We start from the raw sequence: 60,948 nt of genomic DNA on the forward strand, positions 1-60,948 counted from the left end.
TTTCTGGTGTGTCCATAAGTTTTGTTTTGAACATGAGCTGAGACAGAAATGGGTCAGCTATTTCTGCTGTCTCTGTTGTTGCCAGCCGCCAGCTGCCACTACTGCATGGCTGCTTTAGTGGCCAGGGCTCAGAATTTATCTCTGAGCTCTCTGGTGACTGGATTCGGGTTAGCAGGAGTTCAGATGTCTTTTTAGTGTAGACAACATTAAAGTTGCCTTATGCTGTTCTACTTTATTGGAAAGCTGGCTCTAGAGTTGGGTTATGGCTCTCCCTTCTCTAGACCCAAGTGTGTCTGCAAGTTTCCTCTATGTCTGTGCCAAGCCCTTACCACCATCCGGATTAAAGGTGAAAACATGGCACAGGCCTACCAAGGAGGCAACAGCAGGTCTCCAGGATATTTTGGATTAGGATAGATTTTTGTATGATAATGCCTGTCCTGTCCTGAAAATAAGATTTATGAAAGATAGGACTTAAAAAACAATGTTTATTTAATTAAGTATTAAGCCAGGCAGTGGTGGTGCATACCTTTAGTCTCAGCACTTGGGAGGCAGAGAGGCAGATCTCTGTAAGTTCAAGGCCAACCTGGTCCATAGAGTGGTTCCAGGACAGCAAGGGTGGTTACACAAAGAAATTCTGTCTCAAAAAAAAAAAATGTATTAAAGCTGCACCTCCATGCCTTCATATGCAAGAACGTACCTCGTGCTGGCAGCAAACTTGGTAACATAGAGTCAACTGGGTGATAATGGTTTGAAAGACATGAAGGGGTCAAGGGGAGCAGCTGAGGCTTGCAGCAGTGTGGCCGGGCTACAGTTCCTAGGGAGAGCCCAGTTGCAATGGTGGACCCTAGCAGTTTTGGAAATGCCAGTGCCATGTGACAGTCACCAGAAGCACCAGCCACAATGAAATAGAGCTGGGATCTAGAGGGCAGGCCGTGTATATGCTGCTAAGGCCTGGAACAAAGAGGCGATCTAACCCCTCAGGGAAACCCAAAGGATTGTGAATGAATCCTAGATATTGAACTTTGAATTTGTTTGCACTCTTGGAGCTTGGTTTTGCATTATGTAGATTGTGGCTGTGCCCTGTATCTTCCCTCCTGAAGTTAAAAAAAAAATGGTACTTGTTTTTTTATATTGCAGGAGCACACAGTTAAGAGATTTTAAACATTTTTAAGAGAAAATTTTGGAGTTTTACAGAAAATTTAAAAAAAAGTTATTGGATTTAAGGAACTTTAAAATAAGACTATGGGACATTTTAGGTTTATAAAATGCCTTATATTATTAATATATGATCTTAAAAATTAAATAAATAAATAAAAAGGTTAAAAATTAGGGCCACAGCTATGAGCACAAAATCTAAGCACCAGGAGCCAGGATGTTCCTATCTTATGATGCAACAAGACAATGACCTATTCAGCCTGGCAAAGAGCTTGGAGCAGCAGATCTCAACCTATAGATTGCAACCCTTTGGGAGTTGAAAAACCCTTTGGAATGGGTAGCCTAGGACTGTCTGCATGTCAGATGTTTACATTGCTGTTCATAATACTGGCAAAATTGCAATTGTAAAATAGCAATGAGAATGATTTTTATGGCTGGGGCAGTCACTATAACATGGGGAAATGTGCTGAAGAATGTGTGAAATGGTCACAGCATTAGGAAGGTTGAAAAATCACTGACTTAGATAATGTCTCTCTTTACCCAAAGTCTATTTAGGCTTAAGAAAGAAGGCTTGTCTTTATGAGCCTTATTAAGCTTTAGCTATTTTGGTAAACTGAGTCATATAAGAATGTTATATTCTATAATGGTATACTATCAAAGGATCAGGAAAGTTCTCAATCTCTCTGTGGACTGTGTTTATGAGTTTGAAATTTTATTTTGATATTAAAAAGAACTTCAATTCAGATATTGTTTTTTTTGTTTTTTTTTTTTTTTGGTTTTTTCGAGACAGGGTTTCTCTGTGTAGCTTTGCGCCTTTCCTGGAGCTCACTTGGTAGCCCAGGCTGGCCTCGAACTCACAAAGATCCGCCTGCCTCTGCCTCCTGAGTGCTGGGATTAAAGGCGTGCGCCACCACGCCCGGCTGATATTGTTATTTTTTAAGGCTTAGACTTAACAGAGATAAAGCTGTGAAGTCCTATTCTTATAAAAGTTATTAACTTATTATAAACTGTTAAAGATAATTAAGACATGCAAGTTAATGGTCAAATTTTATAATGTGTTCAAAACTATACTTGTATTTGTACTATGTACTAATGTAATTAATTACAGGAAAAGGACTTATTTAGCATCCTGTATGTTTTCAAGGTTAAGCCTAAAGCAAGTAACTAAAACCAAGCAAAGTTTGTTTAGCTCAGATATACTTAATAGATAATGGTCCTCAAACTGGTCAGAGATCTGATGAATATGTCATTTAAAATGTTTTATGGAAAAATCTTACTATGACAGACAAATACCTCAGATCCTAGCAGTGACCTTGAAGGCTCTAAAGATGACAGGGCACCATGACAACCCCATCTGGATTGTGGTAATGCTAACCATTGGGCAAGACTGTCCCAATGTCTCACCTGTGGCCAGGACCCTGCCCAAACTGTAGACAAGCAAGACACTGGAGAGTTGATTGCCCCACTTTCCCTAGACAAAGTAAGGTCAGTTCTCCAGATTCTCCTCCACAGGAAAGACCTCTCAGGTCTCCTGGGCCTGGGGGCTGAAGACTGATGCTGTCCTGCTATTCCTGCCTCCAGTGAGATGGAGACCACAGCAGCCTGGGATGATCATCTAGGTAATGAACTAGTCTCCGTCATTTTAATCGATACATAGTTATTTGGATTATATTTCCTGCTGTAATTTATCCTCCTCAGTTCTCGGAGGGTGTTGACGGTTAGGCCAACTATAGCTTTGTCGACTTGGCAGCAGCAGGCAACCAGGTTCTTCCCCAAGACTGTAGCCAGCTTGTTAGCTCATTTCATATGTAAAAATTAGGGCTTACTTTTTCCAGAGCTACTAAGTCTCCTTCTGAGAAAAGCTAGACAGGTTTGCCTTGCTTACAGGCTTCATATCAAAAGACAAACTTGCTTCAAATGTAACTTTCCACTGAAGTAATATAATTTGCAGTGACTGTTCTCAGGAATAACTCCTTGTGTCTCTAGTATATGATTATATGAAAAGAAAAGGGGTTAAAGTCCATACAAGTTCTGAGGGTCTAAGAAAATGTACTAAAGTGAATATGAAAGCTTAAGTAAGTTTTAAGGGTCTCAGAAAGTGATTTAAGATGTATACATGCAAGTTGTAAAGGTATACATAAGTGATTTCAGGCATGTGAAAAATGGGAAATACTTCAGATTTCTCTCCCACTATATGCTATTATTATACTAGGATTTCAAAAGTTCAGCATTTTAACATTGATCAATGGAGTTCTGATAAGCTGATAGCTCACTGATTGCTATTGTCAGTCACAAGCTTAAGATTTTAAACTTCCTTTGGTTGTCTTCTAAGTATAGACTTAAAGGTGCTTCTCATTGGGCTGAAAACATATGTATATGGTGCTGTGGGATGGTCTGTATGTCAAATTGCTCTGATTGGTCAATAAATAAAACACTGATTGGCCAGTGGCCAGGCAGGAAGTAGGTGGGACAAGGAGAGAGGAGAATTCTGGGAAGCGGAAGGCTGAGGAGAGAGACACTGCAGTCGCCGCCATGACCAGCAGCATGTGAAGATGCCGGTAAGCCACCAGCCACATGGCAAGGTATAGATTTATGATTAATTTAAGCTATAAGAACAGTTAGCAAGAAGCCTGCCACAGCCATACAGTTTGTATGCAGTATAAGTCTCTGTGTTTACTTGGTTGGGTCTGAGTGGCTGTGGGACTGGCGGTGGGCAAGGCAGGAAAACTCTAGCTACAAATGGCGCCCAACGAGAGGGCAAGAGTTTCCACCTAAAACCTGAGAAAAGATTCTAAAACGGAGCTAAAAACAGCTTCCTAATTGTCTCTCTCAAATGAGCATCAGCTGCCGGTTTGAGTTAGTGGCAGGTTCCTGGCGTGTGCGCTTGACCTGCAGTATGGCGGGAATGAGGCCTCTGCAAGTGGCACATTAAGCTGCATGGTGGATTTAGCCTTTGCTAGTACAAAACAAAATAAGGTTTCTGGGCTACACGCTGCTTGGATAAAAGCATAGACCCACGATGGCTCCCAGAGCTGGTGGAAAACGTACCACTGCCATGTTGGGAAGCTGAAGTGGGCGGAGCCAGCAGCCACAGCGCCGTTTCAGGCTTAAAAGGCTGCAGTTTAAAGCAATAGGCTCAAGGTAATATAAAAAATAAGACACATAAAGATGGCTACCACACAGAGAATCTAGATTATGTTCTCTTTGATATTTGTAACTGAAGAAAAACATTTGATTGCAAAAGCTGTTGAGTTATGCCAAAATGTATATTTTAAAGGTACCTTGACTTCAAAATTTTGCTATAAGGATATGTTGCTTTGGAAAAGAGGCTCTGCTTTTGTTTCTACAGAAAGCCAGAGGCTATGGATTTGTTCCAGATTAAGATACATCAGGTTTGACTAGCCAAGACCCCCTGAAAGGTCTCCGATGACACCATGGCCCAGATGATCCAACATCCAGAATCGTTTCAAGGCAACTGGCTCAGACGATACAGCCTCATGGACTATTCCATGATCCTAAAATTTTCTTTGTGTCCCCATAGATACAGCGCCCCCCTCCAGCAGGAAGTAGTAAGAGAAGCTACACCCAAATTCCCAAATATACCAAGCTGGCTTTGGAGATGTGTAAAAGTTAAAACCTTTTTAAAAAAAGAAAAGGGGAAGTGCTGTGGGATGGTCTGTATGTCAAATTGCTCTGATTGGTCAATAAATAAAACACTGATTGGCCAGTGGCCAGGCAGGAAGTAGGTGGGACAAGGAGAGAGGAGAATTCTGGGAAGCGGAAGGCTGAGGAGAGAGACACTGCAGTCGCCGCCATGACCAGCAGCATGTGAAGATGCTGGTAAGCCACCAGCCACGTGGCAAGGTATAGATTTATGGAAATGGATTAATTTAAGCTATAAGAACAGTTAGCAAGAAGCCTGCCACGGCCATACAGTTTGTATGCAGTATAAGTCTCTGTGTTTACTTGGTTGGGTCTGAGTGGCTGTGGCACTGGCGGATGACAAAGATTTGTCCTGACTGTGGGCAAGGCAGGAAAACTCTAGCAACAATATGGCTTTCTGGAGAGAGAAACATATTCATGCTTTTTAACCCAAATCTATAGCCTTTGCTAGGACTTAAAGTGTGAGTCTACTCCAGCTGTTTTACAGACCTGTTACCTGATTCTTCTACAATGTGGATTTAAGTACAGATTGGTAATGTTAATATATCTAAAACTTTTATGTCTTTTTGCAAACTAAAAATTCATGTGAGCTTCAGAGAATTGAGGGAGTCATAAGGCTTGCATCCATCTCTATAGGTCAAATGGACTCCAGATAAGAACAGCTTATGTCTCCCTACCTGTCTATTCCTGAGGACAGTCTCTCTCTCTCTCTCTCTCTCTCTCTCTCTCTCTCTCTCTCTCTCTCTCTCTCCTGGTCTTGGGACTCCTCCCCTCCCCCAACTACTAGGACTAAGGGCCTGAAAGTTACAAATGTAAGATTTTCCTTTCAGTTACTAAATTGTAACTTCTATCACTAGTCTATATCTGTCTCAGTAGATTTCCACTTGGCTGACAGACACCATCAAGCATCAGCTGCTGACCATAACCTGCTCCAAATGCCTGAGGGCCCTGGGCTTGCTGAAAGCTGATCTGGACCAGTCCAACCAATGTGATTGCTCCCTGTCTCTTGAGCTGGGTCAGTGAACCATATGCTTCTGTGAATGCCCCATTGCCTGAATTCCCTCCTTGTCTTTGACTAGCATTCCAGCCCTCCTGGGCCCTGACAACAGCATCCTAGTTTCAGCAGGAAGGAGTTACAGAAGAGAGTACATCACCCCTTATCTCCCAACAGGCTTCAGTGTTAGATCAAAAAGAAACTCCCTGACCTAGGGGACAAAATAACTACCTATAGTGCCTATTGGCATGTCAGGAAAGGTACCTGCTAAAACTAAATAGATCCAGATCTGTCAACAGGTAGACTCATTAGCTGAAATAGTTCTACAATATGAAGGGCACTCGACCTGCTCTGTATAAAACAAAGAGGTTATTATATAGCTTTAAGAGAAAATTGTTGTTTCTATACAGAGCACTCAGAAATTATTAGAAAAAATCTGGCTATACAAAAAAAAAAACTGCAAAAAGAGGGACCTGAGATGAAGTAAATGGCTGGTACTTAGTCTCGTTCCCAGGCTCCTCCGAGATAGTAACTCTGATGTCAGCCATGGTAGGGCTCTTGGCTCTTTCTGCTTCTGTTAATTCCTGTTGGCTCTTGCATCACTGATGCCTTAATTAAATGATAATTCCTGTCTGGGTATCATTAAGCTGATGGTTATTAGATCCCAATAGAAACAGGCACCCATCACAGAGTCAAGAATTTGACTCAGGATACAATTGGGGGGGGGGGGTTGGGAGGGGGAAGAATGTGAGACCAAAACCGGAAAAATATGCCTTGCAGGTTAAGAGTTCTGTGTGCAGTTAAGAATAAGTTCCTGTTTGACCACACCAGATGTGCTTGATCACATGTGGGCAGGAAGTATGTCAGGATTTACCCTTGCCCCTGATTGGACCTGATAGGAAATGTGATAAATTATAGGCTTTGCCTTTTTAAATCCCTCAAAACATGACTTGAGGCCATTGTTCTAGGAACTCAGAGATGGACCTGACCTATCTACCTGACCAATATTTAGTTAAAGCTTGCTTCAAATTTGGCTTTAGATTGTGGTAGTCTTATTCTTGACTGGTGGGATTAACATCTTATCAGCTCCTTCCTACTCTACCTGCCCCCAATGGTTATGACAGCTACCATCGTTGGCACACTGGTGGGTGAAAGTTGGGGGAGGAGAAGCAACAGCTGCATGTTGGATTTAGACTCTTTCCCAGAAACATGTCTGAACTGGCTCCTTCACATGAGTACTTTCATGCTTCCCCAGAGATTCCTGGCTCAGCCTGTTGCTCCTAAAGTTCTCGCTGGTCTGTGCCTGCAGCTCATTTCTGGTCTCCTTCCACATAGCCATCTGAGGCCTCAGCTCAGGACATTCAGTCTTGGGGTCCCTCTACACAGAACCTAGGACATGGAGCTGGCTGTGGCTCAACTATGTTCCGTAGAAGCCCATGAGCTGGAAACATAATTTTCAGATTCATATGTTTGTTTGTTTTAGATATTTATTTATTTATTTATTTATTTATTTATTTATTTATTTATTTATTTCAAGACGGGGTCTCTGTACCATAGCTCTGGCTGTCCTGAATCTCACTATGTAGACCAGACTGGTCTCGAACTCAGAGACCCACCTGCCTCTGCTTCCATTGCCTGGTCTCAGATTTATATGTTAGTGATATTGGAAGGTAGGGCTTTGGGAGGTAATCAGAATTAGGTCAAGTCATGAAGGTGGAGCCTCCATGATGACATTACCATCCTTTGTTTTATTTTATTTGAGGGAGTGTTCAGGAGTGCCACAGGACATGTTTGGAGGTCAGAGGACGACTATGTGAAATCAATTCTCTCCCTTTGTTAAAAACAAAAAATAATCTTGGTGTCATACAACACATAAACAGAACAAAAATAGCTTTTGACAAAGCAATTTCTTTTTTGGGAAAAAAAAAAAAAAGGACTTGACAGAATCCAAACCAAGCTAGTGAGCCCTTGGGGCAGGGTGAGATGGGATTGGGGTGGCAGGAAGATTAGGGTTGTTGGTTTTTTGGTTTTTTTTTTTTTCATCTAATGCAGGTAGTGACTAAGAATTTTTTCCATAGGCTGGCTTCATAGTCTTTTTGGATTGACTAATTTTAAAGGAATAGGGTTGGGATATGAGAAGATGTTCATAAAAATTTTACAAGGCGGAGGAGATTAAAAGTGAGGGAGATTTTTGGATGTTGTCCTTTGATGGGCTAGCTACCTCTGAGAGAAAACATTTCTCAAACTTCTGCCACGTGGCTCCAGCAATGAAACTCAGGTCATCAAGCTTGGTGGCAAGTGCCTTTATCTGCTGAGCCATCTCACCCACCCGGGCATTAGTGTTTTTATAAGAGGGAGGGAGGGGTGGGTTAGGGGTCATCCAGGAAGGGAGAGGTGGGTGAGGGGTCATCCAGGAAGGGAGGGGTGGGTGAGGGGTCATCCAGGAAGGGAGGGGTGGGTGAGGGGGTCACCCAGGAAGGGAGGGGTGGGTGAGGGGGTCACCCAGGAAGGGAGGGCTGGGTGAGGGGTCATCCAGGAAGGGAGGGGTGGGTGAGGGGGTCATCCAGTGAAGTGTTTACTGTGTAAGCCTGAGGACTGAACTCATCCCCTGACGGAAAGTGGAGGAAGGGAAGAGACTTGAAGTTGATCTTTGACACTTACATGTATCCGCTTGTATGCATGTTTGCATACGTGTGTGTGTGTGTGTGTGTGTGTGTGTGTGTGTGTGTGTGTGGCCATGTCTGCATACACAGAAAGAAAGGGGGTCCTACCATGCCTGTATACACAGAGAGAAAGGGGTTCCCACCATGCCTGCATACTCAGAGAAAGGGGGTCCCACCATGCCTGGATACACAGAAAGGGAGTCCCACCATGCCTGCATACTCAGAGAAAGGGGGTCCCACCATGCCTGCATACACAGAAAGGGAGTCCCACCATGCCTGCATACTCAGAGAGAAAGGTAGGAACCTATGCCAATTCTCTTTTACTGCAGGTCCCAAGTCTGTCCAGAATAGTTGATGCTTCACATACCCTATCATTTTTCAGGAAGCACACGAGGCTGACCCCACCAAGGTGGCAGCGGCTCCCCCTGGCAGCTTTCTCCCACTGTCTGGCTTCCCAGAACACAGCTGTCCGTCCAGCAGGCCGACCCTCCCCCTCACAGAACTTCAATTAAGGAAGCAAAGAACTCAGCTGTCCCTGAGATGAGATGCCCAGCACAGCTTTCTTCAAGGATGTCCTCTTTACAAAACCCTTCCGTCTCTTTCCTAAATGCTGATTCAGGGGCTCAGGGTGCCCTGGGAATCAAAAGAAAATCTTTTTTAAAGTTGTTTTTTTACAGAATGAGGGTGATTACATCATGGTGCCTGTGTTGGAGAGGGCAAATCTGTGCATTGGTTCCCTCTTTTCCACGGAACTCAGGGCAGGAGGCTTACGGCAAACGATTTACACCAAGCCGTCTCTCTCTATCTTGGGGTAGATTTTGGCTATTGATGGTATCTTTTTAAAGAAAAATCACAGGACAAGCTGGCTTCTCACTTTAGATTTTCCCATTTATAGCACATACGGTACTTGGTAGGAAATTTATATTAAGGCTGTCTTAGTTAGGGTGTCTATTGCTGTGACGAACACCATGACCCAAAGCAGCTTGGAGAGAAAAGGGTTTCTTTGGCTTACACTTTCACCTCACTGTTCATCACCGAGGGAAGTCAGGGCAGGAACTCACGCAGGGCAGGAACCTGGACACAGGAGCTGATGCAGAGGCCAAGGAGGGGAGCTGCTTGCTGGTTTGCTCCCCATGGCTTGCTCAGCCTGGGTTTCTTACAGAACCTAGGACCACCGGCCCAAGGATGGCACCACCCACCATGGGCCGGGCCCTCCCCCATTGATCACTAACTGAGAAAATGCCTTACAGCTGGGTCTCAGGAGGCATTTTCTCAACTGAGGCTCCTTCCTCTGATGTCTCTAGCTTGTGTCAAGTTGACACACAAAACCAGCCAGTACAAAGACCATGTCACATTAAACACATCGACACTTTTCCTTTTTCATATGTGCATGTGACATTTTCCATCTAAAGGGTAAGGAAAACTAATGTCTGAGATCTCAGAGAGGTAAGGTCAGGATTGCCCAAATAGTAAGGTCTGTCCGGCACCTTCTGGCCCCAAACTCGGGGCGGGGGGTAGGGTGGGGACCCGGGGTGAGGTGTGGAGACACATGAGATCACCACAGGAACTCCACACTACTTCACATGTACTTCCTATCTTGTCTCCGCCCCAGTCACACGAGGCTTACCAGGGCCTCGAGGACCGGGAGAGCTTGGGTCGTGGGAGAGATTGGCAACACCCCGGCGAGATGTGACTTTCGGCTCGGAGGAGTGTGCCAGGTCAGCTGACTCACCCTTCTGACAGGAAGCCAAATGCTGGGAGGACAGTGCTCGGCTGGGCTCGGCCGAGTCTACAGCTGCAAGGGACTGGGGTGATTCCAGACCGGCCTCTGCCCTTCGCCGTCGACTCGGACTCGCTGGTACCTGGTGTGTCTCTTCATAACTTCTGTAAGCTTGGGAGAAACTGATACTGTTTCAAGAGGCGGTGCAGTGGACACCACAGGAGGTCGGCAGGGAGTCCTGGCCAGCTGCAAAACAACTGGGCGTGCCGAGCCTTTCCAACATAGGAAACGGGTTATTAACACAGGTTAATAAGCCCGTCCGTCCTTATAGAGTGCTCGCAAAACACCTTGGTACAGAATGCCTAGGGAGGAGAAGAAAGACGCTTGTGGTGTGTTACTAAGTAAAGGCAATGCAGAGCGGGAGCCTCTCTCTGTAATAAAAGGTGCTCTTGCTTGAGCAGGTCCTTTTGTCGGCCAGGCCTGAAGGGTAAAGGCGCAGGCGAAGTGCAGCACTCGGTGGTCAAACAATTAGGTTACAGTCAGCCCCATGTTTCCACATCCCTCTCGGGGCCTGTTGGCTGTCCCACGCCCTCCAAATACAAAGGGACTCATTTGCCACACTGCTCCCTCAGACAACTGGCTACTCAACGGGCAGACCTCTCCCAGCCACTCCAGAGGCTCCGAGCATGAGAGTCCACAAGTGGACGCCAGCCTGACAACCTGGTGACACCCCACTTTAAAACAGTGAATGAAGCAGGCAGGATAATGTCATATTATTATATATTATAATATATATGTTTATAATAAATGTTCCCCTCAGTCACTCCAGAGGTCCCACTTCTGGTAGGAGCTACCTCTGTGAAGCTAGGATGTAGTTTGGGCCATTCCTCAAGAAAGAGGAACACACACACACACACACACACACACACACACACACACACACACAGAGTTTGATCCAGGACAGTCTACTTCAAACACAAACACAAACATACTGGAGGTGTGTTTATGCTTTTGTTCTCACACACAGCTGGTTCACAACAGGGAAGTTCCTGGGCCACTAGAGATAGAGCTGAGTACATACCTAAGTCTGAAATTCCTCAGGAGGCAATCTGTAGAGATATCCTCTGCCCACTGCAAAGATAAATGCCCACCCTCTCCCCCACAGCACCTCAGAGGAGAGTTCTTCAGGATGCAACTGTAGGAGGTTTCCTAGGCTAGCCCGGGGTCCAGCAGCTCTCCCCTGCACATGGAAGCTGTTCTGTTCAGGGCTCACAGGCCTGTAATCGTACAGGTTCTGTCAGGCTGTTTATGTTGATTCTTCCTTGTTGAGGGGTATCCATCAGAGAAGACCGTTCAGACATGGGTGTAGGCTGATAGAAAGTCTTTATTAGGCCGTCAGCAGACTACCCTGGCTTGGGTTTTCAGGATATCAGTGTAGCCCCGAGCCTTTCTTGGGGTGATCTTTTAAATATAAAAACCATGTCCTGGGTTGACATACTTCAGTTAAGAAGAACAGTTGGCCAGAAGTGGAACTACAGAAGCCAAAAAGTGAGGTTAGTACCTTTAGAGACTTTCCCAAAGCTGTGGACTTTGATGGAGTAGACCTTTTTCCCAAAGCTGTGGACTTTGATGGAGTAGACCTTTTTCCCAAAGCTGTGGACTTTGATGGAGGAGACCTTTGTTTTAGTTTTGACAGGTGATGCTGTCTACTTGCTGAGTTTTATGGCCTGAATGGTACTTCTATCATGGTGTCAGTTGTGCTAAGGTCTGGGGGCCTGTTACATTCCCAACCTCCCCTGTTATGAATGTATGCTTGCACCTTTGTGCTTTATACACAATGGGGTTTGGAACTCAAATATTCTTACTTTCTTTTATTAGTACCTGCGTTTCCTACGACAAGTGTGTTGTGTCTCTCCTTCCTCAAAGAAATCAAAGCTATTGGCTGAACCACCTGAGATCCCAACTACACTCCCCCACCTCCCCTTAGCCACAGTCTTCTCCCTCCCTCACCCACGCTAGCCTCCAAACACCAGAGATCAAGGCGGCTCCCGATGCTGTACTCCCACTTCCTCTCCTTACGCTCTTGCTGCCTACCACGCCAAACCACCGATAAACACATTGCAGAGGTATTGGCACCTCAGCATAGGATCTGACGTAAGAGGCAACCGTCTCACTCCTGGCTGGAGACGAGACTCAGTCACAGAGTGCCTGCTTGCCGAGCATGCACAAGACCTCTCACGCTCTCTCCGCCTCCCTCCTCCCTCTTCCCTTTTCCATTCCCCTCTTCCTCTAGGCGTTCATTCATTTACTCGGTCAGTCAGTCAGTAAACACAGGTTGAACCTCTTGCTTCGCCTGATCCTGGAACTATGAAGGGAGAAATTAGAGTCCCTGAGATGAGGGAACTTTCAACGCAGTGATATGGTGCTGGTGATGCTGGCACTATGAAACACACACACACACACACACACACACACACACACACACACACACACACGAACTCAGAAGCCATTCTCTTCAGACTGACAGCTACATAGACTGAGACTACACCTGCTGTAATACTTCTTTAAAATTACATATGCATGCCAGGCATGGTAGTGCACAGTACTTGGAAGGCAGAGGCAGGAGGATCTCTGTGAGTTTAAAGCCTGTCTTGTCTATAGAGTTCCAGGACAGCCAGGACTACCTAGAGAGACCCTGTCTCAAAAATCAAAACCAATAAAACTGAAAACTTCATATGTGTGAGTGTGTGTGCCATGTGCATGCAGAGTGCTCTTGGAAGCCAGAAGGGGGCATCTGGTCCCCTGGGGCTGGAGTTACATACAGGTTGCTGTGAGCCACCTGATTGAATCCTGGGAAACAGTCTGGTTGAGCTGCAAGCACTCTTAGCCAATAAGTCACCTATCCAGCTTCTGCACTCTTTCAGAGAAGTAAAGACATTAACAAACCTGGCGTCCAAACATTCAACATCCAGATATATGGAATTCTGACTTCATCTTTCTCCTGCATTTTCATACTGCATAATGTATTTGAAATTATACATCTATTACATGTCATCAAACTTACATAAAATGTGTCCTACCAGCCTGGAGAGGTGGCTCAGCAGTTAGGAGCATTTCCTGCTCTTGCAGAGGACCATAGTTTGGTTCTCAGAACCCATGTCAGGTGGCTCACAGCTGCCTGTAACTCCAGCTCTGGGGAGATCTGATGCCCTGGTGTCCACATGCATTTGCACTCATACACACACACACACACACACACACACACGCATTTGCACTCATACACACACACACATGCATTTGCACTCATACATACACACACACACACACACACACACACACACACACACACGCATGCATGCATGAAATTAAAAATAAACCTTAAATGGATCATACTCTGTGTCTGTTTTAAAATTTTGTTTGGTTTGGTTTCTTTTGAGACAGGGTCTCACTATGTGACCCAGCCTGGTCACATAGGTAAATCACGACTAACCTCTTCTTGTGTGGTCTATTTTTATATCCTGTCTAAGAAATCTTTGGGTGCGGGTAAGATGGTCCATTGGTGAAGAGCACTTTCTGTTCTTGAGGAGGGACCTGGGTTCAATTCTCAGCACCCACACTGTTGGTTCACAATAATCCAGAACTCCAGTTCCAGGGGACTGGATACCTTCTTCTGACCTCTGCAGGCACCAAGCATGCATGCCATGCACATATATGTTGTGTGTGTGTGTGTGTGTGTGTGTGTGTGTGTGTGTGTGTGTGGACATGTGGAAACCAGAGAGATGATTCTCTCCTTCCACTCTGTGGGCTCCAGGTATTGAAATCAGGTCGTCTGGCTTGGCCACGAGTGTCTTGACTGAGTCATTTCTCCAACCCTGCACCAACTATTTCTCAAAGTCATTTCTTTACCCTGCGATTGGAGACCCAGCTGCTGCCTGTCTCTTCCATATGTGCGTGGGCCCCTTGCAGGGCTCTCTGTTCTGTTCTCCCACCCCACTCTCTAATTACTATTCCTCCGTAATACCACCGAGTCTCATTAGTCTGTAGACTAAGTCTCCTCCACCCGGCTGCCTTGTGTTCTTTCCCAAAATTATCTGCTTGTTGATCTTCTTTGTGAATTTTAAGTTCAGCTTGTCAAATTCCATCCAAAACAAAACTTCATTGAGATTTGGGTAGAATTTTAATTGGATTTGCAGATTACTGGTAGAAGCATGGTCAGGATGTTCAGTCTTCTGATCCATGAATCTTAATTGAATTGGGGACTGCTTGGGAGGTGTTCGCAGGACGTTGAGTCTTCAGATCCATGAATGTGTCTCTTTGTTTCTTTTTGGTCTTCTTTTTAATTTTTCCACGGTGCTTTCCTCTGTTGAAAGTTTCATATCTTTGGCCAGTGAAATAGCTCAGTGGTAAAAAGCCCCCGCCTTCAAGTGTGACAACCTGCATTTGATCCCTGGGACCCACATGGTGGAAAGAAAGAATCCATTCCCACAAGTTGTCGTCTGACCATACAGTCAGACACTGAAGCAGATAAACATGTAAAATCACCAGTAAGTAACACTGTTATTTTTTTCTTGGTGCCGAAAGACCACTCAGTACTTAGAAGCACTGGCTGTTCTCACAGAAGCCCCAGGTTCAGGTCCCAGCACTCACGTGGTGGCTCACAGACATCCGTAACTCCAGTTCCAGAAGGTCTGATATCCTCTCTGGCCTCTGCAGACACCTGTACACACAGACGTGCATACATACACTCAGGAACAAACACACACACATCAAAGACCCTGTTTGCTTGGACAAGACCCCTGGCTCAGAACACTAGCTGACAGACAAGCATGGACAGGCAAAATTCCCCAAGGTTCCATCCCTAGATGAAGAGCTTGAGGGAGTAAATGGTTGTTGAGAGAAAGAGAGAGAATCAGTGTCCCCCAGGGAAAAGCTCCCTCCTAGGTTACCAATCCCAACTGTAGTAGGTTGTATATATGTGTGCCCCTGTGTGCCTATGCGCGCGCGCACGCACAACAGGAATAAAAGAAGAGAGCATTAATTGAGGAGGAGAGAGGGGACTTGGGAGTTGAAGGGGGAGGGGGGAGGACTGGTGTAAATGCAGTGCTCATGTATGAAATTCTGAAAAAACCCTAAATTAGAATAAATGAGTAATTTTTAAGAGAAAAAAATGCAATACAACAAAAATATTGAAGCATGTAGATGGTTTTCATTAGAATATTATTGTTTTGTATGATCAGTTAATCCAAAGCATACATTAATTTTAAAGTATACATGAGATAATCAACTTGGTGAAACCACACACATATGAAAGAAAATTGCTAGTATCATACAAATTATACAGGGTCTCTCTACATAGCCCTGACTGTCCTGGAACTCACTATGTAGATGAGACCAGCCTCAAACTAATGGAGATCCCCTGCCTCTACCTTCTGAGTGCTCGGATTAAAGGCGTGCCTCACCACACCCAGCCTTAGATGTGGGGTTTTTGTTGTTGTTGTTGTTTGGTTAGTTGGTTGGTTTTTTGAGACAGGGTTTCTCTGTGTAGCTTTGGAGCCTGTCCTGGATCTCGCTCTGTAGACCAGGATGGCCTCGAACTCAGAGATCTACCTGGCTCTGCCTCCCGAGTGCTGGGCTTAAAGGCGCCGCCGCCGCCACCACCACCACCACCACCTCGCCTTTAGATATGTTCTTAATGAGCTACATAAGACAGACTTATCTTAGATCCATTTATACATTCTGGTCATCTCTGCATTTAATTCAGTCACATAGAAATTATTATTTAGCTGGGCTACTGTCACTGGGAAAACAGAGGGTACAGAGGGGGAATATCCTAATAAAGCATAAAATTTAGCCGTGAATTTTATTAATGTAGCAATCTGTTTTAAGTTATATCATTTAAGGTTGCTTCAAGTGTTACAGCCCTGGAGGAAAAGTTATCCTGTCAGGAAGTCAGGCTATACCTACAGCTGTAAAGGGGAGGGATCCTGGATACCTACAGCTGTGAAGAGAAAGGTATCCTGACTGTTGGGAAGTCAGGCTACACCTACAGCTGTGTTCCAGTGGGGGCTGATCTCCCGGCAGAATGTGGCAATCCTGCTCCTCCGTTACAGCTGAGCTCTGCGCCACTCTGAGCCACTCTGCGAAGGGAGTTTCCTAGCAGAGATGTCCGCTGCTTCTCCACTCCAGTGAAAGAAAGTCTTCACCCAAAACTCATTCAAGTGATATACTGGGAGGGAGGAATCCAGGAGAGTGGCTGCCTCTGCCACGGTAAAAAAAAAAAAAAAAAAAAAAAAAAAAAAAAAAAAAAAAAAAAAAAAAAAGGCAGCTCCCAACTGAACAGGCACGGGGCTTATATAGGGCTTCTTAGGGGTGACGTTTTTCCAGGTTGAAGATTTTCAGGGTGGGAATTGGTCAGATTTCAATCCCTGAGCTTGGACAAACTCAGAGATTGGCTAGATTTTATGCTCAGGGATTGGATGGTTTTCCTGCTCAGGGATTGGTTGGTTTCATGCTCAGTTGGTCAGGGGCAGAGTGTGTTTTTTTGGCTCTGGTTTCAGGGCCCTTTTACCCTACAATTGCTAATCCAGAGTTGACAATAAAGTACCTCCTGCTTGTAGTCTCTCTACAGCAGGTCCACTCTGCTCCTGGAGAGGGGCAAGACACAAATCCAGTCGCAGGCAGGAGATGGTCTCCACTAACCACTTCACCATCACCTACAGCAAAGAAGTCAACAATCAGGCACAATAGCACACACCTATAAACTCAGCCCTTCAAAGGCAGAGGCAGGAGGACAGAAAGTTACAGGCTATCCTTGGCTACACAGCAAGTTCAAGGCTAATATGGTCTAAATAGGCAGATGCTATCACAAAAACTGAGATAGGGAGAGAAGTGGAGGAGAGGGAAAGGATATAATCTAAAGTGGAAAACGTAAAAGTCGATACCAGAGTAACAACAGAACACTGGGTGTGGAGAGCTGAAAGTGTTTGCTTTAGGGATTAGGAACTGGGTGGTATGAGATGACACAGTGCCTCTGATGCAAGCAATTAATCTCCAAGTTTATCTGCTTCATGTAACAGTAATCATTCGTTATCACCCATCAGTTTCTATTAGTCAGGAATCTGGAAGCATTTCTTTCTGGTTTTAACTTATGGCTCACCTGCCTTCAAGCCTAAGACATGAGTTTGTAGCTAGAGAGTTTCTCTCCAGCTACTGCCAATCCCCGACAGTCCCACAGCCCACTTATAAAATAAACACACAGACGCTTATATTATTTAAACTGTTTGGCCTAATGGCTCAGGCTTCTAGCTATCTAGTTCTTACATCTTAATTTACCCATTTCTATAAATCTATACCTTGCCACATGGCTCGTGACTTACCAGTATCTTACATGTTGGTAGTCATGGCAGTGGCTGGCAGCGTCTCCTGACTCAGCCTTCCTGTTCCCAGAATTCTCTTCTCCGCTTGTCCTGCCTATACTTCCTGCCTGGCTACTGGCCAATCAGCATTTTATTTATACAGAGCGATATCCACAGCATGAGTTTACTTATTTATTTATTTGAGACAGGGTCTCATTATGTAGCCCTAGTTGGCCTAGAACTTGCTATGTAGAACAGGCAGAGATCCTCCTGCCTCTGCCTCCCCAGTGCTGGCATTAAAGATGTACACCACCATGCCTGGCTAATTTTTATTCTTGAGCCAGCAGGGTCTGTACTTTATATAAATGATGCTTAATCTTAAATTCTGACTCACATTAATCCTTCTTTATATCAGGGTTAATTTCTAAAGCACTCCTCTTATCTTGATAGTTCTGTGTGCCTACTCTACAATGTATGCTGATTTTCCATAACAAAACTTCCTTCCTTGGTTCCTAGTTGGTTATCTCACATCTATTTCCTCTTTACATATACTTCCACTCACTCTTGTTGCTTCCAAATGGATTTTAAACCTTCATTTGCCTTTCTTATCTCCCTAATAATCATGTTTAATTCTTTGGAGACTTTCATAAAATTAACTTAATCTGGAATAGATTCATATTCCAAATGTTGGGTTTGGGATTTGGTTTTTTTTTTTAACCATTAAGTTATTTTCCATATGTCTCAATTATAATCTCACGGAGAATTGAGAGATTTTTCTCTCAGAAAATATTTATTCATTATACATGAGCATAAGGAAATTGACCCTTATTCTGAATCTACTTATTGGTTTTAGTAGACTTGATTGTGGAGGGAAGAAGAAATGCAGGCATGTTTTTGTTTCCGGAACTTTCTGTGATGGTTTTTGTCAGTGGAGCCCGTCTTCTGTCTCCTAGCAGGTCCTTGTCCCACCTCCTCCAACATCAGCAAAGAGTGCAAACCAGAGCCACTTTGTGAGTCCTAGATCAACAAGCTTCGAACAGAATCACACAGCTTAAAAGAAACAGCCACGTGGGCCTCCAAGGCCGGAAGTGAGAAAAATTCCCTTCTGCTGGTCGCTGAGCATCTCGGAGGCTGAAGCAGGAATGAGTCCCTCCTCCCGGATCAATAGCAACACATCCGTATCTATTCTGCTATCCTGGAGCACATGTGTGAAGTTATTTTATAGCTATTTGCTTCAAATTAAAACAGTCACTCCAGGAAAGAGAGAGGCTCACAAGACTCTGAGGGTGCGGGACAGACAGCCAAAGCCTTTCCCTGAAGTTACAAAAGCTGCCAACAGCTGGGGGAGGGGAGGAGGAGGGAAGGGGGGCAGAGAGGCCAGTGGGACGAGGTGGGCTGCCGTGGGCTTTCAGTGACATGGCTGCCTTTGAGTTTCCCGGGCTCCTATGAGTAATTCCTCACCTTTGCCCCTGTGCCCAGTCCTTAGACTCACCCATTAGCCAGGCTACATTTCCGTGGACTCTTTTCTTTCTGATCTGCCTTATCTGGGCTGGAGAGATGTTTGTTCATGTCTCCTCAGGCAATGTCACACAACAGATGTGATCCTGCAAGTTGATAAGAACATCAGATGTTCTTGATTGGCTTGGCCGAGGTCCTCGTGTCTCAGAAAATTTATGTTTAAAGTATGCTGGTTACCAGTTGTGATATTGCGTTCATGGGTGTGAAAAACTTTATCTACGTGCCTTCCAGTATTCAGCTCCACACAAACCCAGGGGTTCAAGGGAGCCTCCAGTCAGGTGGTGAGCTCTAGTTCAATAAAGCCACAGTCTGAACCTGAGATTTGTCTCCTGTGGCCATGCTGGCCCCAGCACAGAGTTGAGACAACTGCTGGCCAATTAAACTTTTAAGTTACAAAAGAATGGACGTTGTTATGGTATTTTCACACACACGCATCATTGCTTTGCTTATCTTACCCTCCAGGGATTCTGTCGTTGTTCTCACATGTGTTTTTCACTCTGTCCCCAACTCTCTCAAACTGGAATCCTAGGCCTAGAAGAGACCGAGTCTTGTCACAGCATTTTGGATCTCCACCCCTCAGGGACGTGAGGACATCCCAGGTCAGTCAGATGGAGCATGGCTAGGCTCAGCAGGGTGGGCCTTCGTCCTCGCGTACTTTGTGTTCCTGGCTGAACATGACAGCAGAGCTTCCCCCTCCTGGCCGCCTATTACAGGTAGAGGGAGCTTCAGCCACCCTGGCTTGACGGAGCCTTCCTGATCCCCTCTGTCTTGCATGGAGCACCTCAGATGTATGGAGCACCTCAGATGCATGGAGCACTTCAGATGTATGGAGCATATCAGTGTATGGAGTACCTCAGATGCATGGAGCACCTCAGATGCATGGAGCACCTCAGATGCATGGAGCACTTCAGATGTATGGAGCATCTCAGTGTATAGAGTACCTCAGATGCATGGAGCACCTCAGATGTATGGAGTACCTCAGATGCATGGAGCACCTCAGATGCATGGAGCACCTCAGATGCATGGAGTACCTCAGATGCATGGAGCACTTCAGATGTATGGAGCATATCAGTGTATGGAGCACCTCAGATGCATGGAGCACCTCAGATGCATGGAGCACTTCAGATGTATGGAGCATCTCAGTGTATGGAGTACCTCAGATGCATGGAGCACCTCAGATGCATGGAGCACTTCAGATGTATGGAGCATCTCAGTGTATGGAGCACCTCAGATGCATGGAGCACCTCAGATGCATGGAGCACCTCAGGAGCATGGAGCACCTCAGAAGAATGGAGCACCTCAGATGTATGGAGCATCTCAGATGTATGGAGTAACTCAGGATATAGAGCACCTCAGATGCATGGAACACCTCAGATGCATGGAGCACCTCAAATGCATGGAGCACCTCAGATGTATGGAGCATTTTAGATGTGTTTATCAGGAGTTATGCCTCTGCAGGCCCCTGATGCTTCTAGACTCTGAGGCCAGCAAGTCTTTTTTATCCACTTCTAGTACACACAAATATCCATTTTGATTTGCACACCAACTACATCTTTCAGTTTGTCTTCTGTTGCTGTTAGTGTACATGTGCATGTCATGTGTGTTTGTGCATGTGCACGTCTGTGAGTGTGTAAGTCAGAGGAAAGCTTTTGAAAGTCAGCTCTCCCCTTCCGCCTTGAGCTGGCTCTCTCTGGTTTCTGCATGCCGCATACTCGAGGCTAGCCCTTGTCTCTACCTCCCATCTCACGTAGGAGTGCTGGCATTGCAAATGTGTGCCACGGCATCGAGCTTTCCACACGAGTTCCAGATCTGACTTGTTCAGTTAGTGCGGTCCGCTGAGCCGTCTTCCTAGCCCTGTTTCCTTTCTTTTTGCTACATGGTTGTAACAGGGGAAGTAACAGGATGGATTCGCTAATGCCAACCTGACTGCGAGGGAAGGACTGAGCTGCATGGTTGTCGGTAGGGAAGCCCCATGTTGTCTTTTACTAAATGTAGAAGAGGATACTTTACAAAACTCCAGGAGTCTTAACACATGAGCACTGCCAGAGGGCCCGCGCCTTTCAGTGGAACACACCTCTAGGACAGAGGAGGTGCAGGTACTGTGCCCCACCCCCTCACACCAGCCTGCGCACTCCCACACAGAGTACTTTCAGAAAGTGAAAGCCACAACACGCAGACCAGGCCTCCTCAGCCAGTTCCTCTTTCCCTCCCCTTCCTTGGAGCAAAACTGGGCAGAGAGGATCACAGTGGCCAGAGGCCATGAGCACTGCTGGAGTGTGACTCACCTTTGCAGACAGTTACGGGGTAGTGCCTCCCCCTTTTGGCCACAAGAGGAAGCTCTCAGACAAGCAAAAGATCGGCAGGGAGCCAAGGTTCCCACACCCTCAGCCATGTGCGTCTCAGACCGGTGGAAGCGGCACAGGCAGCCTGAAGGTTCACTTAACCCGGGGTCCAGCGCAGCCTTCTCTCTGTCTCTCCTTTTGGGACAGGCTCCATACTCTAACCCCGCTCAGGCCCTATTGGCTCTTCTGAGCATTTGCTGGAGAGGCCTCAAGATCCAAGGCAGCCGCTCTTCACATGTGGGTCTCGATCCCCTTAGGGATCAAATGACCCTTCCACAGGGGCTGTCTAAGACCATCAGAAAACACAGATATTTACATTACTATTCATAACAGTAGCAATATTACAGCTATAAAGTAGCAACAAAAGTAGTTTTATGGTTGGGAGTCCCCACAACACATTAGGAAGGTTGAGAACCACTGATCTAGAGTGTCCTCTAATGGGGTTCCTCAACCCAATGCCCAGACGCCTCCATTAAGGCCCATAGGACTGAGAAGGAAGTCCATGACAGACCTGGGTCTGAACCTTGTCTCTGCACCTCATCGTTCTGTGTCTCTGGACAAGTTACACAAGGTCTCGCTGTGTCACTGGTTCCTCGCCCGTAAAGTAACTGCTCATACCATTTATTTTAGATGTGTTCATTTTATTTTATGTGTAAAGGGTTTTCGCCTGCGTGTATGTGCGTGTATCACATGTGCGCCTGGTGCCCAAGGAAGTCGGAAGAGGGTATTAGATCCTCTCAATAGGAGTTACAGATGATTGTTAGCTACCCTGAGGGTGCTGGGAACCGAACCCAGGTCCTCTGGAAGCCTGAGCCATCTCTCCAACTCCTGATAGGCTGATGAGAGTTGAAGATCAGATAGTGATACCCAGAAAGCCCAGAAGCATCTCTATGTTCACTTTTAGGGTCACCCATCCTAAGCCCTTCCCTGAATCCTGCAGACCTGTCAGCTCCTCTGGGCCTTGGAGAGCAGAGTTGAAGGGATCTTTTGGAGGAGGAAGCAGGCCCAGATGGTATGCACAAGCAGGAGCCCCACCTGGGGCCAAAGAACCACAGGCACGACACACACTGTCTGCTGGTGTTTACCTCGAGTGTTAACGGGTGTCTGTTTCTTCCTCTTCCACCCGGTGTGGCCACAGGCCTGAACCTACAGAACGCAAGTGCAGTCTGGGGCCCCTGCCCAGCAGGCCGCCCAAGCACTACCAAGCTATGTCTGCAGTCAAACCGAAGTTGGAGGCGCTTGTTCTGTGGTTTTGTTTGGGGGGAACAGCACCCAGAGGAGCCTGTCCAAAGACCCTTGTGACCACGCCTCTGAGTAATCAGCAAACCGGACCACAGATCAAGTCTGCCTGGGAGAGAGCTGGCATGGCTGCTGGAAGCGAGGCTGCTAGCTGGACACCTGAATATAACCTCATCGGGTCATTCCAAGTGCTTTCTCTCAATACCCATCACCAGAGAGAGAGAGACAGAGAGACAGAGAGAGAGAGAGAGAGAGAGAGAGAGAGAGAGAGAGAGAGAGAGAGAGCTTCTGTTCTCTACACTACACTGAGCTCAGAGACAAGAAAGCAGTCCCTGTTGTCCAGGTCCGGGCGACATTCATAGGAAGGCCGGGTGCTTTCCTGTGGAATATAAGCAACTTCACAGGACATCAACCTCAGACAAGGCCACTCAGTGGCTGTGCTGGATCTAGACAAAAACAAGCCCGAACCTGCTCAGCCCTTCCTGACCCCCCCTTACTAGAGACCCCCACAGTACCCCAGGCTGTGTTCCCCTTCACTGCAACAGGCAATAAACCACCGGGCAGTGTGCTTCTCGGCAGGTGGGTTCCCAGAGGTCTCTGGGTACAAGGCATCGATAGTCATTCTGAAGGAAACAAGGAAACCTGGGAAAGAACGTGCCAGGTAGGCAGAACAGGAATGCAAAGGCCCTGGGGTGGGACTGTCACTGTTCTGTTTGCAAAACAGCAAGGTCGTGGAGGACGTCACGCCGTCCCTGGACAGTATCCACAGTGCTGTGCGGCTGACACAGAGAGCGGATGTGATGTGTTCTGGGAAGCAAGACTAATGCTCTGCAAGCGCACAAGGAAGACCTTTCACAGCCTGTCACCAGAGGCTCTTAGTAAAGTCCCCACTGTCCTCATGTCCCGCTGAGCCGCCAACAAGGACATTTTTCTTAATAGGATGGAAGCTTGAGCAGGGCTGTGGAATCTCTTTTTTTGGCGAGGTCCATTGAAAAGAACTCCACTTGCTTGAAATGATTCTTTTCATGTTATCACAGAGTAACAGTCGATGTCGGTCCCAGTGCTTTCCGGGTGGCCCTGCCTGCCCGCTGATATACAACGTCTCTAATACCTAAGAGGAAAGCCGGACTCTGGTTTAGTTCTAACAGGACACACCAGGCAGCCATTTGTGTGGTCCAGCATGATTTAGTAGTGAGCGAATTTCATCACCAGCTGCAGTTTATGCCCCAGAAAGAACTCTGAAGACCGTCTGCCTCCTATGGCAGTATAAATTAGAAACTCCCAGCAGCAGCTCCAGGCTGCAGACTGCACGTGTGAACACAAAGTCTGTACCATCACTGAGCTCTAAGCTCCCCGGCTCTCTCGGGGATCCTGGTGCCCACTGGGCAAGGGTGGGCTGAAACTGGTGCAGGTTCCAGCCAAGCATTGCTTTAGAACTGGCATTTAACAGGGCAAAATCAACTTTTGTTCCTTCCTGTCTCTCCATGTCCAGAAGTCTCTAAATTCAATTTCAGTCTCATTAAAACTGATCAAATCAGACCAGTTATTATGGTACACACCTCTAATCTCAGCACTCAGGAGGAAGAAGCAGGTGGATCTCTGTGAGTTCAAGACCATCCTGATCTACATGGCAAGTTCCAGCAAGCCAGGGCTACTTAGTGAGATCCTGTCTCAAAAAGAGAGAGAGAGAGAGAGAGAGAGAGAGAGAGAGAGAGAGAGAGAGAGAGAGAGGAGGGGGAGGGAGGGAGGAAGGAGAGGGAGGGAGGAAGGAAGGAAGAAAAGAGAGGAAGGAAAGGAAAAAAGAAAAGAGAAAGGGAAATTAATGAAATCAAGCACAGCACAGTCGGTGAAGAGAGGAAGCCCTGACTGGGACAGCACCTGAGTGAGCGCTGAGCAGCGGCTGCTGTCTTGCAGCCCACGGTCAGAGTGAAACGGGGCGGGGGGGGGGGGGGGGGGGGGGGGGGGGGGGGGGGGGCTTTAAACAGGAGCCCTGGTCCAGGCCTGCAGGGTAGGAAGACTGCCTTAGCAGTAGATGATGGCGGATTTGTCACAGACATTCATCTCCTCTCCTTCCTAAAGCCCCTTTATTTTGTTTTTGAAAATTGAAACCTCATCTGGTGCTGGATATACTAGAGAGCGTCTGTAATCCAGGGAGGGAGAAGCCCGAAGGTTAGTAGTTCACAGCCAGCCTCATCCACATAGACAGTCTGAGGCTGTCCTGAGACCGTCTCAAAAGAAGAAAAGGAGGAAAAGGAGATGAGAGGGGGGAGAGGATAAGAAAGGGAGGAGGGGGGAGGGAGAGAGAGGAGGGAGGGGGAAAAGGAAGAGAGAAGGAGGGAGAGGGAGGGAGGGTCCTGGGCTCATGTCCAGTGCTGTTAAAATATAAAGACTAAAAATCCATAGAGGCCAAACATGGTGGCATGAGTCCTTAATTCCAGCACTCAAGAAGCAGAGGCAGGTGGACCTCTGTGAGTTCGAGGCCAGCCCGGTTTCCACAGAGCAGTCCCAGCCAGCCAAGACTCCATGGTGAGACCAAAATCAACAACAAAACCCACAAGTTAAGGGCTGGAGAGATGGCTCAGTGGTTAAGAGCACTGACTGCTCTTCCTAAAGGTCCTGAGTTCAATTCCCAGCAACCACATGGTGGCTCACAACCATCTGTAATGAGATCTGGCGCCCTCTTCTGGCCTGCAGGGACACATGCAGGCAGAATACTGTATACATAATAAATAAATAAACCTTTAAAAAAAAATCCACAAGTTAACTGCTGAGCCCTCTTGTGGGGTGTGTGTGTGGTATGTGGGGTGTGTGTGGTGTGTATTCTTTCATTTTGTGTGAGTGTCTTTGCTTGCATATATGTGCCTGCTGCCAGAAGAGATCAGAAGACAGTGTCAGATCCCAGGAACTGGAGTTCTGGACGGTTGTGAGCTACCGTGTGAGTTCCGGCACCTGAACCCCAGTCCTCTGCAGGAGCAGCAAGTGCTCCTAACCACTGGGCCATCGCTCCAGCCCCTGCACGGGCTGCTCTTCCAGAGGACCCAGTTTTGGTCCCCAGCACCCACATAGTGGCTAACAACTGTCTGTACTCCAGTTCCAGGAGATCCATCCTCCTCTTCTGGCTTCTGTGGGTACCAGCATGCATATGGTATATATATATATATATATATATATATATATATATATATATATATATATATATATATATATATATATGAAGGCAAAATACTCACATAGATAAAACAAAAAATATTTTTTTTAATTCTGTAAAAAATTAGAGGGTGTAATGCAGCTCAAAGGAAGAATGCTCACCTAGAATGTGCAAAACCCTGGGTTCCATCCTTAACACTGACGTTTTTAAAAACAAAATATACCATCCACTGAAGCCCTGGAAGGAAGCCCTACAGGCGGTGAAATCCATTACTCCTCATGAAGCTACCAGGCCTCAGCCTGCCACAAAGCTTACAAACAAGCATCCTTTCCCCAACACACACGCACACGCACACGCACACGCACACGCACACACACACACACTATCAAGCAACCAGTTCTGTGAATGAAAAGCAGATTCCCCCAGCAAGCAGAAGGGAAAAGTGCTTTGAGCCATTGGTTGCCATTCACTGCTTTGAGCCATTGGTTGTCTGCTATTTTTATTATTTTAATTTATTTTACATGTGTGGATGTTTTACTTGTGTCTCTGTGCACTACCTCTAGCACCAGAAGGGAACATTGGATCTTCTGGAACTCAAGTTACAGACCGTGAGCTGCCATGCAGGCTTCCAGAAGAGACCAGCCCTTGAGTGAGTAATTGAGAAGAGAAGATCCACAGCCACAGTGTGGGCAGGTATTGTCCAATCCCTAATAAAACAGAAGGCAGAAGGAGATCAAACTCTCCCTTCTTGAGCTAGGGCAAGTCTTGCCTTAGTTCCTGCTTCTCAGGCCTTTGAACTTGGACTGAAGGACATTCCAGTTCTCCTGGGGCTCCAGCTTGCATACAGATGGTGGATGGTGAAACAGCTTTGCAGTTTCCAAAATCATTTGAGCCAATTACATACAACCTTGTCATCTTATGTACTTATTATGTGTGTGAGCACGTATGTGTAGCCTCCTAATGTAAGCCTCACACAAGGCAGAATCAACTAGATGCAGTCACCAACTTAGGGGACAAAGGTGAGGTGCCAGAGGAGCCCTAGGACACAACCTGTCTTACGAATCAGACAACCAGCATGTCCTTCCTCGACAGTGCCCTCTTCCGCTCAGCCTGTAGCCTTTTCCTCCACTGGTCCAGACCTTCTAGACATTCAGCATCATTTGTATATCCCATTTCCTCCACTGGTCCAGACCTTCTAGACATTCAGCATCATTTGTATATTCCATTTCCTCCACTGGTCCAGACCTTCTAGACATTCAGCATCATTTGTATATCCCATTTCCTCCACTGGTCCAGACCTTCTAGACATTCAGCATCATTTGTATATCCCATTTCCTCCACTGGTCCAGACCTTCTAGACATTCAGCATCATTTGTATATTCCATTTCCTCCACTGGTCCAGACCTTCTAGACATTCAGCATCATTTGTATATCCCATTTCCTCCACTGGTCCAGACCTTCTAGCCATGCAACATCTTTGTATATCCCATGTCTACCTGGTAAATGGGAGCTGTCAGCCAAGGAGCACAGAATGCTGAGCCCTGGTTCACAGTGGAGGTCAATGACCATTTTCTTAAGACCAGGAAAAAGTGTTGCCCACAGTGGTAAGGAGAGGGACCTGTCATTTCTCAAACACTGCTCAAGACAACAATTCCCCTGGGATGTGTAAGCCCTGAGCAAATACATTTTGAAGAACCCTTGTCAACAAAAGCACTTTGACTTTCTAATGCATTGCAAAATACCGCTGATCCACACTAAACTGACTGAAATACTTACCCAATCGTTTATCGTCAGGTCAGTGCACATGAAGATTCTCCATAGCACATAGATACCATCTTTCAGGATGCCTGGAACCCAACTCTTCGTGCTCTTTGTGACCAACTGGCCCTTCCTGGCTGACTTCGTAAGTCTCAGATTACAAGGCTGATATTTCTCACAATGACCTGGCTCTTCTGAGGATGTTTATACTAAAACAGTGTAGATCTCTGGTCTCCGCAGTTCCTGGATGCCCCGCCTGTAATACCGGCTCCATCATTGCTCATGATGTAGCATCATCCACCGTACAGCAACGGGTGCTGATTCACAGTGATTCTCTCCAAGGCTTTCTTGATAGGGGTCACAAATGTGAGTCTTGATCAAAGTAGGCAAATGTGTGTGTGTGTGTGTGTGTGTGTGTGCGCGCGCGCGCGCGCGCGCAATGACTTGTTTTCTTTCTTTTTTTTCTTTTCTTTTTTTTTTTTTTTTTTTTTGGTTTTTGAAGACAGGGTTTCTCCGTGTAGTTTTGGAGCCTGTCCTAGAACTCACTCTGTAGACCAGGCTGGTCTCGAATTCAGAGATCCTCCTGCCTCTGCCTCCCAAGTGCTGGGATTAAAAGTGTGCACCAGCACAGCCCGACTTGATTTGTTTTCTTATCACTCTGTTTGTCACTGGGAATTTTTGTCCAACTGTGTACAACTCCTCTGGCACTCTTCCGGCCATAGCCGGTGGTCCTTAGAATGGGATCTCTTGCCCTGTGGACCAGGCCCCAGCTTCCAAACGTCATCAACAGGAGTGACTGGCCAAGGGACCCATGGACAGCAGGAGCAGCAGGGCCATCTGTGCCCTCCCTTGTCATAAGGATGTTTGTGGTGGAGGTCCCTGGGCGTTGTGGGGCTGGTGCTGAGAATGCTTAGAGGTGTGCCATCTCCAGAGGACAGCCTGCCACCTAGTGTGAAGGATGCAGGAGGCAGCACTCGTGATGTCATCAGGGTGGGGGCACTGGTAGATGCTGGCCCTCCAGATGTTCTCAGACACCACAGCTGTTCTCAGACACCTCAGCTGTTCTCAGACACCACAGCTGTTTTCAGACACCACAGCTGTTCTCAGACACCACAGATGTTCTCAGACACCACAGCTGTTGTTCTCAGACACCACAGCTGTTGTTCTCAGACACCACAGCTGTTCTCAGACACCACAGCTGTTCTCAGACACCACAGCTGTTCTCAGACACCACAGCTGTTCTCAGACACCACAGATGTTCTCAGACACCACAGATGTTCTCAGACACCACATGTGAAGGGGCTGTTTTGTTGCAGGACCGGTGGGAGAGAGCTGACACATGGACACACAGTCAAGTCTAAGTATTTTCAGTGAACCATTTATTTATTTTTAAAGATTGATTGATTTACAGTGTTCTGTCTGCATGTATCCCTGCTGGCCAGAAGAGGGCACCAGATCTCATTACAGATGGTTTTGAGCCACCATGTGATTGATGGGAATTGAACTCAGAACCTTTAGAAGAGCAGCCAGTGCTCTTAACCGCTGAGCCATCTCTCCAGCCCCCTCACTGAACCATTTATATCCCAGAGCCTAGAAACTGGGCTAACCCAAACACATGTGATCCCACGAGAGAAATATGCTCCCCAGTGGGAGCAATCTACCCGCTAGCTGCCTTCCTGGAAGTACAGACTAAACCAGAGGTGTGAGTTCATCCTAACCCTAAAACAGAAGTCAGAATAGAACAAGAGAGTAACAAGGCCCAAGTTCCACCTGAGTCCTGATGCTGACCCAGTGTCTGCTGCAAGGACAGTTCTGGTCGCTCTTAGTCAGCAGAGAAAGTTTTGGGAAATGCCTCCTCGAGACCAGGAACCCCACAGACCCAACTCTGGTTCAGTCTCTAGCACAGCCTGTGTTAGCAGTGGACTCAACCCAGACAGCGAAGGGGAATCTAGAACATCCTAAGAGAGCCATTCTAAAGCATCACACACAATAAGGCTAACCCAGGAAGTGACCTGCATGTCCACATGCAAGGATGGTACTGACCCAGGCAGAGTTTTCTCTAAACTCTGAGCTTTTGGGGTCTCTTGGTTGTTCTGATGTAAGTATGTATAACATTCAGGTCCTCCACGGGCTGCCCAGACCTCCTCACTGAGTGTCTAAAGCTTAAAGATCACCCAGAATTGAATTCAGACACAAATTCAAATTCCTGCAAAATTCTCCCAAACTTAATGTACGTACTGGGCCAAGCCTTGACTAGTGTGAAAGGTGGAGAGGGGAATCAAGAAAATAAGGAAGACTCTCAGTAGGAGATGGGAATCTGGGCCCCCACAATGAGAGGTCCTGGCATATGAGAAACCAAGGTGTTCGTGGTACCTCCACTTCCACTGCCCTCACAAAAAAAATGGGCCCCTGATCCCCAGGACAACCTCCCTAGGGTGACTGCCTGGCTCACAATGGCCTCTACTTCCCGAAAGTCCCTGTCCTGTTACACATTCCACATGCTCACAAAGGTCTCTGGCAGCTGTAATTTCCCTGTGTGATCGCATTCACTGGCCAAATGCTGTCTTCAGGTGTTAGGGGTAGATGCCCACTCCTGACGGGCCCCGTCTGACAGACAGCAGACTCAAGCCCAAGGGAAGCAAGGAGCCACAGAGAGCACAGTGCAGAGTACCTTCCAGTACCAAAGACGCTAGAACATGGGGTGAAGGCTCTGTGCCTGCACCAGCCCAGCTTCTCCACGTTCAATGAGTCGTGAAGGTGTTGTCTTCAGCAGTGGGGACTTACTGTCCCCATGGAAAGCCACCTATAGCCTTGGCAACAGCCCAGGTTGTTTGGTGATTCCCATGGGACCCCTTTGGCCAACAACTCAATTAGATGCAACCCAGTCCCGGTACTGGAAGTTTCATTTGGTGACAAGAGATGGCCAGTTGGGGCTCTGTCTCCCCCATTATTGGCACTTTCATTTAGATCACCTTCATATGTGTATATAGTTTAGGAAGCGTCTACTGTGTTTGGTTTCCATACCACCCCTCAAATGGCTCTTCATTTTAGTTGTTTCTTCCTGTATCCCCTCCTTCATCACTTCCTCCCCTCTCCCTACCCACTTGATCCTCCCATTCCAGCCCCACCCCTATCCATCCATCCATATCTACTGTTCTATTCCCCTTTGCTAACAAGATCTGCCTGTACCCTCTAGTTCCTTCCTCTATGTCTACCCTCTGTGGTTCTGTGGGTTGTAGCTTGGTTATCATTGACTTAACAGCTACTATCCACATATAAGTGAGTACATACCGTATTTGTCTCTATCGGTCTGGGTTACCTCACTCAGGATGATTTTTTTTTCCAGTTCCATTCATTTGCCTGTGAATCCAAATGTCTTTTCTTTTCTGTACAGCTGACTGATACTACATTGTGCAAATGTACCACACTTCCTTTATTGCTCTGTTGAGGGACATCTAGGTTGCTTCCAATTTCTGGATATTATGAATAGAGCAGCAATGAACATGGTTGAGCAAGTGTCTCTGTGGTGGGATAAAGCCTAACAGACCACCGATGAAGCCAGACAAAACACATTCTTACAAGTTTCCCTACCTCTGCAGGGACTGTGAACCTGTGAACTTGTAGAAGCTTATAGTAGGCTCAGGGTTCTTCCCTTCCCCGTGACAAGGTTTGATAGCTCTTCTCTGATTGGTCCCATTTCTTCACCTTCTCTGCATATCCACATTCAACCAATCAGAGCTCGGCTGACACCCTGGCACCTCTCTAAATTCTGACATTCTAGGACTGCAGAGACAGAGCTGCTGTGAGGAAGAGCCTGGCTTGACATGATCCTGTTCTCATCAGCAGAGAAGCCTGAAGATGTCAGAATCCTGCTCCCAGCTGACTCACTCAGCAGAGGAAAACCCTGCCTTCAAGACTCACTGGGGACAGACTCTTCCAAGGCTTCTCCCCAGACAGGAAGCTCCCTCAGGCCAGTCTCAAGACTCTGCCAGTAGCTTCAGGCGGGGAACTCATTCCTGCCTGGGCCTCCGAGACTCCTCACTCAGCTGGCCGGCAGAAGATGATGCATCCCTGCCTCTGCTCCTGCCACCCCTGCGGGTGACCTGCATGCAGACTTGCTGCATGAAGAGCTGCTCTTGGTTGGCACCTCGAGGCCCTTTGGGAGCTCTTGAGCTGTAACACTTCCCGGGAGATGTAACAGATCCTGGCTAGCATCCAGCTGCTATGAGCACTCAACACTGTTTCATTGAAACCCCATGTAGCAATCGGTTCTAAGTTGCTCCACCCCCTTGAGGGTTGTTAGTTCCAAACGAATGATAAAGTGCCTCTGGCTTGTACGCTTTGCTGCGTGCTCACTCCGATCTTGAACAGGGGTAGGATAAAATAGGTGCCCACTGATTGCTTCATGGGAATTTAAGTTCAATTACCCAGAGAATCTCTATTATTACCGGAAATAGGTGTAAATAGCCAAGCTGTGGGGCCCACATTGCTGTAGTGAAGTCCAGAGAAGGGAACTGGAGCAGATGAACCAAAAGAAGTGGTATTAGTCAAACTGCACTAAAAAAAAAAAAACCAAGGGCTGGAAACTCAAATTCACCAGTTTGAGCTCACACATCTTCCAGCCAGCTGTTTTCACACAGTACAGCCCATCCCCCCTCCATCTCTTCTTCCACTCGGATCTCTTCCCCATCATAAACGTAAAGACCTTTAGAAGTGTCAGGGCCAGAAAGAAAATAAAAGGAGCACAGGGATGGTTCAGCTGGCAAACTGCTCACTTGGCAAGCGTGAGACCAGAGTTCAGGTCCCGAGCATCCACGTGAAAGCTGGGGTACAGTGGCACATGCCTGTGACCAGCACTGTGGGACAGGGATGGGAGTTCTCTGGCAAGCCAATCTCGCTGAAACGGGCAGCTCCAGCGTCTGAGCCAGGGTTACTACTGCTGAGGTGAACTGCCATGACCAAGGAAAGTTGGGGAGGAAAGGGTTTATTTGGCTTATACTTTCCACATCACTATTCATCACTGAAGGAAGTCAGGGCAGGAACTCAAGCAGGGCAGGAACCTGGAGGCAGGAGCTGATGCAGAGGCCATGGAGGGAAGCTGCTTACTGGCTTCCTTCACATGGCTTGTTCAGCCTGCTTTCCTATAGAACCCGGGACCACCTGCCCAGAAATGGCACCACCCACCATGGGCTGGGCCCTCTCCTTCCCCATCAATGGTTAAATTTAAAAAAGTGCCCTACAGGCTTGCCTACAGCCTGATCTTATGGAGACATTTTCTCAACTGAGGCTCCCTTTTTTCAGATGACTCTAGCTTGTGTCAAGTTGACACAAAACTAGCCAGAATACCCAGGTTCTGTAAGAGAGATCCTGTCTCAAGGATAAGGTTGAGAGCTATAGAGGAAGACAACCTCTGATCACCACATACACGAGTACACACACACACACCACACACATAAACGTGCCAGGGTCCAGAGTTGGACATAGTGGTACAGACCTATAATCCCAGCACTTACAAATCAGAGACAGGAGGATCAACATGAGTTTGAGGCCGGACTGGTCTGCACAGTCAGTTCCAGGACAACAAGGGAGGCATAGTGGAACCTGAAAGCCCTTCAAGGTGTGAGTGGCAGGCCCCACCCCCAGACTGCTCTGACTGACAGCAGGTCCAGCCCCTTGAGTCCTGCACCGTGGTCAGGCCCTGCCTGCAGTCCCTTGAGCAGCAGGTGGCCACCTACAAAGGTGGAGCAGCTCCACCCTACAAAATAAAAGCCCAAGATTGGCCACAGAATCCCACCAATCCCTGAGCTTACCCCAACATCAGCCACAGAATCCCACCAATCCCTGAGCTTACCCCAACATCAGGCCACAGAATCCCACCAATCCCTGAGCTTGCCCCAACATCAGGTCACAGAATCCCACCAATCCCTGAGTTTACCCCAACATCAGGCCACAGAATCCCACCAATCCCTGAGCTTGCCCCAACATCAGGCCCCAAATCCTACCAATCCCGGGCCACTCTGGAAAGCTCTGACCCCCAAGAAACTCTATATAAGGTCTGCTTCCTGCTCAGTTCTCTGCTGCTTCTCGCCTGAGCAGAGGCAGGCGCCCTCCTGTGGTTTTCCTAATAAGTCTTGTGTGAGGTTTGTTGTGCAGTGTGACTTTGTGGTATTCCTTGGCTCCTAACTGCCAGGATACCATTTCCCTAAGACCTGTAACACTTACAGAGATCCTCCTGCCAAGAAAAAAAAAAGGGGGGGTGCCAGATTTATTCTTCTGCAGGCTAATAACCCCAGGGAAACGAGAGCTCCTTTCAAGTCTGTGGCTAGATGCAAGGACATCTCTGACTGCAGCCGGGACCACAGTAGGAAGCTACTAGGCAGGCCAGAGAATGCTGAGGAGTATGCCTTCACCCGGGTCTGAGTGTATCTGTTGTGTGGGGGCAGAAATTCTGTAACTTATGTCCTGGATACCACATGGACTTCAGACAGAATCCTAAGACAGAAGTGCGTGGGACTGGAATAAAGTAATGCATCCTGTGGGGCCTTTGCCCTCACCCACTGCCATTCCTACAGGTTAACCTCTTACTGTGATAGATTTAAAGATTGCCTTGTTTGCTAGTCTCTAAGCCTAGCAGGATAAAACAAAGTTCGCTTTTTTTGGTCTCCATCCTTAACAGTAAGGAACCTACACAGCTTTGCCGCTGGAGTTTCCTCCCTCGGGGTGTCATGAAAAGTCCCATGTGCCAGCAGCTGGTTACTGATGCGCTCACTCCTATACAACAAAATTATCCACAAGACAAAAACCTCTACTTTAAAAAATTGTTTAAATCTGCTCTTTGGTGTCTTGAGGCAGCTGGTTTAAAAACTCTCAAAAAATGTTTTTTTCAACAATCTCAATTCTTTTGGTTAGGGAGCTTTGTTGTTGATTCTCACACTATCCATTCCCAAAAGGTACAATTATAGGAACGCTCCCTTAAGACACTTAATGATTTTCAAAAACTATTAAGCGACGCTAATTGGATTAGACCATTGTTATGCGTATCTACAGCAAACTTACAGCCTCTCTTTGACATCCTTACAGGTGACGCTGATCTTGCCTCCCGCCTGCTCCCAAAGGAGGCCCATGAAGCCCGACATTTGAACAAAACAGCAACATTCTAATTATAAAAATTAACTATAATTCACCTTTGTCTTCATTTGTTTTGGATCTACCTTTACTCCCTGCAGTCATTCTGGCTCAATTTATTCCCATCCTCGGCAATCACAGAATGGATACATTTGCCATCTCAACCCTGAAGGTCATTTACCCCACCCGCCATGAGTGACCAGTTCAGCTATTAGAATGATGCCCACATTTTATCCTTTTGTCCTTTGGAAGCTGCCCACGGTACTTCTTTACATACTTTTGGTCTCCCATAGCAAGCTTGAGTAGGCTCCTCTATGGGGCAAATCTTACAGCGTTACCCCAGGAATAAGATTCTACAGTTCCCACAATGCACCTCTTTTGCCTCTCTTGCCTGATGCCTCAAACTTCTACTGATGGTCTTCCTTAGGTAAAGCAGCTTATTGGTCCTAAGATAGACATTAACAACATCAAACTAATTCCTCAGAGCAGCAGACTGAATCATTTGCTGTTCTTACAGCTCTTACTGACTTTGCCTCTCCTATTAATATTATTCCAGATTTACAGTGTACGGTAGGGGGTACAGCCTTCTTTAAAAATGTCCAGGATAAAATCAACTCCTTCAAAATCATGATGTCCTGCAGGGCAAGGTGGTATGGGCCTTTAATCCCAGCACTTGGAAGGTAGAAGCAGGTGAACCTCTGTGAGTTCAAGGCCAGCCTGGTCTACATAGAGACCTTGTCTCAAAAAACAAACAAAAACATGTAATGTCCCGTTTCTAAACTTCAACAAGCCATTCGATGTCACACCCTCTTTCTACATAACCCGTATTATATGCTTTCATACTTCACCAAGACCATTGGCTTAGGGAATATTAGAGCTGATTTTCTGGTCATATCAGTTTCTCATCGAGCTCAAAATTCTCATGCTTTGCTACATCAAAATGTTCACTCCTTTCGCAGACAATTTCCTTCACTGACACACACCCAACCCACACATATATTACACTACTGTCCTACTTCTGTGAGACTAACTCTCTATTTCCCCTGGGAAGAACTACTCCTTGTGGTTTAAAATATTCTTATTTATTTTTATGTATTTGGGTGGTCTCCTCTCTCTCTCTCTCTCTCTCTCTCTCTCTCTCTCTCTCTCTCTCTCTGTCTCTCCCTCTCCCTCTCCCTCTCCCTCTCCCTCTCTCTCCCCCTCTCTCTCTGTGTGCGTGTGCGTGTGCGTGTGCGTGTGCGTGTGCGTGTGTGTGTGTGTGCGTGTATACCAATTGCATGCCTGGTGACTATGGAGGCCAGAAGAGAGCTTTGGAACTAGAGTCACAGATTGCTGTGAACTGCCATGTGGGTGCTAGGAATTGAACTCCCATCTTCTGGAAGAACAAAAGTTCTCTTAACTGCTGATCCATCTCTCCATCCCTAATCCTGGCAGTATGAAAGCCCAACAGAAATGGCAAATGGATGGCCCTCATGTCAAGTCTTTTGATCCTTTGGCCTTCATGCGTGTTTTGGTGGATACCTTGTCCAGATTCTCCTGGGCTATGGCTTGACATGGGAGGCACTCATGCATGTTGAGTCACACTGTCTTGCTGTGTTGGCTGTTTTAGGCATTCCTTACGGGATCAAAGCAAACAAAAGACCTGCATATATTTCCCAAGCTTTCCAAACCTTTTGTTCTTTTGGGATTTTACCCATAAAAACAATATTTCATATAATCCTACTGGACAAGCCAATGATAAAACATACTAACGGTCAGTCTCCTTAAAACAAAAGCAAAAGGGGCGAGTAGGCTCCTCTAAGCCTACTGATTCACTCATAATAATATGAGTATATATAATATAAGTGAGTAATATATAAGGATCTCAAAGGCTTATTACCCTTCCTTTCTTTCTGCTGGTGATGAGGGATGTTCTTCTGTAATAAGGTGCCTTACAGGGCCCTCCTCCTCTGGGCCTTACCTGAAGGTTTTCTGGAAAGATCTACAGGATGGCACATGGAAAGGTCCCTAGATGTTCCTACTTGGGGTGGGGGTATACTCGTGTAAGTCATGAGAATAACAGTGTTTTGATTCGGGGTGGGGGTGGGGGGTGGGGGGGGTCAGCTCTGGTACAGTAAAGCCTCCCACCTAGGTCATGAATGCCTTCAGCTCAAGGCTACAGCCCTGGCCTGGAGTCAAAAAGACATCTGATGAGGTGCAATAGTTAAGAGAGTAAAGCCAGCCCCTTCCCCCCCAAACATTTTCTTTATGGTGTTCTCCATTGTTCCTGATATTTGATCACATTGTGTGAAAACGTGTTGCTGCCTTATTTTGATTGGTTTAATGAAGAGCTGAATGACCAGTGGCCAGGCAGAGGGAGGAGAGGCAGGACTTCCGTGGAGAGAGAGGAACTCAAGGTTAGAATCTAGGTGCACAGGAGACACCAGTGAGACCTGGAGGGAGTCAGATGTACAGAATGGAGGAGAGCTAAAGAACCACATGGCAGAACACAGATTAATATAAATGATTAAGTTATAAGAGCTAGTTGAGACAAGCCTAAGCTAAAGGCCAAGCTTTCATAATTAATAATAAGTCTCCATGTCGTTATTTGAGGGCTGGTGGTCCAGTCCCACAAGAAAGTCCAACTACACTCCATCACCTGGGCTTTGACTGGTTCTGCATATGAGCAGATTTATTGGGCACATTTTCCTATCACTTGGTTTGATGCCCCCGTGGTGGCATTTTTTTCAATAATCTTTGATACCTTCATGTCTTGGTGAGATTTTTGTCCTTAACCCAAACTCATTTGAGAAGGAGGAAACCTCAACTGAGAAAATGTCCCCACAAGATTTCTCTATAAGCAAGTCTATGGGGCATTTCTTTTGATTAATGATTAATGTGGGAGGGCCTAGCTCACTGTAGTCAGTGAGGCAAAAAATCGAGCCGAGGGAGCCATAGGGATCTAGCCAGGAAGCACCGCTCCTCTGTGGCATCTGCTTCAGTCCGGCCTCAGGAGGACTGTGACCCCGGGTATGTAAGCCAAATGAACCCCTTCCTCCCCACGTTGCTTTTTACCATGGTGTTTCACCACAGCAGTAGAAACCCAACAAAGACACTGCTTGAACCCTTACTTGCCACAGGGCTCAGAGACAGAGTCCCTTCAACTACAGTGGTGTAGCTTCCCAGCCTCCACCATACGCTGCTGCTAATAATTCCTGTTATGATAACCCAGGAGTACAGTCCTGATTGACTTGGATACCCAAGAAATGGGATCAAAAGGCTATGTTAAATTGTTGTGGCCGCATCACGAGACCCCTGAGCAAGACCACCACAGAGCCAATATTCGATGCAAAACACACAGGGGTTTATTGATGACAAGCAAACCCAGGCTTGGTCTGTGTCCAACACTCAACACAGGGCAGGTGGAGGAGGACGGCCCTGAGCTCTCAGGGTGAGGGTTTTTAAAGGGAAAAAATGCAAGCAGGGTGATAAAAGCCTTGGCATCATATGATTGGGTGAGAGTATCTAACCTTTGAATTTACTGGTTGGGGGTTACAGTTATCATTTCTGTGCTAAACAGACAATGGGACCCCATAGATGAGCTTTTAAGACAGTCTGAGTGTGTTACCACACATTCTTGTAATAAAAATACTATTGCCGAATGCCACTCAAAATGCTGCCCATTTAAACACAACCCCAAATATACAAGTTTGAGTATCACGAGTCTGAATGTTTATATCATAGCATTACCTGTCTTGGCCATTAATTGCAACAATGTACTAACTGTACTCAATTAGGGAAAAGACTGTGTTTACATTCTTAAAAGACTAGTACTGCCCGGGCTCAGGTCTGTCTTTCAAAGCCCTGGCAGGAGACTCCACCTTTATGCATGAAATGGTGAGACTCACCAAAAGTCTACATCGGGGTGAGTTGCTGCAATCATCATCTCAGCTACCATTGCCGCGACAGCAGCCGCTACAGCCGTGACCTCGTACCAGGAGGGGACAGCAACTTCTTTTGTCCTTTTGTAATTTCAAATAACTCTACTTGAACTTGGCAAGCGTAAATCAATATTGGACAAAAGATTCTCAGTAAAATTGAGCAGTTAAAGGAGCCTATAGGTTGCTTAGGTGAATAAGTCCAAGGCCTGTGAAGGTCATAGCATTTGAAATGCCATCTTAATGTCTCTCAATATTATGTTAAGTCAATCGTGTTAACCTTGATGAGAAACAGGGAGCAGAAAATATTGCCTTACCTGAGAAAGAAGCATTCTGCATCTGAGAGCAGCCTGACCCTTGGCACACTAATGACAGAAGGGAACAGTCTGTACAGTAAGTTCTCAGCACAGAAGCAGAGGGTGGTAGTTATCAGATGTAAAGGCGTGTTGTGATCCCATATATTTTTCTACCCATACTTCCTCGTCTTTGTTCTCCCCGATGATACATTAATTAGAACCTTCTATTACTTGTAAGCATGGTTAATGATTGTATAGTATCTTCGCAAGCTGTAGCTCCTAATAAAAGCTTACGGCAAGAGGCACTCCGGCTTCTTAGAACTTCCTGAATGCCCTCTGGGTCCCAGCCCCCACTGCCGACAATTCACATTCCAGATGCATTTTAGTTCATGAACTGAGCTCGCCTATCCTCAGCATGCTCAATCACAAGGACCCAAGTTCAGATTCCAGCACCTACGCTGGATGGCTCACAAATGCTTGTAATTTCAGCTCCATGGGATCTGACACCCTCTTCTGGTCTCTGTGTTCATGTATATATACTTCACACACACACACACACACACACACACACACACACACACACACACAAATAATTGTTTAAAGGAATTTAGGTGGAAGGGCACTTGCCTTTCATGCATGAAGTCCTAGGCAACAGTCAGGCACACTGCAGGGACAAAGGGGTGACAGCAGCCACGCTCCACCGGGCTAGGCGTCTTCAGTGTAGATTCTTGGAGCACAGGCAACAGATTAAGGTCATGGCCATGCTCCACACTTTGTTGTAAAGATAGTTTCAAAATTTAGTCCATTCTAGCCTTGAACTAACGACCAGGCTACCCTCAAACCCTTGTTTTGTTTTGTTTTGTTTTGTTTTGTTTTGTTTTGTTTTGTTTTGTTTTGTTTTGTTTTGTTTTGTTTTGTTTTGTTTTGTTTTGTTTTGTTTTGTTTTGTTTTGTTTTGTGTTTGTGTTTTTCTAGACAGGGTTTCTTTGCGTAGTTTTGGTGCCTGTCCTGGATCTTGCTCTGTAGACCAGGCTGGTCTCGAACTCAAAGAGTGCTGGGATTAAAGGCGTGTGCCACCACTGCCCGGCCTACCCTTACACTCTTAGCAGTCCTCCTGGCATGAACCACCAAACCCAGCTACAACTATGCCTCTTAAGTAAAGAATATCGAGGTCACTTCCAACTTCCCCGGAGAGCTGCACTGCTCTGGGATCCAGTCACATCTCCTGCCCACGCCCCTGGTACTTCCATTTCATCCTTATCAGCTGCACAGAATCCCCAGTGAAACTGTTTAAGATGCTGGGTGAGGAGCTGGAGAGAGTCAGGCAGTCCAGAGCACCTGCTGCTCTTGCAAGGTTCAGTTCTCGGCACCCACATGGTAGCTCACAAATGTCTGTAACTCCAGTTCTGGGGGGTCTGATGGCCTCTTCCGGAGTCCGTGGGTTACCAAGCATACACATGGTGCACATATGTACATGGAGGCAAGCACTCAAACACATAAAATAAAAAATAAATAAAACCTCTGGATGAAAGGGCTCCCAGAGAGTCGGTCCTAAGATGTGGGTGTTTTGTAAATGGCAGACTTGAGCTGTTCTTGTGCAGCAGGACCTTCTGCCAGAGAACTCTCTACACAACCCTGTGTATACAGGTGTCGTCTTAGTTAGGGTGACTATTGCTGTGACGAAACACCATGACCAAAAAAGCAAGGTGGGGAGGAAAGGGTTTATTCGGCTCACACTTCAGCATTGCTGTTCATCACTGCAGGAAGTCAGGACAGGAATTGCAACAGGGCAGGAACCTGGAGGCCGAAGCTGATGCAGAGGCCATGGAGGGGTGCTGCTTACTGGCTTGCTGCCCATGGCTTGCTCAGCCTGCTTTCTTATAGAACCCAGGACCACCAGCCCAGAGACTGGGCCCTGCCCCATGGATCACCAAATGAGAAAATGCCTCACAGATGGATCTTATGGAGGCGTTTCCTCAGCCGAGGCTCCTGATGACGCTAGCTTGTGTCAAGTTGACACACAAAACCAGCCTACACAGGTGTAATATACCACGATGTGCAAATCAAACATTTCCTGATAATAAATCATGAAGACATTTATTTTAAAACAATTCTTTGATATACATAAAATTTTATATTTTATAATAGATAAAGCCAAATTTGTATATTAATAAGATGGACATGCTTGTCTATTATTACATAAAGAATTAAATCTTAGCCAGGTATGTGGCACACACCTTTAATCCTAGAACTTGGGAAGCAGAGATAGGTGAATTTCTGAGTTTGAGGCCAGCCTGGTCTACATAGTGACTTCTAGGACAGCCAGGGCTACACAGTTAGACCCTGTCTCAAAAAAAAAACAACTTTAACTCTTGGCTTAATGGTTGATCCTGACACTGTCCACCGGACAGGAGGGAGCCTCAGACACTACAAGGAAAGCCTGTGTTGACCTGCAGCACCAGGAAAGGCCACACAGGGGTGCAGGGCTCCAAAGGAACTTCCAGGAAAGGACCTGCCACCTCTACTCCCTCACAGGCCAGACCCCCAAGAACACAGACTCCTGTTCACCCTCCCACACCCAGCACCTTGGGGAGCCCGCCAGAACCCAAGGGGTCTGAGAATGTCATTTTTCAGCTCAGTGCCGTATCAGCAATTCACTGCACAGGCATCCTGTCTGTTTCTTGCTTTCTGTTATTTATAACGTCCACTGTGGCACATGAGTCTCACGATGGTTTTACTTTTGTCTCTGTTGCTCAGTGAGGGTTCAGGATCAGTGTTTGTTTCTTCACTCAGTCTAAACAAGGCAGTCTTTGCTCAGCCCTTCACCAGCATCTCATGGACTTCCCTCTTTTTTTTTTTTTTTTTTTGTTTTGGTTTTGGTTTTGGGGTTTCCAAGACAAGATTTCTCTCTGTAGCCTTGGCCGTCCTAGAACTCACTCTGTAGAGCAGGCTGGCCTCAAACTCAGAGATCCACCTGCCTCTGCCTCCAGAGTGCTGGAAGGACTTACACTGCCTTGCCTCCTGGTGTGGACGTCCCCTTCTATCCTTGCATGTCTCCCTCTTTCTCGAATCCTTAGCTCCTCCTCTTTTCACCTCTGAGTAATAACCTTCCACAGCTTTAACAGTCTCCGAAATCTGTGAACCCTAAGGGCTTCCCAACGTTTCCCTCCCAAGGACTTTTCAAAGCCAACCTAAGCTTGGAGCAGTGGCAAATGTCCTTAACCCCAGCATTCTGGAGACAGAATAAGATGGATCTCTGTGAGTTCAAGGCCAGCTTGGTCTGCATAGAGAGTTCCAGTTCAGCCAGGACTGCATTGTGAGACCCTGTCACGACCACCACCACAAGAAGTCTATCAACCTATTACTTATCCCCATCCTTACCCAGCCTACTTCCCTGACTCCTAATCTCATTAACTAGAACCTGAGCACACGCCATGCCGCCCTTGGTTATTGACATGGGGGCCGGTGCGGTTAATTGGCTAGTACATATTTGCATAGTGAGAATACCCAACATCTGTGGCTGCTCTTGCATTTCCTGTTCTACTCTGAGAATAATACAAAGTCCACACCCGACACCCTGAGCTCTTGGACCAAGGAACTGTTTTCTGAATTACGCAGTCTGCCACGTTAAAGGCCCTGCAAATAGTAGACTGAGGGGATATAGCTGCTAACGTAAAAAGCATCCAAGGCTGATGAGACAGCTCAATGGATGCACTGGGCGGCGGCGGCGCACGCCTTTAATCCCAGCACTCAGGAGGCAAAGGTGGGTGGATCTCTGTGAGTTCGAGGCCAGCCTGGTCTACAGAGTGAGTTCCAGGACATCCAGGACTACACAGAGAAACTCTGTCTCAAAAAACCAAAAATAAAAGAGTATTGGATGCTCTTCCAGAGGACTAGAGTTTCATTCCCAGCATCCACATGATGGCTCACAAACATCTGTAACCCCAGCTTCAGGAAATCTAACACCCTCTTCTAGTCTCCTCAGGCATCAGGCACACACATGGTGCAAAGACATGCATGCAGGCAAAACACCCACATACATAGAATAAAATAATAGTAATTTTTAAATAAAAAAATCCCAAGAATCCCAAGTAACAAGATAACACAGAAACATAAAAAAAAAAAAAAATCAAGGCAACATCACTCCTCCAAAAATTACTAATCCTACAGTAATGGCATCCAGTGAGAATGAGTTAGATAAAATCCCAGACATAGAATTCCAAAAAATGATAAGTATGTTCAAAGAAATAAAGGGAAAAAAATAAGCTCCCAAATGTAAAGTAGAATAAGGTAGAAGAAACCAATTATCAGATACTGATTTATTGATCTATCTAATGATTTACTTAAAGCACCTCTTGTACTCTCCCTTTGCCAAGCATGACTTCACCTGCTGCCTGGAACAGAATGACCCGGAGAGACAGCGGCAACAATGGGTCACTGCCCTTACCAACCTGCTGACTATCATGTGGGCTTCTGTAAAATCTCACTTGCTTGTCCAACCCACCTATGGTTTTACAACATAAAATGAAAATACAAACTGGACCTACCATTGAAGCCTTTCAGGAGCTGGCCTGGCTTCTGTCCACATCTCCTCACCTCCACCCCATTGGTGTCAGAGTGCTTATTCTAGAACCATTCCCCCAACGTTTCTGGAAGTCCCAGCTAGATCTCCTTCACTAAGACCCCAGTTAGTCCAGAGAGGCTGCCACTCAGTATAGTTCGAATTGCTAAATGATCTTTTAATAAAAGACCCGGAGCCCGATATCAGGGTAAATGTTGAAAGATCAGAGAGACAAAGGAACAAGCCACTGCCATGTCCCACCTTGCCAACTCCATGAATCCTCTGTTTGAAAGCCTCTGAGTCCTTAGCCAAAAAAGCTCTCTAGCCAAAAGGCCTCTAGTTGAAAATGCTCTAGCTAAAAAAGAGCTTTAGTTCCTGTTTTCTCACACCTTGTATAACTTCCTCTGCCCAGCCATATTACTTCCTTCCTAGTACTGGGATTAAAGGCTTGTGATTCCCAAGTACTGGGATTAAAGGTGTGTGCCACCACTGCCTGACACTGTTTCTCTCCTAGACTGAGTCAATCTCATGTATTCAGGGTGGCCTTGAACTCATAGAGATCCACATGGATCTCTGTCTCCCTAGTGCTAGGATTAAAGGTGTGTGCCACCACTGCCTGACACTGTTTCTCTCCTAGACTGAGTCAATCTCATGTATGCAGGGTGGCCTTGAACTCATAGAGATCCAGATGGATCTCTGTCTCCCTAGTGCTAGGATTAAAGGTGTGTGCCACCACTGCCTGGCTTTTGTGTTTAATCTAGTGGCTTGTTCTATCCTCTGATTTTTCATGCAAATTTTATTAGGGTGCACAATATATCACCACAGCTCAGGGTCCTCAGTGCCCAGTGAAGATCTATGAAACAGGGAAGCATCAGCCCCTATGGGATTCCAGGGTCCCCTTCCAGTGGCAAAGGAGATTGTGAGACCCAGGACTGGAGTCTCTGAATGGAAGTATATGAAACTAGCCTGGATATCCAGGCCAGGTAAGGTCCTCCAGGGAGATAGGCAGGAAGAATATGTGTGGTCTTGAGCACCCTACAGAAGATTGTCTCCAAAGCCTTGGTGGGATACCAAAGTGGCATGGGCCCCTGCAGTGGGATGGTCCCTCTGTGTGCTGTGAATATGTGTTGCTCTCATTGGTTAATAAAATGCTGACAGGCCAGTAGCTGGGCAGGAAGTTAGGTGGGAAAGCCAAACTGAGAATGATGGGAAGAAAAGGGTGGAGTCAGAGTCACCAGCCAGATGCCCAAGAAGCAAGATGAGAGTGCCATGATGAGAAAATGTATCAAGCCATATGGCTAACCATAGATAAGAATTATGGGTTAATTTAAGTGTATGAGCTAGTTAGTAATAAGCCTGAGCTACCAGCCAAGCATTTATAAGTAATATTAAGCCTCTGAGTGGTTATTCAGCAACTGGTGGGTAGGAAAGGTACATATGATGGTCCAATGTGGGGCCAAAATTTCCACATAAAACCTGACAAAACTTTAAAAAAGGATTCTAGACACACAAGAACAAGAGTCAAGCATGGCTTCTTGGTAGGAACATCTTCTCAGTAGGCTCTGTTTGCTGGCGGCAAGCAGAGGCATGGCTCCTTTAAGACATGGCTTCCTGGTTCATGCTGGTGGCATGACTGGTTCTTTTGGGAGGTCCTACTATGGAGTACTTGAATGGGGTTTGTGGGTGGCAGGCTGCACACTACTTGGTGGCAGCATGGACCCAACAGCTTCCCAGAGTTGGGACGTTAAGCATGACTCTCATTGGTACCTCCGCCAGGAAGCTAGACTCTCAGGAAGCCAAGGAATGGGGCGGAGCCAGTGGCCAAAGCCTCTGCTTTAGTCCTAGCCACACCCGCTTAGCAGTTTAAATGCTCATGTGTTCAGAAAAAGATAGAGATACGCAGTAAAAAACAGATTCAGATGGAAAAAAAACTCTAAATGGGTTATAGTATATTTGAAAAATTTGCATAGGTTTAAGAAAAGAAAAAGGGTACAGTCATTAAAAAAATAAATAGTTTAAAAATAAAGTCTTTAAAGAGATAAGTAAAGTAATAAAAAAATAAGCCACATTGAGATGGAAAATACCCAGGGAGTATAAATCCTATATAGGAATGTGTTGATTTTGAATCTCTCTCTCTCTCTCTCTCTCTCTCTCTCTCTCTCTCTCTCTCTTTCTCTCTCGGCAGGATTTCTCTGTGTAGCAGTCCTGGCTGCCCTGGAACTCACTTTGTCTTGTAGGCCATAAGAATATATTATAGAGATTCAGCTGTATACTAGAGCTATACCTAGAAATTTCAAGGCATTTTTCTAGAGGAAGTCATTTATCAAAAAATATTTGGTGTTACTCAGTTTTTAATATTTCAGCTGTCTTCTGCAATGAAGTTCTTGTGGGCCCACATACTACTAGACCATATTGGCAAACAGTATAGGCTTCTCAGACCCTGATCCACTAGATAACTAACTCTCCCACAGGGCCTAGGAGACAAGGAGGTGGTAGGTGCATAGCTTTGTTTCTTGTGCAAATGAAGCTCAGACCTCCTTTCCCCAGACAGGAAAATGGCATTCCAGAGCAACTGACTCAGAACAAAGGAGGTTTTTGCATATCCAGGTGGAGTGAAGGGTGAGGCAGGATTCCTGGCCAGAGCAGAGTTGGGTGGCGAGGAGAGGAAGAACAAGGCAGTTTTCTGTAGATGGCAGACAGAGCCACATGGCTAGAGAGAAGAGAGAAAGGCAGAGATTCTGTAGATGGTAAGGCAGATCTCTTGTAGAGTTTATCAGGGCCAGGGGTTGAGGAGCCAGGAAGGATGGAGGTCAAAGGAACAGAGGATGAAGATGAGATCAAAAGCATAAGGCTTAGTTATTACCAGGGCTATGAGGGGATAGAAAAAGTAGGGACAGAGAGGAACTGAGGCTCAGAACGGAACTGAAGCTGTACAGATAGAATTTTGTCATAGAGGAATAAAGTTAACAGACAAGAGAGCATGGTTTGCGAAGATTCTTTCCCTCGGATAACCTCATGCTGGATGTAGAATCTTCCCCAGACTCTGGGAGGAATTTCCTCAGGGCTGACCCCAGGGAAAATTCTGTCAGCTTTGTAGACCAGGCTGGCCTCAAACTCACTGAGGTCTGCCTGCCTCTGCCTCCCAAGTGCTGGGATTAAAGGTGTGTATCACTACCATGGCCAGGCAATTTTGAAATTCTTGATTTCTGACAAGCAAACAACATTTGCTGAGAGACATGGGATTGGTAGAGGGACTGATGAAATACCCCAGCCTAGACATTTTAAGAATGCATTAACTTTAAAACAGAAGTCAAAAAATATATTTGTAAAATGGAACTTAAAAGATGCATTGCTTTGGAGAAGTGGTTTTGCTTTTGTTTCCACAGGAAACAAGAGTCTGTGGATTCGTTCCAGGTTAAGATGGATCAGGTTTGACCAAGGGAGACTTCCTGACACTTGACAGGTGATATCTACCAGCAATGATTGTAACTGGTCTTCCCAGGACTTAGCCATTATCTCAGATTTTCTCAGGATCCCCATCAGATTACCAGAACCCCCAACCAACAGGAAGTAGTCTAGAGAACTATGCCCCAATTCCCAAGATATTGTTTATGAATGTTTGTTTTCATTTAAGGGAGGTTGGTTATAAATTAATTGTTAATGGTCATAGTCAATCTCTTTCTAAAAAAGAAATGAGGATATGATATAAAAATGATGGGGAAAAGAGTAGGTTATTATGATGAAAATAAAAGGGTAGTTTATTGAATCTACTTTAATCAAAAAACAACTCTTAATCTCAAAATATTTTACATTCATGAGTTTTAGTTTATTGATACAAATTTAAAGTCAGTTTTGCTATGATGTATGCTTAAGGTATTGTGCTTATGCAGCTCATTTTAAAATATAATGTATAATTTAAAAATACAGATTAAACTGGGCAGTGGTGGCACACACGTTTTTTATTATTTTTTTAAAATTTTACATATCAGCCACAGATTCCCCTATCGTCCCTCCTCCCGCCCTCCCCCGACCCTCTCCCCAAGTCACCCCCCATCCCCATCTCCTCCAGGGCAAGGACTCCCCTGGGAATTCAGCTCAGCCTGGTAGATTCAGTTGAGGCAGGTCCAGCCCCTCCTCCCTTCACCCAGGCTGAGCAAAGTGTCCCAGCATAAGCCCCAGGCTCCAAAAAGCCAGTTCATGCACTAAGGACAGGTCCCAGTTCTACTGCCTGGGGGCCTCCAAAACAGTTCAAGCTAATTGACTGCTTCACTTATGCAGAGGGCCTGATCAAGTTGGGGGCTCCTCAGCTATTGGTTTATAGTTCATGTGTTTCCACTAGTTTGGCTATTTGTCCCTGTGCTTTTTCCAAACATGGTCTCAACAATTCTTGCTCATACAGTCCCTCCTCTTTCTCACCAATTGGACTCCCAGAGCTTCACCTGGGGCCTGGCCATGGATCTCTGCATCTGCTTCCATCAGTCATTGGATGAGAGTTCTACCATGACAGTTAGGGTGTTTGGCCATCCCATCACCAGAGTAGGTCAGTTCGGGCTTTCTCTCGACCATTGCCAATAGTCTATTGTGGAGGTATCTTTGTGGATTTCACACACCTTTAATCCCAGCAGTCGGGAGGCAGAACCAGGTGGATCTCTGTGAGTTCAAGGCCAGGCTGGTCTACAGAGCAAGATCCAGGACAGGCACCAAAACTACACAGAGAAACCCTGTCTTAAAAAAACAAAAACAAAAACAATACAGATTAATAGTCATCTACAATACTCAAACTTATAGCCATATTGTTAGGTTTTCAGGTATACAAAGATATATTTCAATTAAGTAGGTAATCTTCAAACACTTCAAAGACCTACAGAATATGTCATTTAAAATGTCTTAAGAACTTAGACTTTTCTCAGCAGTGAGACATGTCTGCTCCTGGCAGCATCAATTACTTTAAAGAGAATGATGGGCATCGAAGAAACTCCTTATGGAATTTGCTTTCAATATGGCAAGGCTAACCATTTGGGCAAGAAATTGCTCCTGCCTGGATTGCTTGATAGTATATTGTATAAACTGGGTATGCAGGACCCATAAGAAAGTGACCGCTGAACTTTGCCAACACGAGGTGGGATGGTCCTTCAGTGTTCCTGCTTCACAGAATATACTGCCGGCATTCTGCAGAATACAGAGGAGAGTGACTGATGAACTTTGCCAATACAAGGCAGGACAGTCCTTCAAATTTCCTGCTTCATTGAAAAGTCTGCCAGATACTCCAGGCCTGTAGGCTGAAAATGGATGCCCCAACACTACAGAAGAATTTTGGGTGACTGTCCAGGCAGCCAGATGCCTCTGCTCTTTCTAGAGTTTTGTAAGTTGCTTACAATGCACTTCCTGTTTACTCAGATAATATATCCTTCTGGGGTCTTTGATGGAGTTGAAGACAAAATAGTTATAATTATAGTTTTCCTTAGTTATAATAGAAAGTAAATTAAATACAAAACTTTAGACTCACCATGATAGAATAGATAACTAAATATTTTCTCTAATTTTGCCAAATGCAAATGGATTAGGTAGTGTTAATATAATGCTTACTTGATAACTATTTTGTTATATGCAATTTTACTATCTTAAAGTTAAAACCTTCCTTTTTGATTAGACAGAAAGGGGGAAATGCAATGGGATGGTCCCTCTGTATGCTGTGAATATGTGTTGCTCTCATTGATTAATAAAAAGCTGACAGGCCAGTAGCTGGGCAGGAAGTTAGGCAGGAAAGCCAAACTGAGAATACTGAGGAGAAGGGCAGAGTCAGGAGTCACCAGCCAGATGCAGAGGAAGCAAGATGAAAATGCCATGCTGAGAAAAGGTATCAAGCCACTTGGCTAACCATAGATAAGAATTATGGGTTAATTTAAGTGTAAGAGCTAATAAGTGTAAGAGTAATAAGTAATAAGTGTAATAGCTAATAAGTGTAAGAGTAATAAGCCTGAGCTACCAGCCAAGCATTTATAAGTAATATTAAGCCTCTGAGTGGTTATTCAGGAACTGGTCAGTGGGAGAGAACCATCCCTTTACAGGTCTCCAAAGGGATATCAAGACAGTAGTTGGTATTGGTACCCAGAGAAATAAACAAACCAGAAATGTAATATGGGAACTTAAAAATTCTGAATGAAGCCGGGCGGTGGTGGCGCACGCCTTTAATCCCAGCACTCGGGAGGCAGAGGCAGGCGGATCTCTGTGAGTTCGAGGCCAGCCTGGGCTACCAAGTGAGCTCCAGGAAAGGCGCAAAACTACGCAGAGAAACCCTGTCTCGAAAAAAACCAAAAAAAAAAAAAAAAAAAAAAAAAAAAATTCTGAATCGCAAAAATGTGTATGAATGCTTGTAACAGTCCCGTGGCTCTGTGGCTATGGGATCTGATTGGGCACCAATGTGTGGATCCAGTGAGGTCCCACATGAGCAGGCACTCACCTTCTATAATAGGAGCTGACCGAACAAGATGTTATAGTGTGGCCCTAAGGTGAGACCTCTTACATCGCTGCATGGTGGCCATCCTGGGGGCATCTGCTTGAGGGCAAAGTTGGTCTTCTCCATCCACCCTATGCACCACAATGGGCTGCGCACATATAAACTCTCCCAGCTCTTCGCGCTAGGGAACTCTTCTCATCATGGGGTCTGCACAGTCCCAATGTGAGACCTGGACAGTCCTGCTAAGACTGTTAAGTCTGCAGACACTGAGGAAACAGCCCCGTTAGCATCCCCTGGGGCTGATATCTTGCCAGTGGCACTGCCTCCTACTGGCTCCAACTGCCAGCACCAGGCAGCCACAGACCACCTGCTCCAACCCTCTAAAGACATCTGCCTGGTGCAATGCTCACCAACTTCCGCCAGCCAGACAGCTCTGCCAGACTCTGGTTGGCTGCATTTCAGGGACAAGTCTGTTCCAATGTGTCCACTTAGGGAAATGCCAAGCCTTCCCCTCATCCAAAAAGATGACAGCTATGTTATCCGGACAATATTTGCCTGAAGAGGAAGGAGAGCCCTGCCATGACTGCAGAGAAATCATTAAAGAGACTTTTTTTCTCTCCTCACAGATTGACATATCAGATGAGCTGCTCCCCAATTCAGATATGGAACCTCCTGCCGATGGGAGCTGGAGTCTACAGCGGGGCAATAGCCCCTCACATCTAGAGACTCAAAGTAACAATATATGGAGAAAGGAAACTGCTGACCACAGGGAGTACAACAATGAGAAACAGAGACCAAACCCTCCAGCTCCTGGAGCTGTCTGTCTGTCCCTCCCTCCGACTGAGGCAGCGGTGTACCGCCAGGCTCACACAAAATGACAAGGATGCGTGAGTTGAGGAAACGAGCTGGCACCAGGCAACCAAACAGGCTGTCCTTAGTGAAGACACAGCCCAGCAGTCCCTCCCATTACCCCCAGAAGTTGTTTTAATAACTGATGAAGGGGCTGCTGAAAGTCAGGAAGACTGACTACTACAGGGAAATAATAATTCCTGAGATGACAGCTCCCAACCTAGTCCAGCAAGATCACGAAGCAACCCCTCTGGGAAAACTTCCCTACAAGAATTGTTGCAAAGATATTTGGTGTTCCTGAGGTTGCCAACACTGACCCAACAAACTAGCAAGGTCCATCCGCAGTGTGCTTGGAACAATCTCAAGCAGGGACCCCAAGGTCTTGAGCTGACACAAAAACAGGGACCTAGCATTTAAGCATCTAGGAGTGGACTTTCCTGGCATTCAGTCCAGCAGAGGGCTCCTGTACTTGCTGGGTATGATACACACCTTCTCGGGCTACACAGAAGCTTTTCTTACCTGCACAGAGAATTAACTTGAAATTGTGCACATGGTACTATCTTCAATCTTCACACCACACTGAGAGAATGGATAGGACTTTTAAAATGACACTGGCCAAACATTACCAAGAAACAGACCTCCCTTGGCCAGAAACTCTGCCATGTGTACTGTGTAGGGTGCATTGCACACCCTGTAAATGTGGTTACTCTCTTTTTGAGGTCATGTTTGGTCTCCCACCTCCAATGCTCCCAAAGGACCCAAAGGACTTCTGAGAGTGTGGACACACCCACCTCCACTGATTCCTGAAAGACTTAGCTGGCACTGCACAAAAATTACCCACCCCTCAGATCTGAAAGTTGCAGGTGTCAAGCCATGGATACACCACACCCACACCAAGGCAGTTGTGGACCCAAGCCAGGACTGAACTGTGAGAGCTGACCCAGAGCAGCCTCTAAAACCGACAGCTCAAAACTAGCTTGGAATGGAGACCCAGCCCAGCCTCTACCTGGCTTCCTGATGTCCTTCCTGATCCTGAGCACACACAATCCCCACTCAGCCTCTCTGACCCTGTCACATAAATTAGTCTGGAGAGCAATCTTGTTCAAGGGCAACTCCAATTCCTGGGCACCCTGAGGGTGTCTGCCTTATTTCTTTCAGGTGGCACTTCTCCGGAGAAACAGGCCAGCCACAGATCATCCCTCAGACCATCATGCTGTGATGGAACTGCCCACAACAGAAAAAGACTGATACCTTTCAGAGATGGCCCCAGCTAGTGACAGCCTGTGGACGAGTGACCAGAAGACAGAATGATTATGGATTGTGGGGACACCTGTTAGTCTTGTCTTAAATACTGGTCATGAATGGTCTTTGCCTCAAAAGGGCCTTGAAGGGGGCTCCCATTGAAGGACATATAGGCCATGTGGGCCTTCGGTTGAAGACTGTGCCAGATTGTTTTATGTCAACTTAACACAAGCTAAAGTCATCTGGAACCTCAATTAAGAAAATGCCTTCGTGGGAGGTGGTGGCGCATGCCTTTAATCCCAGCACTCAGGAGGCAGAGCCAGGCAGATCTCTGTGAGTTTGAGGCCAGCCTGGTTTACAGAGCGAGATCCAACACAGGAACCAAAACTACACAGAGAAACCCTGTCTTGAAAAGCCAAAACAAAAAAGGAAAAGAAAATGCCTTCATAAGATCAGTCTGTAGACAACCCTATAGGACATATTCTTGATTAGTGATTGATGGGGGAGGGCCCAGCCTATTGTGGGTGGTGCCATCCCTGGGCTGGTGGTCCTGAGTTTTATAAGAAAGCAGGCTGAGCTGTGTGGTAATGGTGGTGCACACCTTTAATCCCAGCACTCAGAGGGCAGAGGCAGGCAGATCTCCATGAGTTCGAGGCCAACTTGATCTACAGAGTGAGTTCCAAGACAACCAAGGCTATACAGAGAAACCCTGTGTCAAAAAAAAAAAAAAGAAAAAAGAAAGGAAGGAAGGCAGGAGAGAGCAAGAGCGAGAGCCTGAGCAAGACAGAAAGCCTCTGTATCAGCTACTGCCTCCAGATTCCTGCCCTGCTTGAGTTCCTGTCCTGACTTCCTTCAGTGATGACTATAATGTGGAAGTCTAAGCCAAATAAACCCTTCCCTCCCCAACTTGCTTTGTGGTCATGGTGTTTCATCAGAGCACTAGAAACCCTAACTAAGACAAAGGGAACCAGGGAGAAATAACATGGGAACTGACCATAAAAAGCCCTTCATCTGAGGAAAGCTGTGCCTTACAATGCTAGCTTTAATAAATACCAGCCATGGAGCTCCTTGACCCAGGTCAGGACTGCCGGATATGCTTACAGGCAGTCCAGGTTACTTATACTGGAATAGAAATAACTAATCAAAGCCTGACTAACAGAAAAGGGACATGTTTAACTAAACCACCTGATCAGGTCATAGGAAAAGTCCAGTGTGTAAAAAATTAAAAGGGCTGTTCCAGAGTAAGAACAGCTACTGTTAAAAGAACAGTAACTCATCAGGCGGCAGTGACACACGCCTTTAATCCCAGAACTCGGGAGGCAGAGCCAGGCAGATCTCTGTGAATTCGAGGCCAGCCTGGTCTACAGAGTGAGATCCAGGACAGGCACCAAAGCTACACAGAGAAACCCTGTCTTGGAATTAATTAATTAATTAATTAATTAAAATAAAAATAAAAAGAACAGTAACTCCTAAAGGTACACACTTCACCTACATCAAGGGTATCTATACCTGCTACCCAGGAGACAGTTGTGGACTGGTATCCCTATCTTCCAACTTAGATGTACTCCCAGGAATCAAGATCCAGCTGCATTTATGTCCCTATATTCAAGAAATTAAAAAAGCCTCCTGTACTTTTAGTATTCCTGCTAGGAATGGCCCTGACAAAGCCCGTGACTGCTGGTGTTGCGGCCATGGGCGGCCAACAATTTCAACACAGCCAGCTCCCCCATTCAAATCAAGAAAGACTTACCTACTGTCCGGGAAAGCGCGGTCACACTTCAGAATGAAATGGATTCATTGACAACAACGATCTTCCAAAATCCTAGGGATTAGACTTGGTGATCGCTGAAAGGGGAGATATGTACACGGTCTTAAATGAGAAATGCTCGTCTTACGCTAGTCAGTTAGAAATAATAGGAGAAAACTGCTGAAGCTATGTAAGTGGATTAAGGCCAAAGGTACAAATAAGAGCCCATGGAGTATAATGCAGACAATACACCTGTAAGGCATGATGAAGGTGAAGAGGAGGAAAGAGAGTAGAGTAAGGTAGAAAAGGCCAACTCTTAGATACTGAGTTATTGACGTATGTAATGATTTATTTAAAGCACCGCTTGCACTGCCCACTGCCAAGCATGACTTCACCTGCTGCCTGGGACAGGATGACCTGGAGAGACAGCTGAAACCATGGGTCGCTGCCCTTACCGACCTACTAGCTGCCACACAGACTTCTGTCAAATCTTGCTGGCTTGCTCACCTCCATCTGTGGCTTTAGAGCACAAACGGAGGATACAAACTGCACCCGGCACCGAAGCCTTTCTGGTGACGTCTCCTCTCTCCACTCTCACTGGTGTCCGAGTGCTTCTTGCAGGAAGGTCCCTGCTGCAGCATATAAGAACACAAATGCCTGCATGCAATAAGGAGGCTGTTGTAAGACATGAGCTAGGAATTCAACAAAGAGGTAGAAATAATGAAAAAAAAAAAAACCTGAAAAAATACTGGGATGAAAACATAAATAAGTTAAACAAAACTCTCTGTGGAAAGTCTCACAACAGAATGACCAAGGAGAAGAGAGACTATCTGAGCTTGGAGACAAGGTGAAGGGATGGGATAATCAAGCAAGGGCAGAGATGAAATGTTAATAGGGTACCAGTGGGAACCACAACGTTCTGAAAAGACCATCTACAAGTTACAGGTGTAGGAGGAGAAGAATCCTGTTCTAAAGGCATAAAAAAAATTCTAAAAACAATCATGACAGACAATTTTCCAGAGTTGGGAAAAGAGATGCCAACCAAGCTACCAGAGGCATTTAGGACCAAACACAAATGAGAAAAGAACCTCCCTGTGTTGGGTAGTTTATGCCAACTTGATACAAGGTAAAGTTATATAAGAGGAGAGAACCTCAATTAAGAAAATGCAGAGCTGCATAGTGAGACCCTGTCTCGGGGGGAAAAAAGGAGAGAGGGGTGGGGGAGGAGAGGGAGAGAGAGGGAGGGAGGGAGGGAGGGAGGGAGGGAGGGAGGGAGGAAGGAAGGAAGGAAGGAAGGAAGGAAGGAAGGAAGGAAGGAAGGAAGGAAGGAAGGAAGGAAGGAAGGAAGGAAATGCCTCCATAAAATCAGATTATAGGCAAGCCTGTAGGGCATTTTCTTAATTTGTGACTGATGGGGAAAGCCTAGCCCACTGTGGGTGGGGTCATCCCTAGGCTGGTGGTCCTGGAGTCTATAAAAAAGCAGACTGAGCAAGCCATGAGGAACAAGTCAGTAAGCAGCATTCCTCCATGGCCTCTGCATCAGTTCCTGCCTCCAGGTTCAAGCCCTGACTTCCTTGGATGGTGAACTGTGATGTGGAAGTGTAAACCAAATAAACCCTTTCCTCCCCAAGTCTCTCTCTCTCTCTCTCTCTCTCTCTCTCTCTCTCTCTCTCTCTCTCTCTCTCTGTTGTTTTTGTTGTTTCAAGGCAGGGTTTATCTATATAGCAGCCCTGTCTGTCCTGGAACTTGCTCTGTAGGCCAGGATGACCTCAAACTCAGAGATCCTCCTGCCTCTGCCTCCCGAGAGCTGGGGTTAAAGGCATGCGCCACCACCGCCCGGGCCGCCACCGCCCGGGCCGCCACCGCCCGGGCCGCCACCGCCCGGGCCACCACCGCCAGGGCCACCACCACCCAGCTGTCCCCACGTTTCTTTGGCCATGGTGCTTCATCACAGCAATGGCTAAAACACTCCTCCATCAGAAATAAAACCTAAATAGAGCAAAGGAAGCACCTTGAAAACAGCAAGAGAGGGGCCAGTGAGGTGGCTCAGCAGGTAAAGGCACTTGCTGCCAAGCCCAATGACCTGAGTTCAAGTCCCAGCACCTACACACTGAAAAGAAAGAGAGAGAGATAAAGTCACATATAAAGATATACCCATCAGAATGGCAGCATACCATCTAACTGAAACTTTTAAAGCTCAAAGTGCTTGCAATGATGTATTTCAAGTTCTGGAAAGTAACAACTGCCAACCTAGACTCCTATAGCCAGCAATACTCGCTGTCATGTATAAAGAAAAACAAACGCTTTTCACAACAGGAAATGAGCTGAAGGTGCACGTGGAGGCCAGAGGAGCATCTCAGGTGTCACTCTACAGGAACTGGACATCTCTGGTTCCAAGAGATTTGACTCCCTCTTTGGCCTCCAAGGGCACCAGGCATGCATGTGCTGCACACACATACATGTGGGCAAAACATTCATCCACAAATATTTTAAAATGTGTTTTATTTATGATTGCTTTTTAAATTTATCTTAAACTTTATTATGAGAAAAACACAAATAAAAATACCATTATTCTTTAAAAATAAACTAGAGAAATCTATGACCACTGAGCCAGCTCTACATAAAAATGCTTAAAGAAATCTACTGGACTGAAGAGAAAATACCCACAAGGCCATAGGAAAAAATAAACCATGCAAGAAAAATAGTTCAGTAAGAGAGAAAGTGGAAAAAAATCCAAGTACAAAAAAAAATCAACAAAATGACAGGAGTCCATACAGACAATATATTCATAATTATTTCTGAATTTCTGAAATAATTATGAATGAATATATTAATGGTCTCAATTCCCCAATGAAAAGATACAGGTTAGTATATTGGCTCAAAATACAGGAACCATCTCTTTGTTGCCTCCAAGAAATACACCTCACCACAAAAGACAGACACACCTCAGGGTGAAAGGATGGAAAAAACATCCCATTGAGTAGACCTAGAAACAGAAGGTGTCTTGGTTCTAATAGCTGACAAGATGGACATCAAACTGAAGCCAGTGAAAAGGGCTTAAGAAGGTCGCTTCATGCTGCTTCAGGGAACAATCCGTCAGGAGAACATCTGCATCCTATACATGCAAGCCCTGAACACAGGTGCCTCCAGTGCGGTAAGACACGGACTGCTAGAAGCCATAAGCTAACTCTAGCACAACAGTGGCTTTGATGCCCCTTCTCATCTAAAAACTAGAGAAGTGTGTGAACTGAATGGCATTGTAGATCAGATGGACTTAACAGACATCTACAGAACTTTCCATCCAGACACTGGAGTATGTATTCTCCTTGATAACCCATGGAACTATTTTATAAAATAGGTCATATATTAGGACACAAAGCAAATCTCAAATAAAAAAAAAAAAAGAAATTGAAAAAGAATTGAAAGAACTGCTCATATTCTATCTCACCACAATGGAGTAAGACTACAAATCAGTGAGAGAAACCCAAGAATGCACGTAAACTTCAGAAATTAAACAATGTAATACTGCATGGTGAATGATCACTGAATAAAATCAAGAAAAAAATTTAGGTTCTGGAATCATAGGAAAATGAAAACAGCATATCAAAACCTATAGGATACACTCTCTATACCCATATCTAGTGGATCATACTGATCTCTTTCAGCTCCCCTCACCACCCCATCCCTTTCTCTCAGGTACCAACTCCCACAGGCATCCCTGGGAACTCAGCAGCCTGGCCAGGAAGGCAGGTAGGTGATCTTCAGAGCATCACTCTTTTTTTCTCTCCTCCAGATCCAAGCCCCCAGTCTCATTGTCAGGTCTGAAAGCAGCTACCAGCTGTGGCCTCCCCTTCCTCTAAGCAGATCCTGATAGAAAACCTTGTTTGCCCCCCTTCCTATGGACCCCTTCTTTCCTCCCCTTCTAGCCCATCTCCATATATAGTGGCTACTTTTATTGTTCTAGTAATAAGTAAAACTTGGGAGTCAGATAATTAGGATATAAACCTGATAGATACACAGAGCAGTGGAGAAACGATCAGCTGACCCTCCTTGCCACATTCCCAGATTGAAAAGCCCATGAATCTTTCCAAGCCCCTCCTTATTCTATCCTCTTTTGGGTCTGAAAAAAAAAAAAAAAAAAAAAAAAAAAAAAAAAAAAAAAAAAACCTCTATGGTTTATTCTGGCCAGCTGAATGTGTACTCTGCCATCTGAACATCTGAATCAAGGTTTAACTCCATTGGTGGTCTCGGAGTGACAGTGCAAATAAATCTTCCACAACATTTCCCCCTTTTGTCTAAATAAAAAGGAAAGGTTTTTGACTCTAACATAGTAAAACTATATACAATAAGAACAATTATCCAGTGGTGGTGCACGCCTTTAATCCCAGCACTCGGGAGGCAGAGGCAGGCGGATCTCTGTGAGTTCCAGGCCAGCCTGGGCTACCAAGTGAGTTCCAGGAAAGGTGCAAAGCTACACAGAGAAACCCTGTCTCAAAAAACCAAAAAAAAAAAGAACAATTTTCAGATATCATCCAAATAAAAAAGAAAGATATTAACTTTAACAAAATGAAACTATAAGCAATAAGAACAATTATCAAGTAAGAAATAAATTCACAGTGTCCAATTCATTTGTATTTGACAAATTCAGAGAAAATACTCCATTATCTATCCTCTCTTGGTGAGTCCAAAGTTTTATACATAATTTACTTCCTATCATAACTAAGGAAAACTATAACTATAACTAGCTAGTCTTCAATCCCATCAGAGACCTGAGAGGAATATAATTTTACCTGAGTAAGTGGAAGTGCAGAACAAACAAATTCCATAACTATAGAAATGACAGAGATATCTGGCTGTCTGGACAGTCACCCCAAAGTTCCTCTGAAATGTTGGGGCATCTATCTTTGGCCTAGAGGCTTAGAATATCTGACAGACTTTTTTCTGTGAAGCAGGAAATTTTGGAGGGCTGTCCTACCTGGTCTTGGCAAAGTTCAGCAGTTGCCTTCTGTTGTGTCCTGCTTGTCCAATTTGGACAGCATGCTGTCAACAGTATGAGGCAAGGGCAGTTTCTTGCCCAGTGGCTAGCTTTGCCACAGTGAAAGCAAACTCCATATAGAGGTTCTTCAAAGTCCATCATCTTCTCTGAAGTAGATTGGTGCTGCCAGGAGCAGATGTATCTCACTGTCATGAAAAGCCTTATGTTATTAAAACATCTTAAATGTTATATTCTGTAGGTCTCTGAATTATTTGAAGACCATCTGTCTATCTAAACTATATCTCTAACCTTGAAAACATACCTAATATGACTACAAGTTTAATTATTATAAATGACTAACTAGTAACCTGCATTTCTTAATTATCCTAAATAGTTTGTAATAATAGCTTTCAAGGACAAGAAATTTACAGTACATTGTTAAATGAGCTGCATAGGTACAATACCTTAAACAACAGTAGAAACATATATACATTATGTTATAACAAAATAACCTTAAATTTGTATCAATGTACAAAAATCCATACTAATGTAAAGTATTTAAGACTAGTAGTTGCTTTTTTAGTTTAAAAGTAGATTCAATAACCTACCCTTTTATCCTCTCATTTCTATATCCCCCCTTTTTTCTTTTCAGAAAGAGATTCCTGAATCTGATCTCCTTTGTTTAGTTTCCTCCCTGTCCATGACCAATAACAACTTGCAACTAACCCCTCTAAACAATGACAAACATCCATAACCAATCAAACCACCAAAAAACACCCACCCTACCTTTTAGGAATGTGGGGTGCTGTTCTCTCTAGACTGCTTCCTGTTGTCTAGGGGTGAGAGCATCTTTAGGGGACCCTGAGAAAATTGGGATAAAGGTCAAGTCCTGGGAGAGCTAGTCATATCATTTGTTGTCCAGTCTCTGCATAATGGGAAAGTGCAGAGCTTAACTGAAGTCTTGGCTAGAGTGGTCTTTGAGGCTGGACCATCTCAGCTAACAGCCTTGAAGTTGTTCTGGTTACAGAATTTTGAGGAAACTGCAACAGAGGCACTCTGAGAGGTTGGATCACCTGGGCTACTTGTCTTTATTAGTGTCTGGTCCTTTTTTTTTTTTCTGAAAACACACAAACTTTTAAAGGTAACATACACATTTGCATGAATACAAGTATGGAAATGTGTGGTGTACACAAGTCAGCTAAAGATGATTTTTTGTTTTATGTTGAGCAGGTAAAAGGCATCTGTCAACTTTATAGGTCCGTTTGGACTGTATAACTAAACTGAAATATAAATCTCCACTCATGCCATATGAAAGGATGGCATGTAATAATAAGTCATGAGGACTCTGTAGCCAACAACATTTATCATGTCTCATCCAGTCTCAGAGCTGTTCCCATGTAGAGGGATCAGCATATACCTCCCCTGTCTTGTAGCTTTTCTTGGGTTCTCCCTTCATGTCTGTAGCCAAGATTTTCAGGAAGTCTCCCCTGGTCAAATCCAATCTTCATTAATTTGGAAGGAATCCATAGCTTTTTGATTCCTGTGTTTAATTCAGTAGTTTTCCCCACAGTCCAATATCTCTCAGCTGCCACCATCTTTTGTTCATTTGCATTTTTAAAAATCCAAAGTAAACAAAGCGCCATACAGGACCCAGACACCCTGTGTATTTCCCATCCTTATTTTTCTTATATTACTCTTTTTTTTTTCTTTTCTTTTCTTTTTTTTTTTTTTTTTTGAGACAGGGTTTCTCTGTGTAGCTTTGTGCCTTTCCTGGAACTCGCTTTGGAGACCAGGCTGGCCTCAAACTCACAGAGATCCACCTGGCTCTGCCTCCCGAGTGCTGGGATTAAAGGCATGTGCCACCATCGCCCGGCTATATTACTCTTTCTTTAAAGACTTTACTTCATTATTTTTAAATTATTTACTTTCTATAACTGTCTATATCCATTTCCTTTTCTTTGTTAAGCATCTAAGCACATTTTTAAGCATTCTGCACCTGTTTAGGGTTGTGTTTTGTTTTGTTTTGTTTTGTTTTGTTTTGTTTTGTTTTGTTTTGTTTTGTTTTGTTTTTGGTCTGGACCTGGCTTTGCTAAGCACCTGCAGTGTTCTATGAGCACATGAGCCAAAGCTTAAACTGCTAGGTGTCACCTAGGCCCTCTGTGGTGTGGGTAACTTAGCACGCACACTGGAGGCTGGCTCCACCCTCCTCAGCCTAACCATGTCAG

At 45.7% G+C, this 60,948-nt stretch overlaps 1 long non-coding RNA gene across 1 annotated transcript; it reads right to left on the reverse strand.

Moving 5' to 3' along the window:
* Positions 1-16,527: 16,527 nt before the first annotated feature.
* Positions 16,528-39,009, reverse strand: LOC119088873. Its single transcript, XR_005092608.1, has 3 exons — positions 38,915-39,009; positions 19,043-19,154; positions 16,528-16,908 (listed from the first exon to the last, which is right to left on the reverse strand). It is a non-coding gene; the product is annotated as an uncharacterized LOC119088873 (long non-coding RNA).
* Between the last annotated feature and the right edge of the window lie 21,939 nt (positions 39,010-60,948).

This window comes from Peromyscus leucopus, chromosome 12, assembly GCF_004664715.2.
Source record: "Peromyscus leucopus breed LL Stock chromosome 12, UCI_PerLeu_2.1, whole genome shotgun sequence".
In the NCBI taxonomy this organism is placed as follows: Eukaryota; Metazoa; Chordata; class Mammalia; order Rodentia; family Cricetidae; genus Peromyscus; species Peromyscus leucopus.